Source organism: Haliotis rubra, unplaced genomic scaffold (genome assembly GCF_003918875.1).
Source record: "Haliotis rubra isolate DU_JTF1 unplaced genomic scaffold, ASM391887v1 Scf497, whole genome shotgun sequence".
Taxonomy (NCBI): domain Eukaryota; kingdom Metazoa; phylum Mollusca; class Gastropoda; order Lepetellida; family Haliotidae; genus Haliotis; species Haliotis rubra.
The window spans coordinates 603,585-675,673 of record NW_025767187.1 but is presented as its reverse complement, the minus strand read 5'-3'; the positions used below and the strand labels follow the sequence as shown (position 1 = coordinate 675,673).

Sequence of the window (72,089 nt, the reverse complement as noted above, 5' to 3'; positions counted from 1 at the left end):
CTATACTCATTCATATGTACACCTTCAAAACAGGTTTTAACGGGTTTCTTATTCCCCAAAATTGGTAGAATCTGTACTTTACTGAGAGAGTGTAATCCCACATATAACATGTTACATTGACCACTTTCTGAATGGCATTGTGTGTTTAGGGTTTGAAAGATTTTAAGGTGAAGGGGCAGCACTAGCTGTCCTACTTCAGTATCAAGTGTATCTCCATAATCTACTTAGAAAAATATCTGGTCCCATTTGCCACCATACCTCTATTTTCAGTCTGGTTTCAGTATTATGACACTGATTTGAACAAATACAAAATCTTGTTGTCTCAACCTCTCCCTTCATGGTACTCCCGATAAAACATTTATGTTCATTTACGCCATCTTCTTTAATCAATGACTATACTGAAGCTCATTTAGACATTGGGGAGTTTGAATATATGATCTATGTTGGTTGGTTTGTTGTTTAATAACACACTCAGCAACATTCCAGCTATATGACAGCAGTCTGTAAATAATCCAGTCTGGACCAGACAATCCAGTGATCAACATCATGAGCATAAATCTGCACAATTTGGATACAATGACATGTGTCCACCAAGTCAGCGCTGCCTGACCACCCGATCCCGTTAGTTGCCTTTAACGACAAGCATGGGTTGCTGAAGACCAATTCTAGCCCGCAACTTCACGGGTCTAAGGCCTATGTATACAGTGTCGTAGCATACTGACCTTGAGGTTACCCGTCCTTGTTTATTCCTGAACATAAAGCACCAGGCAGGGTAATAATAACTACCATGTTTTAATGTCTTTGGGTGTGAGTCAGCCAGGAATCAAACCCAATCCTTCCATTCATTGCACAAACACTCCGTCCACTAGACCATGGAGGCAGGCCAAAAATACTAAAACAATTTCTAAAGACCAATATGGTGCAAGACCGATTTCCATGTCAAGATAAAGACTTCAAAAACAAGATATCATTTTTGTATTTTTTGAATCAGCTCATACCGACTCATGAAGTACATATGCGAACTAGCTTGGATGATTGCTGTAATCTGTCAAGATCCCAGGACACGCAGTGTTGGTTGACATGAAGTAAGTGGGGCCTATTGTGATGTTTTAAACACCATCTCACGACTGTTTAACATCGCTCTCTCGCCAAGACTCGGCCTGCAGTCAATGCTGTATGTTTTATTGATGAACCGGCATGTTTAATGGCAATTCCATTGTTGCACCGATATGGAACATATTGCTTGCTGTCAGCTATCATTGTTGTAGTATTGACGCGGTAGGTACCCACAAATAGTGTTTTAGAATCAGATTGTAAGGAGAAAATCAATTTTGGACATGGTAGTAAGTCAATGTTTTTAAAATGTATTTTTGTGTCTTGGGTGCTATCTATAAGCACTGTGCAGATTTAGGTAAACTAAAGTTGGTGTATGTGTATACACTTAGGGAAAGAGTGAATCAGCTTGAAAGGAAGAATATGAAATAAACAGACAGTGTGATATTTTCATAATGGTAAGTTAATGGTGTAATTTTTTTATATTCTTAACTGTAAATGATATGATAAAAAATATCCTTGTTTTCTGCGATTTATAAAAAGATATTCTGACCATGACAATTTATGTAATAATATAAAGTCATGGACATTTACTCAATTTAAATCATCTCAGAGAAATAATTCTGTTAATTTGATTAAATACAGGCAATATTTTAGGTTTATTGATGGTTGAATTAATTAGATTTGAATGGGATCCTTGCATAGCAATTTTTGTTTATATGGAGTAATTTGTTAACTAACTGATCTTGATATTCTGTTTGGCTGTGGATGATATTTTCAGATATAAATGGTAAATTTCACAAATCATACCAACAATACAACCAAATCAGTGGAACTGTATATGGTGTTGACGAAGTAAACAATAATCAATGAAATATTATCTGTGTTAGATAGGATATTATGAATGCAGATATTGATGAAAGTAATGACATCAAATCAGGCTCGAAGGTCAGAACAAATTTGATAGTTATTAGGCTTGATGACATAGTGGATTTGGTCAAGGTTACCTTAAACCCTCATTACTTGCAAATATAGTCCAAATCGTTTCACATGTTTTGCATTCCTTCATACAAAGTCAGTTTGATAATAATCACATATTGTCATAAAATATTTATTGAATTATTGACAGATCTGAGAGCAGACGTGTAATTTGACATTAGAGCATTGTGTCAAGGGATACCATCCTGGGTTACGAGCAGACGGGTCAACAGAATACAAGATCACCGATATCCCCGCTAGTACCTTCACCAGTGGGCTTGCACGTGCCAAGATAGTAAATACCCCCACTACCAGTTCAATTGATCTGATTTGGGCTAGCTCCTGGAGCTAAAGCCACATAGGCTAAGCCTTACCTCAACATCAACATTCATTCCTGTGCTCTTTGAATTTGATCGAATTGCTCTCCCAGATGCAGCCATCTTGGTCCTCTGCTCCAGCGTCTACCCACGAGTCCTTGCCAAAATTCTCTTGTTTTTCTCCTGTGTAATAATCTTTGGTGGAGTCAGATCGTGGCATGCATGTCGTCTGCCATCCTGACAGCGACCTTGGTGGAGAGATACACTGGTGTATCGAGTATTGATCCCAAGGATTCCATTCCCCAATATTATTGGTATTGTGTGGTGAATAATTACTATCTGGGAATCCCCGAATCAACACTTTTTGTGGAACCCAGTTTGGGCAACAGACGACACACAGTTGAGCTATATGTCGAGAGAGTGTAGACACCCCAGGAAATGAATGGTCACTAATTCTATGTCCTTTTCTCTGTTGGGAGATGTGAGCTCACTAGCTTGGACATGTCGTTGATCTGACGATGGTTGAGATAATGAGTGGTCAATACCATACATAATGCATTGGTTATTGTGTCAGCTACCAAACGACGACCCGTGATGTTGACAGGTCTACTATTTAGTTAGACATCAATATTCTGCCATGCAATTAGACATGCTTACATGACATCGTGAGGACTTGCTAATGATTGCCACAGTGAGTTTTTACACATGGTTTGAGAAATAAAAAGCATGGATGGCATCACTAAAATGTTTATTGACTAAAAGTTAGAAAATAGTAGCAGTACTAAGACATTATTTCAACTGCATTATTTCACGTATCAAGTTGGATGTGGGATTTCTTGGCAACACATTATATATTTGAGTTTGTGCATTTGTAAAATTACATTAAATTAATAAATCAGAATAGTTTAATTCTTTTACATGGACATTTTTTAGGTATCTTATTGAAATTAAGTTTGTTTAAAGTGTATAATGCTATTTATTTTACGAAAACTGGTATTCAAGTCAGAATAGTGAGTTGTTCTCCAGATACTTACAGTAGCCTGAGACCTTCAGCTATTGCCTCTGAATATTTTGTGCTCATTTAATTTACAAATGGCACATAGGCCAATAACAATAAAAATATATAATGTAATTCAGTATAAAAATGAAAATATGAAAAAAGTTGATTCAGTCCCTATCAAACCTCAGAATTGCTATTGTTAATTATTCTCTATTATGTCAAGTAGATTTCAACTGACAGAACATTGAGGTAAGGGCAGAGGGAAGTTGGTACTTTGACTTACAACCACATGGAACCATATTCATCATGCCTGTATTAAATAATGCATTACTACACACAAAATCATTGTTGGTTCACTCAGACCAAAGTTATGTCCCTTGGTCATGGCAGGATCTGTTTTGCTCATGTATGCTCCATCCTGTACCCCATACACATCATACATTGATATACAGTGAGTTTAGTTTTACGTTGTACTCAGCAATATTCCAGCTATATGGCAGCGATGTATAAATAATCGAGTCTGGACCAGACAGTTCAGTGATCAACAGCACGAGCATCGATCTACGCAATTGGTATACGATGTTATGTGTCAACCAAGTCAGCAAGTCTGACCACCCGATCCCGTTAGTGCCTCTAACTACAAGCATGGGTTACTGAAGACTAATTCTAACCTGGATCTTTACATGTCTGATGTACAGTCAAACACAGTTGTGTCGAAGTTGAAGGGTCCTGTGTAAATATTTTGAGTTATCCGAGGTTCAGTACAACTTCAAAATGATAACTAAATAAGGAATATGTAGGGACACAACTGAAAGTACAACACATCAAAGTTCAACACAATTATGTTCGATTTTATTTTGCGTCAAGACACAAACTGTTATTTAGTCATATATTATATCATATTCCCATTTTGTTATGATAAGTACTATGGACCTATCCTTGCCATGCCTTTCTTTTGGGTATCCAAATAGCCTAGATCGATGCTCATGATGTTGATCACTGGATTGCCTGGTCCTGACTCGATTATTTACATGCCATGTGCACATAGCTGGAATATTGCTGAGAGTGGAATTAAACAACAAACAAACAAACAAAACCGGATATGGTTCATGCAACACAACTCTCAAAATAGACACCATGATTTAACAAGCAGCAATATCCTTACTAGTTCTGTGTAAGTAAATGAATTTTACTTTTTAAAATATTTTAAACAAGCATGGAAAAACATTTTTCTGTGATGTGAGATAATTTTGTCAGAGTGCTTTAGATTTTTGCAAATGGGTAAGAATATACATATCTATATAGTATATACTATTGATTTCTGTCATCCAACAGTATTTGACTAAGAGTGTTGTTATTGTTCACACGCCGGTATGACATCAAGCGTTGAGGTTACAAAGCTGTTGCTGTTACATCAGCTATAGGGCATTGTGGCACATTTTCTGTTCAGCTTTGCTGTGATCTTTATGTGACATGTTGTTAAATGTTAATGAATTCCCTGTTCTGTACATGATTGAGCATCATTAACAACTTGACTTATAGTTGAGAATTCTTAACTTCATATTGGCCTAGATTGACTCATACACGGCAGTAGCTCAGTGATTGCAAAGTCAATCTGCAGACAACCCAAAGAAGACTTCTTATTATGGAATATCAATAGAACTGGAATTATATATAGATTGTCCCCTGCTCAAAGGATGAACAGTTATCTGATAACTTATTGGGACTGTTGCCGTTTGTGGATGTTATATAGAGGCAGTAAACTGGCAAGGGGAGTCGTGATTAGTTGAACACTAAGCCTTTAACAGAACCTGTTGTATGAAGACAGAAAGTTGGCAAGTGTAATACTGATCAGTGGAACAAGGCGCCTTTTGAGTGAAGTTTCTTTATACTGAAGCAGGAGGCTGCTTACAAGGGTTACAACTAGTGCAACTCTGAACCTTACGAGAAGCTGTTATATTGAGGTCTAGCATGGGGAGCAGTGTGCGAAATAGCCACTGGCCCACTAGCCTGTGGCTAGTAAAAATCCAGTCAGGCCAGTCAATCTCCACAGTCACTGGCCCCACTGGCTAGTGAATTTTCATGGGGTCATTTTGTAAATATATCACTCTCTCCAACTTGTTCCTTTATAATACACTTTTAAACCATGCCCTATCATGGCCTGATACAAATGTTCATCATATAGCAGCTTAATAATGAAACTCATGTCTACATTCACATTTCGGACTAGTGAAATATTTTGTGGGCCAGTAACTTTCAGGCATAGCAAGCCCGGCTGGCATGCAAATTTGGAAACTATTTTGCACACTGAAGGTTAGTCATGATATACTGAGGTATACCGGTAAGTCTAGCAGGGGAGTCATGATATACTGAGGTATACCGGTAAGTCTAGCAAGGGAAGTCATGATATACTGAGGTATACCGGTAGGTTTAGCAGGGTAGTCATGATATACTGAGGTATACCGGTAAGTCTAGCAGGGGAGTCATGATATACTGAGGTATACCGGTAAGTCTAGCAAGGGAAGTCATGATATACTGAGGTATACCGGTAAGTCTAGCAAGGGGAGTCATGATATACTGAGGTATACCGGTAAGTCTAGCAAGGGGAGTCATGATATACTGAGGTATACCGGTAAGTCTAGCAAGGGGAGTCATGATATACTGAGGTATACCGGTAAGTCTAGCAAGGGGAGTCATGATATACTGAGGTATACCGGTAAGTCTAGCAAGGGGAGTCATGATATACTGAGGTATACCGGTAAGTCTAGCAAGGGGAGTCATGATATACTGAGGTATACCGGTAAGTCTAGCAAGGGGAGACATGATCAGTGCAATATTGAGCCTTTTAAGCAATACTGTTACATTGAGGTATAAGTTTAGCAAGGGGACATAAAGTTGTATGTTTCATTTTTGACTCAGCAACTTCTATAATGCCTATCAAACAACTAGCAAGGGGAGTCGTGATCAGTGCAATATTGAGACTTTTAAGCAATACTGTTATATCGAGGTATATGTCTAGCAAGGGGAGTCCTGATCAGTGCAATCAGAGACCATATAATAGATTATTATATGGTCTCTGGTGCTATATTAAGCCTTTAAGCAATACTGTTATACTGAGGTATAAGTTTAACAAGGGGAGTCATGATCAGTTCAATATTGAGACTTTAAGCAATGTTGTTATATTGAAGCACTAGCCTGGCATTGACCTTTGAGAGAAGATGTTATACTAAGGCAGAAGTCCAGCAAGAGGAATGACAATCAATGCAACACTGAACCTTTAAGATAAGTTGTTATATAGAGGCAGATGCTGGCAGAGGAGTTCCGATCAGTATAACAGTAAACCTATCAGGGGAGCTGGTATAATGAGGCAGTAGGCTTGTTAGGGGGAGAAGATCTGATGAGAGCATTTCCAAATCTTCAGAGATGCTGTTACAAGCAGACAAACTGTAGCATCTGATGAAATGCTGGGATCAGCTGGACATCCCTTTAAATGACGTTTTTATAATGAGGAAGGCTGATTTGGAAGCATGTGGTGATCAGTTCCACAATCCTAGAATTGCAATTACCAGCGATATCACTAGATGAGTATTGCTATAATCACATAGTCTCTAAGACAATATATTATATCAAAGCAAATTGATCATCGAAGCAATATCGCGACTAGCATATATCTCTAAGAGCATTTGTTACAACGAGGTTGCAAGATCTACAAAGTAATATTGCTTCCATCCCCAAATCTTTAAGAGGTGTTCCTATAACGAGGTTGCTTGGTAGGCATAGGAGTATGGCTCTGATCACAAGCCTTATAGGAGTTGTTATAATGAGGCTGTGTGGTAGATACAGAAGTAATTATCGAGGCAGACTGCAATGTCCCAGTGCCGATATTGATCTGAAACGTGTTGTAAGCTTCAGCAGGTTGTTGAAAACAGAAGGCCCAGATATCTGGTGGCTGTCACTGTGTAGAGTCCATCACCCATTATTCTTGTGGAAATTGCAACGGCTATAATCAAAATTTAACGTTTCATATGATGTACCTGATTGCCTCTCAAGCTTGGGTAATGACAATTGGTTGTGACACTTCTGATGAGCGGTATTGATCGGTTTTATCGAGCCAAGATATAACACATTTAGATATTGTATAAGAAGTTAGACGTTATGACTGCCATGTTTACCAAGAAGCATAAAAAGCACACTTCTGCTTGCATTTTCTGATTTACTAGCAAGCTATGGGGATAAACTGCTCCATGGTTTCATCAGCCAATCAGGATATATGGCTGCCGGGGAGAATATATTGCAGTTTCACCGTTCAAGGAGAACGTTTTTATCGGCCTTCTTTTTCCTTATTTTACTGCGCACATATATAAAGTATTATCATTTTGTGTTTATGAATTTGGTTTTAAGTTGAATAGAAAGTACTATTATATTTTCCTGACAACTATAATTCATGTTGAAACTGATGCAGTTAATGGTGAGTTTGGGTTAGTGTGGCTTTGAACAGTATTGAGGTTTATCACAGAATTTTACCCTCATTTGTTTGAAGAGTAAATATTTTTATTGGTGCATGTTTACCAGACCTGTAAAACCACATGTTCAGATTGGGTGTTGACAAACCAAGGACCATAACTCAGCTGCACAGGTTCCTGGCACACCTAAGGGGGACCACTCTGGAGAGCAAATTGTAGGGCCTAAAATGAATGGGCCACCCATGCTGTCACTGCAGTTAATAAATGAATACATGTGAAATGCATCTTCCACAAAATGTAAGTGATGACTGTGTGTTGTACAACCATGAGTTGTGTTGTGGCATGGTATTGTGAGTACAGAGGTCAGGTCATTATAAATAGTTAGGGAGTCATAGATATTACACAGATTTTACCAGTATTCCCACTAATCATAGGTATGGCATAATGTAGTCATTGGCACCAACAACTAGGACACCTAATCGCCCCATTTTAAGTAGTAGTGGTAGTTTTAGTAGCAGTAGTATAGTAGTAGTAGTAGTAGTAGTAGTAGTAGTAGTAGTAGCAGTAGCAGCAGCAGCAGCAGTAGTAGTAGTGGTAGTCGTGGGTAGTAGTAGTAGTACTAATAGCAGTAGTAGTAGTAGTTGTTGTGTAGTAGTAGTAGTACTAGTAGCAGCAGCAGTAGTAGTAGTAGTAGTAGTAGAAGAAGAAGAAGATGTAGTACATGTCGTACATGTAGTAGTGGGGCGGTGGGGTAGCCTAATGGTTAAAACGTTGGCTCGATACTCCGAAGACCCGAGTTCGATTTCCCACATGGGCTCAATGTGTGAAGCCCATTTGTGGTGTCCCCTGCGCTGATATTGCTGGAATATTGCTAAATGTGGCGTAAAACCAGACTCACTCACTCACTCACATGTAGTAGTGGTAGTTGTAGACATAGTAGTAGTAGTAGTAGTAGTAGTAGTAGTAGTAGTAGTAGTAGTTGTAGTTACTCAAACTCTGAAACACACTGTGTGCATTGTTCCTTGTATTTGTGTACTGCAAAATAGACAGTCAGCAAAATACAAAACCTTCCCAGTGAAATTCGTAGAGTCACCTGTCACAACCATAGAGTAAATGCTTGAAGAAGCAAATCTCTAGACAAGGGTTGACTGGCAACATGGTATTTCCATTTACGTCATGGAGACTGAGTGCAGCTGCACCAAACTTGTCTTGAGAAGTCATGAAAATTAGTTGGAGGATATTTTTCTAGTGTTATTGTAGAGGCAAGTAGTGATTTGTGTGGAATATATATTTGGAAAAGTTCAGCGACCTTAGCTGGGCATGTATGATTGACTGGATGCTGTAGAAGGCAGTGTAGGGAATTCTGCTGGAAGTTGCTTGAGCTGAGGTACCGTATATTACCGTCTATAAGCCGAATTTTGAGGACCAAAAATATGTCTGTAGAAGACAGGACCCCATCGTGGGGGTCAGCTTATGCACGAAACATACCATTTTGACACTGATTTTAAGGGTCAAGTTTGGGGGTCGGCTTATCTATGGGGTCGGCTTATAGACGGTAATATATGGTACATTATAAACATCCAACCTATTGACAATGAGCAATTCTTATGAACTGTAGTGAGAGTACCAAGCTAATCACCTTATCCTGTGGACTATTTAATGACATCGAGATGGGGAGTTTTAAACTGATGTGATTGAGATATAGAATCACAGATCCCAAACATTTATCAGTAACTCTTCAGTGAAACTACTAGCACATGTATGGTGCCAACAGACCCATGAACTGACCAATAATCAGGGCCAATCTTGGACTGGAATATATCCATGCAAAGATGTAAATATTCTATGTATGTCTTTGACCCATAATATGATTTCAAGAGCAATACAACTTGGTCTACACTGAAAATGGCAGTGTCTTTGATGATTTGACCACCCATAAAAATCCACGAGAAACAGAGATAGACTTTGTTTAAAAAATGTAATTACATGATAACATTAGATATATGTGTCATGGTATTTGTTCAGTGAACAGTGACTTCCAATAGGGGCGGTGGGCTAGTGGTTAAAGTGTTCGCTCATCATGCCAAAGACCTTGGTTCAATTCCAAACATGGGTACAAAGTGTGAAACCCATTTCTGGTGTCCCCTGCTATGATATTGCTAGAATATTGCTAAAAGTGGCATAAAACTAAACTCACTCACCCCAATAACGCTGGCAATGAGGTGACTGGGATCCTGTCTACTTGAAACGTCAGTGCTAACATGTTTGTATGCTATTGGTCAAAACTGTTGAAGATGACCATGACATTTTGGACACACTGATATATTGGAGACCTGTGACCTTGGGATGTTTGTCAGCGACCACTCTGGCCTTTCTGTTGCAGACAGTCACTGGTATTTATACACATCACAAACACTGATTGTGTAAGAACCCACATATCCCTCCTGACAGACCTTGCTGCCACTTTAATCCTTCCCGGAAAATATCGGCCCACGATGATCATCACTACTGTTAATTATTACATGAAACCAAATGCTCCAAGCCATGGACTGATGCCAATATTTACTGACAGAGAATGTTTGGATTTAATTTATTCGGCATTCAGAAGAAGCACATGGAAGAAAGGTTCCTGAGTCGCTTTATGTATATTTAAGCTTTGATGCTTTCTTCAGTGGAAGGATCCAGGGCTGAAGAAAGCTTTTAATTTCATCTTTCCTGAATATAACGGCAGCTAATTTGGTCCTGCAACAGTTCCCAGGTATTGATGCTTGTTTGTGATGTTAGAAGGCACAGATGGATTTAGATACACATGGCCCAACTTTAAATGTCATCTGTCCACCAGCCAAGAAAGTGTGGGAGTGGAAGTTATAGTCTCCAGGATCAAAACCTCTGTGGGGGGAGCCAGTCATGATTGTGGAGACTGAGCATGAGCTCAAGGGCTGTTCTGTGGTGGGAAAATTAAAGGTAGCAGCAGCCCTTGTTGCAATGAGAGCTGATATTTGTGTGGCAATGATGATGATGATGATGATGATGATGATGATGATGACGATGACAAAAATGATGGTGAGGATGATGATAATGATGACATTGATGATGGCAATGATTATGGTGATGACAATGATGGTGACTGACTGTGATGATGATGATGATGACAGCAATGATGATGATGATGATTATGATGACAGCAATGACAATGATAGAATAGAATAGAATATTGTGTTACATCAGCAGAGCTACTGACACATCAGAGAGATACAAATACATCACATATTTACATAAATTAATTGATGATGATGATGATGATGATGATGATGATGATGATGATGATGATGACACGATGACATGTGTCAACCAAGTCAGCGAGCCTGACCATCCGATCCCGTTAGTTGCCTCTTACGACAAGCATGGGTTACTGAAGACCAATTCTCTACCCGGATCTTCACGGGTATCCTACCTCTGAACCAAAGACAACCTTTGGAAAATGATGAATCAATTAAATATTACCTTCAAATTCTCCTGGTTTGACCGAGGTGATCTGAACATCCTGTGGGATTTACAGCTGCAGTGATTACAGATGTGCACTGTTATCTCCGACAATCCTCGATTGGTGCCAATACCATCATGTCTTTGAACACAATACCTGTGAAGGTTAGGATCAGTCCTGGAACAATCTCATTAACATGTGATCTTTTATTCCAACATGATTCCTCTTGGAATGATAATCTGTGGACAGAATCACATGCGATTGCATCAAGTGATCCATTAGCCTAATCTCCTAATCTTCATGAAGGATGTGGGATTTAAGCCAATTGGATGTCAGCTTTCTAAATTATTCAGCATCATTTCTTTTCGGTCATGATCCAAAATGTTGAACATAAAAACAACACTTCATTAAATAAATTACACAATAAAAATATCCAAAATTAATTAAGAAAATCTGAAAATATAATTGACTATTTAAACACAACAATCGTGGCACAAATTCTATCCATTCAACAAGACAACCTGGGCAATGACTACTTCAGGCCTATATTAATGTATAGTTAAGATCACCTTAATACTCCGATTATGTTGTGGAAAAGGACCCTCTGCACCTTTAATAAAGATACGCAAATATATTGTTTGATGCACACACACATCCAAAGTGAATGTAAAAAAATTGCTAAGCATCTTTGACCTATAGATCTATCAGCCAGATTAATACAGTGTTTGAATTTACAAAAGCCTCAGTAACTCCCAAATGCCCTTCTCTAGCTAATCCAAGACTGATTTGTGAAGATCTTTACTATCAAAAGGTCAGAAGAGGTGGACTTGTGGCACCATACATGATGTATGGTAAAACTCCTTTCCAATAAAGTAGGAACCTCAAACCACACGTTAATTGACTCTTAGTCCAGAAAGAACCTCCAAATACATTTTGCGTTGATCATGTTCTTTTTGTATACCCCCCAAATGTCATCTTGTTTACTACTGCGAGATATTTTTGGAGAATTTGATGTCTTTTGAGATCATAATGCAGCCAAAATAATCAGTGGACTTTTCGGAGATCGATAATCGGCTGTGACTTGCCATATGACATTCTTAGACATTCACATACAATGACATCAGTTTTGCAGAAAAGGTTATGGGGGAAGATCACAGCTTCCATAAGACTACTTGGAATGAAATCTATTTTGAGAAGTCAAATGATAAAATAGTTCGTTCATTTTGTTAACAGTAAATATTACCACAATATTGACTTATTGTTGAGAAGTTTTACTGAATGAAAATATAGACAAGTTCATTGTTGTATATTAGTGTCACTGTCATTGACTGAACCTGAATGTATTTGTAAAAAAATATCAACAACTTCTTTGCTAATATAATTCTACATTTATCTGTAAAAGATACTTATATTGTGATATGGGTCTTGGGTCCAAGTGAGGGTTCTGGTGAAACCCCTTATCTAACTGGCGTGCTGGTCTGCTTGGGGGGAATTAGCTCAGCAAAGAGTCCAAAGTCACAAGAAGCTAATTACAAATTTATTAACAAGAAAACAGAATAACATGGGGTGGCCACAGAGAGTCGGTACAACCCTCTGGGCTGAGGGCTAGAGATGACCTGTGTTGGGAGTCTAAACCCTACTGACGAACAAATGGAATTGGCGACTATTTATCTAAAATTGAAACTATAAAAAGATTATGATTCGTTGAATGATACAAAATGGGTGTTCCCTATAATAGCCAATGAAATACAAAATATACAAAATGGGGTGTGTCCTACAAATGAAATGACCAGACAGAGGGAGTACTTAATCCTGCTAATCCTATTTCAACTGGCATTAAGTGTGTTGACACATGTCCTGGATGCTTCCTAATTTAACTGGCACTAATTGTGTTGACATGTTGCTTGGATGATTATGGTGTTACAATAGATGGCTTAATGACCCTAATTTGAAGTGTTTGCACAATATATTTTAATGGAGGTGATGACATGTTTACTTTATCAAAGCAGTTCATTAAATCGTCTAGTCATAACTTTGTCTTACTGAAAGGTTTGTCTAACAGCTTGAGTCCTTCATACCTTAGGCTAGGATTTTATCTTGAACATCTGTGAAATTGTGCAGCCGTAATTTACACCTTTTTCAATAGTATATCTGTGAGATGAGTTTTACTACTTTTGACTGGAGTCTTTCTCTAAGCTATTACTAATACGTGATGAAACTAATATTCTGTATTTATATTGTCCTAATATCTGAATCCTAATATATTGCTTGTAGTGGTAATAATGAATAATGAATTTTGTATGAATTATTATTCCATGATACTTGATACAAATTTCATGGATAATGATATCATTATCATTTAATATTTCATTGTGACACTATCTGTACAAAAAGATTTAAATAGGTATTGGAAGAATTTAACTGTGTTCAGTTTCAGTTTCAGTTTCATTAAAAATTTGAAATATTTCCAGCCAAATTTATTAACTCTTTATCTCATAAAGAGGGCTTTGACACAATCTCCATGAACCGGTATAGGTTCATGGCTTAAAATGTCATTGTAACAGTATCTGCAACAAAGATTTTGAATATATTTTGGGTATATGAATTTATACTTTAAACGTTAAACTTATAAAATGTGTTACAATTTTTTATGAAATCTCAGAAATCAGAGAATTTAATTTAGTATTTTACATGTATTTGTCACTTTAAAAACAGCCCTTTTTTGTACCCCCTTTTTTTCCAAGCAGCATAACCGCACCTATTAACACTGACCTGTCCCAGAATACTAAAATAAATCTGAGAATAGCAAATTGGAACTGTCATAGCTAAATCAGACTTGTTTTGTCTGAGTTGCTGTCATTCTTGGTGTTTATGTGGGCAAGTACGTCATCAGGACCTATTTATGATAAAAATCGTCATCACTTTTCTTTGAAGGCAAGTGATAATTACCGTGATCTATTGCCGTCGCTATACTGACAGGTGAAATCGACGATGTCCGTTGCTGTTAATGTGCTCGCCCACCTGATGGGGGGATGTTGGTACCTGTGAACAATTCCTATATCCCATATGCACTGTGACCCTTACCATTTCAATGCTCGCCCTGGGGGCGACGGCCACTCGTTAGAGTCTCACGTGACACGGGCAGCAGATAGAAATGTCATGTTCATGAAATCAATAGCAGTTTTTTCTGATTCTGTTGTGTGGGCTTAACAGAGAAAATTGAGCCTGTATACCATTTCCTTTGTATCGTCAATCAAGAACTGATAGAAATCTATCAAGAAACTGATAAGATATTGAGAACTGATAAATGTTTCAAGAACTGATGTGATATATATATATGGAAACTAATCAATATATGTCTCATGGACCTATAAAGCTATCTCAAGTCTGCATGGAACTGATCAAAGACCAATCTAATAAAACAATCTGATACAGATATAATGTGTTAATGGTGCATGTGGTCAGGTGAGACACAATGGGGATTAATGTAGTTGTCAAGATTGTGAGTGTGGTGATGTGTGTGTGTTGTGTGTGCATAATGTGTGTTGTGTGTGTATAGTGTGTGTTGTGTGAGTGTATGTATTGTATTGTGTTGAGTGTGCATGATGTGTGTTGTGTGAGTCTTGTTGGTGTATAGTGTGTGTTGTGTGAGTGTTGAGTATGCATGATGTGTGTTGTGTGAGTCTTGTTGGTGTATAGTGTGAGTGTATGTATTGTATTGTGTTGAGTGTGCATGATGTGTGTTGTGTGAGTCTTGTTGGTGTATAGTGTGTGTTGTGTGAGTGTTGAGTATGCATGATGTGTGTTGTGTGAGTCTTGTTGGTGTATAGTGTGTGTTGTGTGATTGTTGTGGGTATATGTGTGGGTGTATAGTGTGTCTTGTGTGAGTGGTGTGGTTGTAGTGTGTCATGTGTGAGTGTTGTGTGTGTTGTGTGAGTGTTGTGATTGTAGTGTGTCTTGTGTGGGTGTGTGTTGTGTTAGTATTGTGGGTGTAATTGTGTGATGTGTGTGAGTGTTGTGGTTGTATAGTGTGTTGTGTGGGTGTTGTGTGAGTATTGTGTGTGTATAGTGTGTGGTGTATTGTGGGTGTATGTTGTGTGAGTGTTGTGGGTGTATAGTGTGTGGTGTATTGTGGGTGTTTTATGAGTATTGTGGGTGTGTGTTGTGTGAGTGTTGTGTGATGTATAGTGTGTGTATTGTGGGTGTATGTGTGTGGTGTGTGAGCATTGTGTGTATATGTGTGTGGTGTGTGAGTATTGTGGGTGTATCTGTGTGAGATGTGTGAGTATTGTGGGTGTGTGAGTGAGTGTTGTGGGTGTATGTGTGTGGTATGTGAGTATTGTGGGTGTATGTGTGAGTATTGTGGGTGTATGTGTGTGGCATGTGAGTATTGTTGGTGTATGTGTGTGGTGTGTGAGTATTGTGGGTGTAAGTGAGGTTTGTGGGTGTATAGTGTGTTATGTCGGTGTATGTGTGTGTTGTGTGAGTTTTGTAGTGTGTGGGTGGGTGTTGTGTGAGTATTGTGGATGTATGTGTGTGTTGTGTGAGTGTATAGTGTGTTGTGTGTTGTTGTGAGTGTTTAGTGTATGTGTGAGTGTTTGGGGTGTATGTGTGTGTTGTATGTGTGTTGTGTGGGTGTATAGTGTGTTGTGTGTGAGTATTGTGGGTGTATGTGTGTTGTGTGAGCATTGTGTGTATATGTGTGTGGTGTGAGTATTGTGTGTGTATGTGAGTATTGTGGGTATATGTATGTGGTGTGTGTATTGTGTGGGGTGTGAGTTTTGTGGGTGTATGTGTGTGTTGTGGGAGTATAGTGTGTGTTGTGTGAGTATCATGGGTGTATGTGTGTTGTGTGAGTATTGTGTGTGGTGTGTGAGTATTGAGGGTTTATGTGTGAGTGTTGTGGGTGTATGTGTGTTGTGTGTGAGTATTGTGGGTGTATATGTGTGGTGTGTGATATTGTAGGTGTATGTGTGTGGTGTGTGAGTATTGTGGGTGTATTTGTGTGGTGTGTGAGTATGTGGGTGTATATGTGTGGTGTGTGAGAGTATTGTGTGTGTGTGTATGTGAGTGTTGTGTGAGTATATGTGTGTTATTGATGTTATTATTGTGATGTGTGAGTATTGTGGAGTGTATGTGTGTGGTGTGTGAGAGTATTGTGGGTGTATGTGTGTGGTGTGTGAGTATTGTGGGTGTATATGTCTGGTGTGTGAGTATTGTAGGTGTATGTGTGTGGTGTGTGAGCATTGTGTGTGTATGTGAGTATTGTGGGTATATGTGTGTGGTGTGTGAGTATTGTGTGTGTGTGATGTGTGAGTATTGTGGGTGTTGTGTGAGTGTTCTGTATATGTGTTGTGTGAGTGTTGTGGCTGTATAGTGTGTGATGTGTGAGTATCATCGGTGTATCTGTGTTGTGTGAGTATTGCGGGTGTATGTGTGTGGTGTGTGAGTATTGTGGGTATGTGTGTGTGGTGTGTGGGTGTATGTGTGTGGTGTGTGAGTATTGTAGGTGTATGTGTGTGTGGTGTGTGAGTGTTGAGGGTTTATGTGTGAGTGTTGTGTGTGTATATGTGTGGTGTGTGAGTATTGTAGGTGTATGTGTGTGGTGTGTGAGTATTGTGGGTGTATGTGTGTGGTGTGTGAGTATTGTGGGTGTATGTGTGTGGTGTGTGGGTGTATGTGTGTGGTGTGTGAGTATTGTAGGTGTATGTGTGTGGTGTGTGGGTGTGTGTGGTGTGTGAGTACTGTGGGTGTATGTGTGTGGTGTGTGGGTGTATGTGTGTGGTGTGTGGGTGTATGTGTGTGGTGTGAGTATTGTAGGTGTGTGGGTGTATGTGTGTGGTGTGTGAGTATTGTAGGTGTATGTGTGTGGTGTGTGAGTATTGTGGGTGTATGTTTGTGGTGTGTAGGTGTATGTGTGTGCTGTGTGAGTATTGTGGGTGTATGTGTGTGGTGTGTGAGTATTGTAGGTGTATGTGTGTAGTGTGTAGTATTGTGGGTGTGTGTGTGTGTGTGGGTGTATGTGTGTGTTGTGTGTATGTGTGGGTGTATTGTGTATGTGTGTGTGTAGTATTGTGTAGGTGTATGTGTGTGTGTGTATGGTGTATGTGTGTGTGGTGTGTGAGTGTTGTTATTGTGTGTGTGTGGTGTATTGTATGTGTGTGTGTGTGTACTGTGGGTGTATGTGTGTGTGGGTGTATGTGTGTATGTGTGATTATGTAGGTGTATGTGTGTGTGTGTGTAATATTATGTGTGTGGTGTGTGTGATATTGTAGGTGCATGTGTGTGTGTGTGTAGTGTGTGTGGTGTGTGTATTGGTGTGTGAGTATTGTGGGTGTATGTGTGTGTGAGTATTATGGGTGTGTATGTGTGTGGTGTGTGAGTATTGTGGGTGTATGTGTGTGTGTGTGGTATTGTGGGTGTATGTGTGTGGTGTGTGGAGTATTGTGGGTGTATGTGTGTATGTGTGGGTGTATGTGTGTGTTGTGTGTGAGTATTGTAGGTGTGTGTGTGTGTGTGTGAGTATTGTGGGTATATGTGTGTGGTGTGTGAGTATTGTAGGTGTGTGTGTGTGTGTGTGAGTGTTGTGGGTGTATGTGTTGTGTGTGGTGTATGTGTGTGTGTGTGTGAGTGTTGTGGGTGTATGTGTGTGTGTGTGTGGGTGTATGTGTGTGGTGTGTGAGTATTGTAGGTGTATGTGTGTGTGGTGTGGGTGTATGTGTGTGGTGTGTGAGTATTGTAGGTGTATGTGTGTGGTGTGTGAGTATTGTAGGTATATGTGTGTGGTGTGTGAGTATTGTAGGTGTATGTGTGTGGTGTGTGAGTGTTGTGGGTGTGTGTGTGTGGGTGTGTGTATGTGTGGGTGTGTGTGTGTGTGTGGGTGTATGTGTGTGTGTGTGTGTGTGAGTGTTGTATGTGTGTGGTGTGGTGTGGGTGTATGTATGTGTGTGGTGTGTGTGTGTGTGTATATGTGTGTGTGTGTGTGTGGTGGTGTGTGTGTGTGTGGCGTGGTGTGTGAGTGCTGTGGGTATATGTGTGTGGTGTGTGGGTGTAGGTGTGTGTGTGTGTGTGTGAGTGTTGTGGGTGTATGTGTGTGAGTGTTGCGGATGTATTTATGTGTTGTGTGAGTCTTGTGGGGGTATGTTGCTTGTCTGGGTGTCTTGGGTCTGTATGTTGTGTTTCTGCTTGTATTGTAAGGGTTGTTCCTCTTTTGGTTTGATATGCCTCCAGACAGACCCTCTACTGCATCAAAAAAGGCCAAGAATGTTACAATATATAAATCGAGTAATCTGTCCTGTTACAATTCAGTCTGTAAGACCTAATGTTACATGGTATTTTATATTGCTGTAGAAATGAAGCACTGATTAAAAAGTTTCAGTATTAATACCTTCATAACTGAGAGTCCCTCTCAACTTACATAATTTGAAAATGCCAATAAATGGTCTCCCTCATACTCCTTTATTAAATCTGATTGAGAGAAAGCAGCTAACAATATCAAATGACTAAATTCTTCAAATGACAACTATGCCCTTAATGAAATGTTACTGGGACAAAGATGGAGGTGGGTCTCTAATTGTTTATTTTTAGGATGAAATGTTTGGGATCTGATAACAATATCTCAAGTAAAACTGTATAATAAGTGAAAATATTTTGTAAATACCATAAAAGTTATTAAATTTTCAGCCATTATCCAGAAAATTATTGAAATAAAATGGAAAAGAAATTGAGTTGTTCAAATAATGAATAAAAATAGGCTCAAAGGCATTGAGTATACTGTAAAAGTAATAGAGTGTGACTGCTTGGTTTAGATACATATTCCTTAATATTTGATGAGCAACACATTGTTGAAATCGCCGGATCTTGGGACGACGAACAACAGCTTTAACCACTAGATTGTGAAGCTTGGTTTAGATACATACCTTAATATTTAATCAGTTGAGCTAAGCTTGTGATTTGTTCTCTGTCAGTGTTATGTTTTATGACATTTTGTATTTAAATGAAACAATGCTAAAATATTTCAAGCTGAAACAATGTTTCTCACACATATTGAAAACTAATTGACATAAAAAATTAACAGGCATAAGGGTGAGTGAGTGAGTTTAGTTTTTACACCACTTTTAGCAATATTCCAGCAATATCACGGCAATGGACACCAGAAATGGGCTTCACACATTGTACCCCTGTGGGGAATCGAACCCATATCTTCGGCATGACGAGCATACACTTAAACCACTAGGCTTCCCCACTACCCTCACCAGACATAAGGACTGAAGTCAGGGGCCCATCTGAGCGATTGTTTAAGGTGCCACAATGTTCTGTGTTCATGATTTCGTATCCCTGTTCTCCTTGATTATTTTTCAAGTAAAAGTCTATGATGTGCATGACTTATGACATGGTTCACTTATGACACAGTTGTTTATGCATGTTTATTAATGTGTAATTAGATTTACTTTGTGCCTTTATGACTCTGAAAATGCAGATTCATGTAGGGTAGCCATATTGAATGTATCAATTTACCCCTCTATTTGTATACCATATGTTTGCATGTTTTCTCAGGTGATTGTCTAGCCTGTATTTTTGACCAGTCACACTGGTGGTGCAATACAAGTTACAGCTTATATGAGCCATTACATAGCCAAGCTGAAGTGGAATTAGTGTTCATGTTGTGAAAAGCAAATGTTTGTATATATGTATTTTAATAATTTGTTAAATATTGCAATCAGGAAAACCTTTTATCACGAAATTTTCATTTAATATATGTTTTACTTCATTTACAGAATATCTTGTATACCATTAAACATTGTATTGATTATAATTATATCACTGAAAACCACCCTCAGCCCCTAGAGTGTATACATCCGTCCCCATTTGTCCATGATATATCTGGGCTGCCACTGAGCAAGTACACCATCCCAGTACTGTCCCTGCCTGTAAGACTGCCTCCGTGGTGTAGTGGTTAGAGCATCTGCCCCGAGTGCGGAAGGTCACGGGTTCGATCCCTGACTGCGTCATACCAAAAGACGTTAAAATATGGTACTTGTTGGTCCCTGCCTGGCTCTCGGCATTAATGGGTACAACAAGGACTGGTCGGCTCGGAGTCAGTATAATGTGTCTGAGTGGGGTATTCATGCTTCACCGCGGCATGGTATCTCAGTGGGCTAGCACTATAAAACCAGCTTCATTCTGGGCTAGTACAAGCAGCCGCACATACACATACATACGCATGCACGTCGTCATATGAGCGAAATATTCTCAAGCACGACATTAAACCCCATTCCACCACCACCACCACCCTGCCTGTAATCACTGTGTGGGAACAACTGTCATCATATTACTGCCGTCACTATAAGCTCTGGGATTTCATTGTCTCAGTGACACACACCCACTCTTTTGAAATCTGGAAATCAATCTAATCAGTTTATGTACATCAGATTGCAAATTAACTGACAGCAAGGTAGTCTGTCCATCACCATATGCAGACCACAATTTAATGAAAATGTTTGACCTTGTGTAGAGTGTGATCCTAGATCTGGAGGTTGGGTAACTTTCATTATCTGTTGTGTGCTTGATTATTCGAGGCGTTGTATCTCCATCATGTATATTTTCAGAAGTGACATCACAGGCATCTTCGCTTTCATCGCTAAATTACCTCGGAATTTCTCTTGGTCAAGACCTTGAAATCAACAACCAATCAGAACGTCAGCTTTAAACATGAGTTTGACAACTCAATGCAGAATTCAGCCCTACTGTATTTCCACCCACCATTCAATGCAGAATTTAGCCCTGCTATAGTTCCACCCTCTACTCAATGCAGAATTCAGCCCAACTGTATTTCCACCCACCATTCAAAGCAGAATTCAGCCCTACTGTATTTCCACCCACCATTCAATGCAGAAATTAGCCCTGCTATAGTTCCACCCTCTACTCAATGCAGAATTCAGCCCGGCTATAGTTCCACCCACCACTCAATGCAGAATTCAGCCCTACTGTATTTCCACCCACCATTCAATGCAGAATTTAGCCCTGCTATAGTTCCACCCTCTACTCAATGCAGAATTCAGCCCTACTGTATTTCCACCCACCATTCAATGCGGAATTCAGCCCGGCTATAGTTACACCCTCTACTCAATGCAGAATTCAGCCTGGCTATAGTTCCACCTACCACTCAATGCAGAATTCAACCCGGCTATAGTTCCACACTCTACTCAATGCAGAATTCAGCCTGGCTTTAGTTCCACCCTCTACTCAATGCAGAATTCAGCCCTACTGTAGTTCCACACACCTCTCAATGCAGAATTCAGCCTGGCTATAGTTCCACCCTCCACTCAATGCAGAATTCAGCCTGGCTATAGTTCCACCCACCACTCAATGCAGAATTCAGCCCTGCTATAGTTCCACCCTCTACTCAATGCAGAATTCAGCCTGGCTATAGTTCCACCATCCACTCAATGCAGAATTCAGCCCGGCTATAGTTCCACCCACCACTCAATGCAGAATTCAGCCCTACTGTAGTTCCACCCTCTACTCAATGCAGAATTCAGCCCTACTGTAGTTCCACCCACCACTCAATGCAGAATTCAGCCCGGCTATAGTTCCACCCTCCACTCAATGCAGAATTCAGCCTGGCTATAGTTCCACCATCCACTCAATGCAGAATTCAGCCCTGCTATAGTTCCACCCTCCACTCAATGCAGAATTCAGCCTGGCTATAGTTCCACCCTCCACTCAATGCAGAATTCAGCCCTACTGTAGTTCCACCCACCACTCAATGCAGAATTCAGCCCTGCTATAGTTCCACCCACCACTCAATGCAGAATTCAGCCCGGCTATAGTTCCACCCTCTACTCAATGCAGAATTCAGCACTGCTGTATTTCCACCCACCACTCAAAGCAGAATTCAGCCCTACTGTATTTCCACCCACCACTCAATGCAGAATTCAGCCCTGCTATAGTTCCACCCTCTACTCAATGCAGAATTCAGCACTGCTGTATTTCCACCCACCACTCAATGCAGAATTCAGCCCGGCTATAGTTCCACCCTCTACTCTATGCAGAATTCAGCACTGCTGTATTTCCACCCACTACTCAATGCAGAATTCAGCCTGGCTATAGCTCCACCCACCACTCAATGCAGAATTCAGCCCAGCTATAGTTCCACCCTCTACTCTATGCAGAATTCAGCACTGCTGTATTTCCACCCACCACTCAATGCAGAATTCAGCCCTGCTGTATTTCCACCCACTACTCAATGCAGAATTCAGCCTGGCTATAGTTCCACCCTCTACTCTATGCAGAATTCAGCACTGCTGTATTTCCACCCAATACTCAAAGCAGAATTCAGCCCTCCTGTATTTCCACCCACCACTCAATGCAGAATTCAGCCCGGCTATAGTTCCACCCTCTACTCTATGCAGAATTCAGCACTGCTGTATTTCCACCCACTACTCAATGCAGAATTCAGCCCAGCTATAGTTCCACCCTCTACTCAATGCAGAATTCAGCCCTGCTATAGTTCCACCCACTACTCAATGCAGAATTCAGCACTGCTGTATTTCCACCCACTACTCAATGCAGAATTCAGCCTGGCTAAAGCTCCACCCACCACTCAATGCAGAATTCAGCCCAGCTATAGTTCCACCTACCACTCAATGCAGAATTCAACCTGGCTATAGTTCCATACTCTACTCAATGCAGAATTCAGCCTGGCTATAGTTCCACCCTCTACTCAATGCAGAATTCAGCCCTACTGTAGTTCCACCCACCACTCAATGCAGAAGTCAGCCCAGCTATAGCTCCACCTTCCACTCAATGCAGAAGTCAGCCTGGCTATAGTTCCACCCTCTACTCAATGCAGAATTCAGCCCTACTGTAGTTCCACCCACCACTCAATGCAGAAGTCAGCCCAGCTATAGCTCCACCTTCCATTCAATGCAGAATTCAGCCCTGCTATAGTTCCATATACCTCTCAATGCAGAATTCAGTCCTGCTATAGTTCCACCCACCACTCAATGCAGTATTTAGCCCGGCTATAGTTCCACCCTCTACTCAATGCAGAATTCAGCCCTACTGTATTTCCACCCACCACTCAAAGCAGAATTCATCCCTACTGTATTTCACCCACCACTCAATGCAGAATTCAGCCCTACTGTATTTCCACCCACCACTCAATGCAGAATTCAGCCCTGCTATAGTTCCACCCACCACTCAATGCAGAATTCAGCCCTGCTACAGCCTCACCCACTAACTGAGGACAGAACTCCACACTGATAATTACAGCACATAAGAAAGCTGTGCCACCTGTGCCCCTTTAATTAATGTAATCAACATCTGCCTGTTAATGAAAACAATAAGACCATGAAACTAGAAAAATAATTTTTATTCACATTTTAGCTGTGAAATTCTGGAATCACAAGTGTCTTTTACACTAAAAGCAACACATTGGATTTGAACAGTGATTCCCTGACAAACAGTACTTTGCATAAAAATTACAACATCACAAAAATTCACAAAAAATCATTTCACAATACATGTATATAATTTTTCAGTATTTGTATTTTATGATGCATTCTTGTGGATTGTTTGCACAAAACATGGTAATATTCTAAAAAAAACCCCACCTTTATACAAATTAATATTAATGTATATTACACTATTGCTGAACCCTGGTTTAGTAGTGAACAGTGAAGGCAATGCTGACTTCATGCAGAGTGAGTAGAGTTATCTCCCTTATACCAAAACCCACCATCACTTGCGATATATTTCTTTCCAATGAAAAAAGGATTAGTAACAACCTTCTGATCAGTATGAATCCTAAATATGGGAAATAGTTAAGAATGGATATAAAAGTTCATTACATGTTACATTTTGTTTGTAAATTGGATATATGGAATTTATTACATATGTACCATGTAAAAGAGATTATACCTCCTAAAGTATATGTTATGTTGAGTTTGTACAAAATCTCAATCTTTGTCCTCTTATTACTGAACTTGACCGTTTTCCCCCTAAATCATCCTCTGACACCAGTCATATCATGTACCACTCATCCCAACATAGGTCCATCCCCTTAATATGGCTCCTGACTTCCAAGAAAAGTAGACAGGCGGGTGATTTCTCTGACTGGATGATACTGAACATAGTAACAATATTACTAGAAGGGATTTGCTTCACAAATTTTACTCACTTGAGAAATTGAACCCAGGTCTTTTTGGCGTGAGGAGCGAACACTTTAATCATTAGGCTACCTCACAACCAGGAGTTGTTGTTTGTTTACATTCGCGTGTCCTCCAGAAAACCAGGGTTATTGAATCCCTGCTTTTCAATATGAGGGTATATTTTGTTTAGGTCCACTTCCTTGACGTCCCCGTTGGCTGGCTTGTCGTTGAAGTCGCTTTCCGTTTCCGTAATGTCATTGGAATAGTCATCTGGGATGTTGGCAAATGTGTTTCTGAAAATATGCCCCAAGATGCCTGCCCCGTAGGAGTCTCCCAGCACGTTGATGGCTGTTCTGAATCTGTCCCTGGGAAAATAGTATGTGAAATCATGTAATATTCTCTCAACAACTGTTTTTGTCATATGTGTCAAATATTGTAAGAGTTTGTGAGTGAGTTGGGTGAACAAGTTGAAAACTGTGTTTATAACGAACATGCTTAAGACGAACTGACAGACCGTTTTTGGGGGGGTCCCAGGCACTTGATGTATTTTGGGTTGAAATGTATGTATTGAACTGTGGTATAAAGAACTAAAGGTTCCTTTACATTTGTTATAGCTGTAGTTTACTTGATGATAGTCAGCTTACATCCTCGATAATCTCCAGTATATACGTTACGATCACTCTCCACTATACCCTGGATGCATCCACGGCTTGGCCTCATGATTTTATAACCTCCCTTGGCTGGCTTTTTATCCAATCAGGTGTCTACACTGGGAAGTTGAGTGAACCAATCACAACTCACTTTCGCTTCTTAAATTATCTAAACGTTCAAACTTGGCAACACAATTGATGCAGAGCGTACTCTGAAAGATGTAGAAGGAGTTCTTTTATATATTTTTTGAAAGTTTCAGATCTGTCAATTTGTCTGTATTAATTTCTCCAAAAATCTGAGTGGTACTGCGAAGAAACCTTCGCGACTGCGACCGCATCCAGGGTATAGTGGAGAGTGATCGTAGCGTATACCCTGGAGATTATCGAGGATGGTCAGCTTATTGTAGGAGGAAAGCTCCAGTGGATACAGGGCCCTGTTTCACAAAGCGATCTTAAGGCTACGACTATCGTAACTCTATGCTAAAGTATGGGAGATACGATAGTCGTAACACTATGAAAAGCAGCACTGGTCTTAACTTTTAACATTTGGCAGAACCCCGATTTCAGAATAGGATTCTCAGACATTTGCGGAGTTAACAGTTTTAACAATTTATTGTATAAAGGTTTTTATCTTTATCCAACATGAACATACTGCATAACCATTGTGTTTACAGTGTCTGAGAAGAGGGTTCTCATAAGGTTTTGGTAAAGTCTAAAAATCTCATTAAAATCAGATCTTACTTCTTGCTTCTCCTGCATACATCATTCAAGGTCAAGTCAGAATGACCTTCCTCTAACTTTGACCAACCAATGAAATCACCCAGATTGAGTTGACATTAGGTAATAGTTTCAAACAGACAACTTCAGTTCCATACAAAATTTCGATTCAAAATTCAAAATTTGAAAACTGAACAAAGAAAGTCTCTGAATCTTCTAACAGAGGTCTGAGATTGTATGACATAACTGGAAAATCTTTTGATTTCAGAAGTTAACGTGATGGACGCTGATTTTGATGGAGCGTCTTGTCAGAACACCCTGATTTGTATGATTAGAGAATGCTCAATGAAAGTATGTTTCACATCTCGTATGTCCTTATATGATGACATTTTCTAGAGTCAGCATGAACAAGGGTCTGATTTCAGTGTGACTGAAATCTGCAAGGACATGTTTGTGCAGACAGAGCAAGAGTAATAATTTGTCCCCTTAAATCATTATGAATATGAAATAGAATTTTTGTTACTGCACGTGTTTAGTTTATATTTCAACTGTACAACTTACAAGAACCAGTCAATAGCAAGAATGAGTGTGACGTCATTGGTGGGCAGATTGACGGCTGTGAGCACTATCACCATGGTAACCAGACCTGCCTGAGGAACACCTGCAGCACCAATTGCAGCAGCTGTGGCTGTTAAACTGTAAAATAACACATTTGGTTACATATCTCAAATACATTTTTTCAAAATGAAATGATTTGGATCAAAAGTGTTAAAATATTGTTTAATAAAGCGAAAAAACATTTCCCCTCAACTGTTTGTCTGACAAATCTAACTACTGGCAAACAAGGATAAGTTGAGCACCGACCTGACAGTTGACCCGTATTAGCATGTATGAGTGCCGCCCACTGGCGCTTGCCATTGTTAGCGAAGGGGCCCCAGGTTGTCCCGCGATCAAGTGTAGTGCGACTTGCTACACCGACGTGAAAGTCTTATGAGCAAGGCGTGTGCAGCTACACGTGGAATCAATTTCATCGTCATGCAATGCACATGCACTAGCCTACATCTGCTCTACCTTTCACAAACCAAATGGATTACTCAATGCCGTGCACCGCCTACTTCTCGTAAACACGTTCTCTGCACCGGTCCAACTTATCCTTGTTTGCCAGTAAGACTCTTTGACTAATTTCCTGCCTTTGAAATGTTTACCACTAAGAGTTACCTGCCCTTGATGACCTCTTTCGTCATGACATGAGACACGTGATTGTCTCCTCCACTGTGTTGTTCATTTATAGTTTGTTTATATCATGAATTGATATAAATTATCATAGACTATCTCAAAATATCTTATTTGCTGGTCACCCGTGAAGATGCGGGTAAGAATTTATCACATGTCATCGTATCCCAATTGCATAGATAGATGTTCATTCTGTTGATCACTGGATTGTCTGGTCCAGACTCGATTATTTACAGACCGCTGCCATATAGCTGGAATATTGCTAAGTGCAGCGTTAAACAACAAACCAACCAACCAACTTATTTGCTGATTATTACATAACAGAAAATAAGAATGAGCCTGTTTTAGTTCTATGTATACCTGATGATAATGACTTCTGCAACTGTGAGGATCCGGCCGTTGTACTGAGCGATGAATATGGCTGCCACGGCTTCGTACAGAGCAGTGCCGTCCATGTTGATGGTGGCACCGACAGGGGCGACGAAGCGAACAATATTGCTGTGAACCTTGTTCCTATTCACAAGACACTCCATTGTGATGGGCAGAGTGGCAGAGCTGGAAGTGGAGAAAGGTGAGGTGAGGTGAGGTGAAAGTGGGTTTAACGTCGTGCTTGAGAATATTTCGCTCATATGACGACGTGCATGCGTGTGTATGTGTATGTGTGGCTGCTTGTACTAGCCCAGACTTAAGCTGGTTTTATAGTGCTAGACAATGAGATACCATGCCGCAGTGAAGCATGAATACCCCACTCAGACACATTATACTGACTCCGAGCCGACCAGTCCTTGTTGTACCCATTAATGCCGAGCGCCAGGCAGGGACCAACATGTACCATATTTTAACGTCTTTTGGTATGACGCGGTCGGGGATCGAACCCGCGACCTTCCGCTCTCCGGGCGGACGCTCTAACCACTACACCACGGAGGCGGTCGGAGAAAGAGAGTGGTGAGAAAGTGGCACCCACTGAGGTAGCTGTTTATGAAATAAGTAGACTTACAACACTGAAATGAGAGTTGATGGAATAATGTGTCTCAACAAAGCTATGTTTAAAGACTTTGAAAGGAGTAAGTGAGTGAGTTTAGTTTTACGCCGCCTTTAGCAATATTCCAGCAATATTACGGCAGGGGACACCAGAAATGGGCTTCACACATTGTACCCATGTGGGGAATAAACCCAGGTCTTCAGCGTGACGAGCAAACGCTTTAACCACTAGGCTACCTCACCACCCCTCCTTCAAAGGAAATTGGTAATGTATGAAAATATAGTTAATGAAAACTCATGACTTATTCACTTGTTGGTGTGTTTGCATGTGTGAAAGAATTATTTATACTTTTACCTTTGTCATGTATAATACATACATATCTTGACTATGTAATATCTTTACAGGCATAAAAATTTGGGGGGAAAAAGAAGAAAAAAGAATAATATGTCTTTAGAAGCATTTTTCTATAACTTGAACAAGTGGGACGCCTTACATGTTAACTGTGGCATTGGCTGTGATAAGAACCTTCATATTGAAAACCCAAGATTCAGCTCTGTCATGCATGCAGTAGTGCTGTCATGGCATGACACAAAATGGCCATGCAGTCATGTTACTCTCATGGGGAGTAAATATCTGTGATGAATTAGAAATGATCAGTAAAGGTTGTGACACTTCCAAAACGGGAAATGCATCTTGGTTATTTAGAATATGGATTTTGCAGGTAGCAAATAATGGCCACAAGTACAACTGTCTCAAAACCCAATCCGATACCCAGGTAACATGTTACACAATCAACATTTTGTGATTTTTAAAAAATATGTTTTCGTTTTCGTTCTGTTTAGAGCCAAAATGCATACAAATACTATTATATCATCCTCTACAAATATCTGCAACATGCATGTTATACAAGTGAAGATATGAGTTATCTCCCCTGGTTGGGTACTTAAGTCCCAGACGTTGGCGTAAGTCTAAATGCAGCCCATGCTCAGGCATTCAAGTATCTGCCAAACATCTGCATTGGATGGAGATATGTCACACTGTATAGTCAAGGATGTGTTTCCATGGAGATGACCTTCACCTTGATGCTGTTCCCCATGCTGTGATGATGGCCTTCATTTGGCGGAAGAGGAAGAGGTAGGGGTTCTTCCTGGTTGCGATGAAGAAGATGAGGGGGAGGAAGATGAGGCCATGTATGGCAAGACCGGCCAGGACAGTCAGGAAGTAGTACATCAGCTGTTCAAACACACGGCTGGGGTTCTCCATCTCGATAAACTTGGTCGCAATCAGGAACATGATACCTATTGGCGAATACCTGTGGAGGAAGTAGATTCAAATTGGCAACTTTTGTATTCACAAGGATTCTTCATAGAGATGGGTAGAAACATTGCTTTGAAATATGTCAATAACTATACGCTTCGCTGTAACCTGTAAAGAGAGTGAGTGAGTGAGTTTAGTTTTACGCCGCACTGAGCAATATTCCAGCTATATGGCGGCGGTCTGTAAATAATCGAGTCTGAACCAGACAATCCAGTGATCAACATCATGAGCATCAATCTATGCAATTGGGAACCGATGACATGTGTCAACCAAGTCAGCGAGCCTGACCACCCATCCCGTTAGTCGCCTCTTACGACAAGCATGGGTTGCTGAAGATCAATTCTAACCCGGATCTTCACAGGTCACCTGTAAAGAGCAAAATAGTTAGTACGAATCCTATTAATCTAGACATCACACCACAAGTTGGATTGCTGTGAAAACATTCACCTTATTAATATGAACATCTGGTTAATCTGAATAGTTTCCCTGGAAATGCTTCCATCTTTACTGATGGAGTTTCAGCTTATAGTACAAAATGTCGAAGTTATGTTTATTCTGTATTGATTTTGGTATTTCATTTTGGTTTAAATTAATATACATGACAGTTAAGTACTATTTGTCACTTCCTGGACATGACATAAATTCAAAATCACCATCATCCACTTGTAACATTGACTACTGTCAAGGATTTTACATGAAATATCAGAAACAAACGTAGCTATATTTGAAAATAGATGTACTCATTCATGATATGTGGATGCAAAATCCTGCAAACCTATCAACTCTCAGACTCGCATCTTTTGATTAAAAATCACACTCTCATGTCTAAGAAATTAAGTCTCACGTGCTTAAAAATTATTTTCACCCCAAAATATATATTGCGAAATGTTGGAATGTTGTACATTCAGAATGTTCTCGTCCACAGTCATTACATCATGAAACAATAGAATCTGACTGTATTAATGATGATGATAATAATGATGAGTATTTATAAAGCACTTTATCCATCCACAAGGCGCATGCTCAAAGCAATGCATTTCTGTATATGGCTGATAGAAGGTATCTCAGGAATGTTGATCAGGAAAATATGACATACTCGTAAATTTTTCGTATACATGTATTTCTCAGTGCAAATACATTTTCTGGGAGACATGGTATTTATGTCTTTATTCTTGTCTTTTGGATATGACACACATTCTGGAAAATATTACTGCCAGATACCTTAAAATACACCTTTTAAATTGTAAAAGGAATTTCGGCTGGTGGGTCTTTTCTCTGTGACCCCTTCCAGCACTTATTGACCCAAGCTTAAGATTTAGTCCCACTTCTTTGTACCATTAGGTGTTGACAGCTCTGAATAGTGACATTTTCGAACATCGAAAGAATAACTACAGATCTTGGCTCCATTCCGCAAAGACAACCATCGAGACAATATTTAACAGTGTTTGACTGCACAATTGTTATTGCACAATAAAGGGTTAGGATATGTAGGCACTGACCAGATGACCAACTTGACCAAGATCATGGTGGCTGCGTTGAGGGACTCGAAGAAGTTCTTGAGGGGTTCTCCCTTGTCCCCTAGGTAGTTGATGACACAGCCCAGGGCAATGGAGAACACGACTATTCCAAGGACATTGGTGCCACCCCCCATCTGGAGCTTGGGGGTCTCGATGAAGATGGCTGAAATATTGGGAAATTAAATATACCATAATTGTAAAAAAATCATGCAATTTTTGCTTTTAAATGTTGTGACAATAGTAAGCATCCATGATTCAGATTGCTTTGAATAGTTGAGTGAGTGAGTGATTTAACCGAACTTGATACATCATGTAGGAAAGCGCACATAAAATGGCCAAATCATCATCATCATCAGTATTTTAATTATTTCATTCATACAATATTGAAGTGGGAGGAAACCCAAAGTAATGCAGTTCTGAGATAATTATCATTTTACTGAAACCAACGTGGAACAGACTGCTGACAAACTAATGAGATGAGTCCAGAATTAAAACCAGAATATTAATGTGCCAGTTTAACAATTGTATTAGCATGGTCTTGGATGTATATAGCCAGGGGCTATATGGCTCAGAAAGGGAGGACCATTTTCAATTTTTTCCAAGAATTTGTTTTATGGACCCCACCTCTCTGAAGCAGAAAATGGTCATTATTGTAGAAGTACCCCAAGAGAGCAAGGATTTATCACAGGCAGTAATGTACTTGCTACCAAGTTGCTGGACAATGTTCAAGTGGATACTATGTCCAAATTCAGTTAGGTTATACTCTGTCACCTAAAACACCTAGTAGAGCAGATAATGGTATGAGCCATTCAATATGAACACAATCTCATCTGAGAATCATTCTAATTGGGCATTTCTGTACTTTGTGTATTCGATATAGTTCTGTACCTTTGATTTAAGTGCTGAAGCAACCAGTAAACATAATTTTTTTCGCACGCTTTTCTGGTCTAAAGGTTAATATAGAGAAAACAAGATTAATATGGATAGGATCCAAGAAACGATCTCGTATTAAACTATGTAAGGAGTGGAAATTTGACTGGTCTCAGACGGATTTCAAACTGTTAGGAATAAATTTCGATATTAATATGGATAACATAAGCCAACTGAATTATAAAAAAAAGTTCCTACAAATAAAACACTTAATGAACATCTGGTTAGCAAGAAATCCTACACCTTATGGAAGAATCACAGTTTTAAAATCCCTCCTCCTGCACAAGTTAAACCACCTGTTTTCTGCCCTTCCCCGCCCACCTGAATCTGTTACAGACAATTTCCAAAAACAATGTTTTAGATTTATATGGCGAAACAAGCCAGATAAAGTTAAAAGAGATACTGTTGTTCTAAATCCGGAACATGGGGGACTTGAAATTCCAATGATTAAAAATGTTATATCTTCGCAAAATTTGAAATGGGTAGAGAGATTTAATGCATAGATTACACAGTAAGAATTTATTGTGGATATCAGATAAAACATATATTGAAAATAGAGTAATTCCTGCCATTTCAAACCCTTTTTGGATAGAAGTCTTTAAAGATTGGTCTAATGTTGTTTGTAGATACAAAGGACATGTCAAAACTGAGTGTGACCTTCTCTCCCAAAGTATTTGGAATAATGATAACATAAAAGTTGGAAATAAGACTATCTGTTACAGAAGCTCGGAAAAACAAGGTATAATATTCGTAAACGATTTATTGAATGAAAACGGCAGATTTTATTCTAAGGAAGAAGTTTGTGCCTTATACACCCTAGATACAGACTTTCTTAAATATGAGGGCGTTAAACGAGCAGTTGTATGCTATGCAAATTCAATAGGTATTACTTTATCCGGGTGTAAATTATGTAATCCTGTGTATCCGTTTATAATGAAATGTACAAACAATCGCCTTGGACATCAGAAAGTATACATATGCTAGCTGATTCACGGTTTGTTAAACTCCCTTGTTATGATAAGTGGGAACACGCCACTGGTTCACACTACTCGAACTTTGACTGGAAATGTTTCAACTCGATCGCAAATAAATGTACTCCAAGTACCGAATTAAGATGGTTGCAGTACAGAACCATTCACAGAATATTGCCAATCAGACATTTCCTCTACAAAATAAACTATGTGGATAGCCCTAAATGTACCTTTTGCAACGATTATGACGAAACAATTTATCATATCTTCTGGGAGTGTGACAAGGTGAAAAACATATGGCGTGAAATAAAATTATGGCTCAGAACTGTAGACGTAGAATTGAGTTTTACAAAGGAAAACATAACTATGCACTAAATGAGATAATTATTTCAGTCAAGAATACCATATACAACTGTAGTAAGAAAAGTTTCATTCCAAATATTTCATACATCAATAGACAAATCATACAATATTATAATACCACAAAATATGTATATATTAATCGTGACCAGAAAGCCTACTTTCTAAAACTATGGTCCATCCTACACATGCTATTAGAACCGTTGAATAGGTAAATTATTTCGATGTATATGTAACAATGTTGACACTGTATAATTATACTAAAGTATTATTGATTATTTATTGAGACCTTACATGTGTGCATGGAACTAATACTTTTACATAATATACGTCAACTTGTATGTATACCTGAAAAAAAAGCGAAAGAAAAAAAGTAAACATATTATTAACGTAATTCTGCTTAAAATACTGTGACTTGTAACGTGCAGCTGTTTTTGTGATTTCAGAAGCCTTACAAGTGGAATAATCACAAAAGTTATATATTAGTTGAAATGAGAAACTGGTGCGTGTGTGTTGTTGTAGTTGTGTTGAGGATACCCCATCTCTCTCTCTCTCTCTCTCTCTCTCTCTCTCTCTCTCTCTCTCTCTCTCTCTCTCTCTCTCTCTCTCTCTCTCTCTCTCTCTCTCTCACACACACCAATCCCTTGAATATTCCTGGATCTGTCTATGGGCAGCTGTGGGCCACTGCTCTTTGTCATTGTTTCAGACGTGCATCTCTCACATACTCATTCCATCAGTAAACAAACATCTGTGAAGAAATGCTAATACCCTAGTTTAGAACGTCACTCCCTTAATAAGTCACTGGGATAATGAATGTGAATAAAGGTGAATTGATTGATCCCACTATAATGAAGGAAATTATGTATGTGAATAATTACATTAATTCTGTATACAAGGATTAAATATATCATTCCTTTACAGAATTTCTGCAGCTTTAGCAAAAGGAGCATGTAACATGTATCTTCATCTAAACTGCTGCAGTTACAATTTGCTCTACAGAGTTGTCTCCCTTTGGTGTACAAGAAAACTACAGTTTCCCTTTTGTTTCAAGGTTTTAAGTGGTTACACTCAAAAGGAAGCTTCACACATTAGTTTGCAAACCCAGGCCGGCAAAGTCCAAGCTTTCACACAACAAATAAGTTTTCTCAAAACAGTAGGGGATGTTCGAAAATAACTGATTGCAGAAACTGAAAGCCACACTGAGTTGTAGACTGACAAACATCACTCAGCTTGCACATCACTTTAGCTGGGCGAATGAACGTTCTCGATACGAAGCATTAAACACACAGTCATGAATATTGTTAATGATGGTAGGCTTATACCATTTCTAGGTTCTATTTCTCCATGTACTTCCTGGCAGCTGAAACAAAACCATGTCATCATTGCATTTTATAACAATTTTAATACTAGTTTGTATCTTTAGTCTGTACAGATTTCAGGGGGAAAGAAGGGTGCACGTATAAACAGAAATGTTACTTTTATATTCCGGAAGAAATGTGCGTTTGTTGGCCTATAATTATTAGTGAGGGGTGTTCATGTAATAATGCTAATTATACATTAGACATCAACAAATCATCTACATTGTTCAACAAAGAGTGAACTCACGATCAGGTGCCATTGTCGATGTTGTGACTGTTGTACTCATCGTTGTCATGTTGTCAGGGGCAACCGTCGTAACGGCAGAGAGTTTCTTCTCCACCAAATTGATGACGGTTTCGCCCTGAAAATGGTCATTATGTATGTTTTAATATTTTTTCATCTTAAGAATTGACTTGAAAAGTAAATAGGGTTTGAACGAGTCGAACCTTTTGAGTCGGTGTGTTTGAGAATCAACGGATGGTCTGTGTTCGTACAAAGTGACGGGGGTCATAGGAACACCAAATGGTGAGTGAGTTGGGTGTGACGCCGCTTTGATCGGTTTCGAAAAGCGAATTGCTATTCCGAGTAAAACCTTGTCCACATCAACCTGAGCTTGACACCGCAACAGGCTGTGTCTAGAGGCTCATTGACGTAGGTGAGGTGGGGTAGCCTAGTGGTCAAAGCGTTGGCTCGTCACGCCGAAGACCCAGGTTCGAATCCCCACATGGCTACAATGTGTGAAGCCCATTTCAGGTGTCCCCCGCCGTGATGTTGCTGGAATATTGCTAAAAGCGGCGTAAAACCAAACCCAGTCAGTTAGTCAGTAGGTGAGGTGAGGTGAAATTGAGTTTTTCGTCGTGCTTGAGAATATTTCGCTCATATGACGACGTGCATGCGTGTGTGTGTATGTGGATGTGCGGCTGCTTGTACTAGCCCAGACTGAACCTGGTTTTATAGTGCTAGCCCACTGAGATACCATGTCGCATTGAAGCATGAATACCCCACTCAGACACATTATACTGACTCCGAGTCGACCAGTCCTTGTTGTACCCATTAATGCCGAGCGCCAGGCAGGGACCAACAAGTACCATATTTTAACATCTTTTGGTATGACACGGTCGGGGATCGAACCCGCGATCTTCCGCTCTCCGGGCGGACGCTCTAACCACTACACCACGGAGGCGGTCGAAGAAAGAGAGTGGTGAGAAAGTGGCACCCACTGAGGTAGCTTTTTAAGAAATAAGTAGACTAACAACACTGAAATGAGTGTTGATAGAATAATGTGTCTTAACAAAGCTATGTTTAATGACTTTGAAAGTAAGTACTACTACTACAATAATTATAATCGTTCTCATTATCATCTCTACGTTAAATATACCATATGTACTGTATATTAATACTTTTTAAACTATATATTCTTGAACTTCGTTCAACCTTTGGCTCGTGGTAAAGGAAGCGTTCTTAGCGAAATGCTTATAATTTAAGGGAGATAACTCTTGCGTACATATGGGACATGGGAAACGAATCTCCTAATACCTTAACGAAGTAGAGTAATATTCCACAACATCACGATGTACATTTTGTACCAACAGGGATTCAGGTGTGACAAGCGATCGCTTCAAACCGCAACTTCCCTTCCCCACAGTGACAGAGAAATGAAATCCCACGTTAACACTGAGATAACAGTTTACGTGGACGCCAACCTATCATTTCGTAAAATATGATATCAGTTTAAGGATCTATTAGTTTGTGGGGCTTTGACTTTGACCCTAAACACGCGAAAGAAACGTCTTTAAGAATGCAGTTCGATTTAATCGCTGAACCCGTTATTTCCTGTTGACTTCAAGCACTGGCGTAGTCTGTTTGTAGCCCCATTGAAAATTACCAGGAAAACATACCCAGAAAATCAATTTTAATACAATTGAAATTCAAACCCAGAAGTATATGAAGGTAAACGATACTTTTGAATCGTGATTTTCCTCAGTTAGAGCTCAAAAGTGTTTCTTACCCGTTCGAAAGTTGCCGTGACAATGTTGCTTGGAAAACAGTTCCTGAAAAATAGAACAAAAACGTTAACCGATATTAGTAGTGATATTCGATATACTGGTGTGGTCACACCTATGTTAAGTTTAATTATTGGGTAAGATGAAACTCTGGTTCATAGAATATTATAGATAATCTAATCAAAGCACAAGCTGTCAATATGGGTACTGCAGTAAATGTTTTTAAAAACGAAATTCTGTCGTTGCACGTGTTGAAAATATACGTCTACATAACACGTGCTTGGTAATAGTTTCAGCTCATGTATGTAACATGTCGGTATGGCAAGGTTGGCTGGTTTGTTGTTTAATGCCGCAATCAGCAACGATCTGTAAAAATCCAGTCTGGACCAGACAATCCAGTGATCGACAACGAGCCTGACCACCCGAACCCGTTAGTCGCCTCTAACGACAAGCATGGGTTACGGAAAGATCAATTCTAACCCGGATCTTCCCTTGTACAGTATAGCAAGGTGACGTTTTATGAAATCTTTAACGAAATCAGCCCAACACATTAAAGGTTTGTCCACACGAAATGTATCACCATCCTGTTAAAAGTTGTAAGGCTTAAATATTTTATTTACAAACCGTCAGGAATGATGAATATTTTTGGGGCTATTTTCATAAAATGTTATTCTCAATGTTCACTGCAAAGATATCCTCAAAGAAGTATGTTGAGATCTTGAAATGTTTTTGTAATTATTTTCAAAATCAGGAGTGAGTGAGGTGTTGTTTTAAGGGGAAACGCATATTGTAACCATGGACATCGCCTTTTGTGAGACGCCCGAGCGCAGGAATATGCCGGTATGAGTACGGTTTTACGCCGTTTTTAACATCATTCCAGCAATATCACGACGGGGACACCAGAAATGTTCTTCACGCATTGTGCGGTAACCCATGTGGGAAATCGAACCTGGGACTTAGACGTGACGAGCGAACGCTTTCACAGCTGGACTACCTCACAGTCCCCTTAAAACTAAGTAGTGATATGATTGGTTGGACTTGTGATCAGCAAAGAATATCTTCAGCGTAAAACCCGTTCGGATTGTGGGTGAACGTACGACAATGGTGGACCTTGCGTTAAGTGATAAACTCACATGGATGTATAGTCCCGGCGAGCTCAATTGTCTGCGTTCGAATGTCCCCTCATTGGCATATAGTGGAATGTCGTTATTGGAAAACGAGGAACAATAAAACGTGACACTAGCACGTTAATGAGCTGTAGTTTCCGTGTTTTATATGTATGCAGACGAGGGACTGGAGATATTAGGCAAACACACCAGTAACCAGGGTTCTCATTAACATTTCGAGGTCACACAGCCAGTAGCAGGAAGTTCGCTCAACGGTTCTTAACACATTGTACTTGAAAGAGACGTGTAAGCAATACCTGTGTCATTGGGCTTGTTGTACAAGTCAAACAACTCAGTATCAGCATAAGGGTCACGTCGCCTCATGGTGATAAGGGGGCGGAGGGGTAGCCTAGAGGTTAAAGCGTTCGCTCGTCACACTGAAGGCCCGGGTTCGATTCCCCATAAAGGTACAATGTGTGAAGCCAATTTCTGGTGTCCCCCGCTGGGATATTGCTGGAATATTGCTAAAAGCGGCGTAAAACCCGATTCACTCACTTACTCATGGTGATAATTTAAACATGTCACATTGACTATGAGTAAGTTGTGTTTTTTACTTTCAGCAATATTCCAGCAATATCGAGGAAATTAGCTATGTGTAGCCTCAATATTCTAACACAGGTATGCTGAGTCTAATTTTGGCCATAAATGGTCTGGCATTTCAGAGGTTAGCTCGTGTTGGCATTCCTTTGGAATTCCAGGAAACCGAACCCATCAATTAATGTGACAGACTCTGCCTTCTTTAGAAGAGACGTTCAATGTTTCTCCTGCTTTGACTCTTTGTCAGGGAACCGAGAACACACCCATGCTTCATAACAATTCAAACTATATCGGATGGTTCCGTTTCTAAACGACGTAAAATTCTGACAAGATGTTATGAACCTGCTGTGTTTCTGGCCAAGATGTCGGAAACCTTGGAACACAACTTCGCTGAAACCTTTGGTACAATGCCCAGTTTAATCTTCAGACTCGAAACGAAACCTTTGGTACAATGCCCAGTTTAATCATCAGACTCGAAACGAAACCTTTGGTACAATGCCCAGTTTAATCATCAGACTCGAAACAAAACCTTTGGTACAATGCCCAGTTTAATCATCAGACCTGAAACAAAACCTTTGGTACAATGCCCAGTTAAATCTTCAGACTTGAAACAAAACCTTTGGTACAATGCCAAGTTAAATCATCAGACTTGAAACAAAACCTTTGGTACAATGCCCAGTTTAATCATCAGACTCGAAACAAAACCTTTGGTACAATGCCCAGTTTAATCTTCAGACTTGAAACAAAACCTTTGGTACAATGCCCAGTTTAATCATCAGACTCGAAACAAAACCTTTGGTACAATGCCCAGTTTAATCATCAGACTCGATACAAAACCTTTGGTACAATGCTCAGTTTAATCATCAGACTTGAAACAAAACCTTTGGTACAATGCCCAGTTTAATCATCAGACTTGAAACAAAACCTTTGGTACAATGCCCAGTTTAATCATCAGATTCGAAACGAAACCTTTGATACAATGCCCAGTTTAATCTTCAGACTTGAAACAAAACCTTTGGTACAATGCCCAGTTTAATCATCAGACTCGAAACAAAACCTTTGGTACAATGCCCAGTTTAATCTTCAGACTCGAAACAAAACCTTTGGTACAATGCCCAGTTTAATCATCAGATTTGAAACAAAACCTTTGGTACAATGCCCAGTTTAATCTTCAGACTCGAAACAAAACCTTTGATACAATGCCCAGTTTAATCATCAGATTTGAAACGAAACCTTTGGTACAATGCCCAGTTTAATCATCAGACCCGAAACAAAACCTTTGGTACAATGCCCAGTTTAATCATCAGACTCGAAACGAAACCTTTGGTACAATGCCCAGTTTAATCATCAGATTTGAAACGAAACCTTTGGTACAATGCCCAGTTTAATCATCAGACTGTTTTCAGCTCTCTCTAGAAAGCTGTCTACTGTATTGGATGCGTGATGTTTGCTGAGTCGTCGATGATTCATAATCACATCATGTAATTCATCAGATCTTCCCAAGTAGTTGTAGCTGACGCCATCCTTCTCTTAGGTCATCCTCGTAGCATCCCTTCCCCGTTTTAACGCAACCTCCCCATCCTCCACTGGAGGAGCATCATCCCCTAACGCTGGTACAATGCCCACATGGGTGGCCGTTGAGTTAACCCTTTCAGCGATACTTAATGACAGCGCGGTAGCGAGCCTCACGAGAAAACAACTAGTCACCTGAACAAATGTGCTTCAGGTTGTGCATTAGGTTTAAATATAACCAGTAAGCATTGATAGTTACATTGCATTTGATACATGCAAACTGTGAATTGAATACAATTAATCCTTCGTGCTTAGGCTCAGCCACCCTGTATATATTGAAGTACCTATACAACACGACGGTGTCTTTGTGTGTTCGCATCTTCGCATTGTCAGGTACCAAGGCATCCCTGGACGCCAACACTGCTGTATATGGCGTCATGTACTGGTGTGTGTACTGTTCCGTGCACCCGCCCGCCCTATACATACAGTTTCTAAAGTAATCCGGGGGCTTTTCTTGAAGGTTTCTGTTGTTGAACATGGGCGGGCTATTGATTCATATTTAAAGGAAAGTAGAGTAGGTCAGTGTACACGAAAGGATGACTGTGCTCAAATTAATGATAACAAATGTATACACAGTTTGTAAAGATTGTCAGCTGAACAGAATGTGTATTGTGGTAGGTTTATTGTATGTTGTAAAATCTGTCTATTGAGGGTTGTCATGAAAGCGTGGGCCATTTTCCTAAATAAATGAATAATATTCTTATATTCTACATAGACGCTTGTCCAACAGAGCGGTCCGACGACCTATCAGACGTCCATTGTTGTCCCCAGAACACACAGCAGCACGACAAGATAGGTGTCAAGCTGGGTGTCACGGGAATTTGACGTCGTCGATTTCTTTTGCTTCGGCTGATGGCCGAGCTCGGGTTTGGTGCTGCAGAAAAACTGCATATGCTTAACGGAATACCCTGTGGCTCCTTGATGTTGTGCAGTGCTTCTCGCTTGACGTTCAGAAAGAATTTGACTGGACAACGGTACGTCGCTGACGTCCTAAACAGGGTTGTTGTACCACATTTCGATGGCCATCCGCTGAACACAGGGCAGTCTTCATGGAAGACAATACTAGGCCATATTGTGCAGGTGACGTTTGTAATTTCGTAAGTCAGAAGGCGGCAGCAGCTCTGACTTGGCCGGCCAGGAGTCCAGATTTCAATCCCATAGAGCAGAATGGGTCGCAGAATACGTCAGAGATCTTCCAGAACAAGCTCTTCATGCATTGGAACAAGCGCTCCATCATGAATGGAACGCAGTACCTAAACGTCAAATTCAACGTCTTATACAATAATTGAAGAGGAGGGTGAGGGATGTTATTGCAGATGGCGGAGGTTACCCCAGATACTGACATTGTGCTCGGGTATTGATATTTATATGATGTTTTAAGGATTGTAAACCAAATTCTTGAAAATTACTTGTTAACATCCTACGACCATATTTATCTGCACTACAAAATGAGTCAACTTTTAGCCATGTCTCTGAAATACTGCAAATTTTCGCTCTTTTTGCCTTCTGATTGGCCATTTAATTATTCCTTGAGGACCAGATCCAGATAGTAAGTTCAACTGAGGTTGAAGTTCCTTAGCTGTGACGCCATGAAACATATAGGATGTTGCGATACATTTTTCCATGTGTATAGAAGTTACTTTATAAATAGATTTATAATATCATGTACGTAAATATTACTATCATGTACGTAGATGAAAGTTTCTTCTACGTAGAAGTAAGGTATCCTCCACGTAGATGTACATATCTTTTACACATTTAGACTGTTAAACATGTTAGACCGTGACACTGATACATTTCCAAAATACGCTTCCAAAACATAAGACACTTTGAAGAAAAATAACTTGAAATGTGCTCTTTTGTAGGACAGGTTTTGCAGCTATCCAGTATCAGCACAGTTCTCATCGCATGACAGAACTTTTCTTCTCTGGAGGGCGGCTTATGTACACCTTGAACTGGTGGATGACAGTAAGTCAGCACTATCTGATCATCGCGTTTTGGACTGATGGTCAAGAATGTCGGGATGGAGACAGAGGTGTTTCATTGCTGTGACATTCCGAGGACATTCCAGAAAGCTCTACATCAAAGCTGATATCATTGGACACTACTTATTGACTCTACGGTCTGTGGTCAGAGCAAATTAGGATTCATAACTTGAACGCCATTTTTAACGCATCACAGCCGTTTTGTGTCTCATAGTACGTAGACATGGTCAATGATACTATCAGTACTGTTCCACCCTTTATTTGAGTATAAAAGCACATTTTACGTTATCATTGGTTTAAAAGTCATCAACGATGTCTGAAAAGTTCCCCGATTACAGTACTTCCAGTTGCATGCTCCGTTCTATTTCTCGGTTACAGCCCAAACAGAACCTGATTCCTTGAGCTGGGACATCGTAATCTCGCTATAGAACAGTGTAGTACATTTAGTTCTACATTGCATGCATGCCAAATGACTGTACGCAGGTCACAGCGGCTGAACGCCTGTAGGCACGTTACAGTACTGCATGTATATCTATGCAAGGTTACAGGAACTATATGTATGTGTGCGTGAATCACAGCGACTAAATGTCTGTACGCTCGTTACAGATGGTAAAAGCCTGAACGCAGGTTACGGGTAGTAAAAGCCTGTACGCAGGTTACAGGTAGTGAAAGCCTGTACTCATATTACAGGTAGTAAAAACCTCTACGCAGGATACAGGTGGTAAAAGCTTGTCTTCAGGTTACAGGTAGTTAACGTCTGTACGCAGGATACATCACATTGATTGCATCTCATGCGGCACACTTCCAGAGAGTTGGTTGCTTGCTTGCTTGTTTTACGCCGCACTCAGCAATAGTCCAGCTATATGGCGGCGGCCTGTAAATAATCGGGTCTGGACCAGACAATCCGGTGATCCACAGCATGAGCATCGATCTGCGCAATTGGGAACCGATGACATGTGTCAATCAAATCAGCGAACCTAACCCCCGATCCCGTTACTCGCCTCTTTCGACAAGCATGGATTGCTTAAGACCACTAAATTCTAACCCGGATCTTCACTGGTCACTTCAAGAGAGACCTCTAGACATAATTATACAGGTGAAAAGTAGACGGCATCCCGAAAGCCAGATGCTTTTGATTCCACTATACGTTCCACATGACGTCAGGGTTCCTGATTAGAATTATAGGTTTTGACTAATTTATGTACACTAGTATTTAGAATCTGCCTGCCTGTCTGTCCATATCAACTATATATACTTGGTTGCTTATAGTCAGTGTCCACTTGCTGGATCTGGGGATGAGGTCCAGTCACTCGGTGGATTGCTAATTGTTCGCCTGTATTTGACGGGACATGCCACTAACAGTTGGTGACATGCACAATAGGGATACATCATGCGCTGGACATCCTGAAATGAGCTGTTAGTATTTTTTGTTCCTCCTTTCCGAGAAAATAATGATAAGTATTTATCAGTGGTCAAAGGAATGCATATGGCGGAAAAAGGCCCTGTGAAATTATTGGTAGATAAGAAATACTTACCGTATGAGATCCAGTAGGGACTCAATGGGCTGCGAGATCTTGGCTGTCCCAGTTCGCTGAATGACGGTGTTACCTCCCTTGAAACCAGGCTGAATGGACAGCACGAGAATGATGCCGAGAACGACGGCCAACAACGTCGTGGTGAGGTAGTACACGACAGCGGCGCCGCCCAACTTCCCGCTCACACTCTTGTCAAGCACAGCCATGCCGGTGATGAGACTGGACACGATGAGAGGGAGGATGAGGCACTTTAGCATGTTCATCAGGAGCTGGCCAGGGAACGCCAGGTAGAAGATCTTGCGCTTGTCGTCAGGAGACCAGACTGTCCTGAGAGCGAAGCCCATGCCGACACCGATGGCGACAGCCAGGATGAGGAGGATGACCAGCAGGTTGTCCATCAGGACACTCCGCAGCTTCTGCTTCCTGCTTCTTCGTTTCTCTGTTGGGGGCGTATCCGTCTCCATGGTAACGAACTCTGTAGATCCTGCAGTTACAAAGAACGTGTTAGATTTGTTAATGAAACAAACGCGGTAGGTTCTTTTTCTTGAGAAAGAAATGTTCAATTTGAATATTGAGAAGCTTAAACAATTGTTTGGAAAATACTGGATGTTTTTATACGAATGGCAACGTGTTTCTATCTTTCTTGCACGTGCAAGTTTGAAATGATCAAGTAGCTGAGCTTCGTTAAGGGAGTGAGTAAGAAAGGTTAACGTCAGTTCTGAATTCAATAATTCAATTTTTGAATAAACCAGATAAAACGCTTTCTATAACTACAATGAATCTTTGTTAAAAGAAGAGTCAATTTCACGTTTCAACCACATCCTAACTATGTGTTTATGATTCACTGTAAAATAGAGATGACACCAGGTGGGAGAATCTTGTCCTACCTGTCACACACCTCACAAACACATGCAAATCCAAGGCAATTGCTCACCTGTTAAAACACAACCCAGTTTGGGTTGACAACCAACAAGAACAAAGACAGATCCACATGAGTACAAGAGCGTTGTCGGATTAGAAACACGGGTTTGTTTAACGGGTTTCATAACTGCTCTCCTTTCGGGGCTGTGGGGTAGCCTCGTGGTTAAAGTGTTGGCTTGTCCCGCCGAAGACCCAGGTTCGTTTCCCCACATGGGTACAATATGTGAAGCCCATTTCTGGTGTTCCCCTGCCGTGATATTGCAAGAATATTGCTAAAAGCGTCGTTAAACCATACTCACTCACTCACTGCTCTCCAAAGTAGTCAGTTTAGACTTTTAACATTGAACTTTGGCAAAGTCATCTACCTGAAGTATTTATTAGTATCATATACATACATACTGATTGCGAATATCTATACGTATATTGCTAAATATATTAATCAGTGACTTGTATTACGTCTTGTCCAGTTAATATATTGCTGCCCAAGTCTTTTAAACATATTTTTCAAGTAGAATGTGGATTGGTACACAAGCCGTAGTGGTTTATATGAATACCTGTCCGTTACAAGTGTTGGGGACTGGATCTAAATATAGAGAATCATGTATGGATACCACTAAATGATAAGCAAGCACATTTTCTGTCAATAATTACTGAATCTGCTATTGCTATCGCACGGGCCACATGTTGGAAAATAGGAATATTGCAAACAGAAATCAGTATTTCCTTCGTCCAAGTGAGGAAGTGGGATCGTGACGTCAGTCACGGACAGGTGTTAACATGGTCGTCACCCATGGCCGTGTGTTAGTACCATCATCAATAAGGAACAGATGTGGGATTCGTCATCATCTAGGGACGTCATCAGTTTGGACAGATGCCAACACTGTTTTCAGGGGGGACAAGAGTTAACATCGTCCCTAGTCAGGACAAGAGCTGACATCGTCCTTAATCAGGACAGGAGCTGACATCGTCCTTAATCAGGACAGGAGCTGACATCGTCCTTAATCAGGACAGGAGCTGACATCGTCCTTAATCAGGACAGGAGCTGACATCGTCATTAATTAGGACAGGAGCTGACATCGTCCTTAATCAGGACAGGAGCTGACATCGTCCTTAATCAGTACAGGAGCTGACATCGTCCTTAATCAGGACAGGAGCTGACATCGTCCTTAATCAGTACAGGAGCTGACATCGTCCTTAATCAGGACAGGAGCTGACATCGTCCTTAATCAGGACAGGAGCTGACATCGTCCTTAATCAGTACAGGAGCTGACATCGTCCTTAATCAGGACAGGAGCTGACATCGTCCTTAATCAGGACAGGAGCTAACATCGTCCTTAATCAGGACAGGAGCTGACATCGTCCTTAATCAGGACAGGAGCTGACATCGTCCTTAATCAGGACAGGAGCTGACATCGTCCTTAATCAGGACAGGAGCTGACATCGTCCTTAATCAGTACAGGAGCTGACATCGTCCTTAATCAGGACAGGAGCTGACATCGTCCTTAATCAGGACAGGAGCTGACATCGTCCTTAATCAGGACAGGAGCTGACATCGTCCTTAATCAGGACAGGAGCTGACATCGTCCTTAATCAGGACAGGAGCTGACATCGTCCTTAATCAGGACAGGAGCTGACATCGTCCTTAATCAGTACAGGAGCTGACATTGTCCTTAATCAGGACAGGAGCTGACATCGTCATTAATTAGGACAGGAGCTGACATCGTCCTTAATCAGGACATCGTCCCATCGTCATTAATTAGGACAAGAGCTGACATCGTCCTTAATCAGGACAGGAGCTGACATCGTCCTTAATCAGGACAGGAGCTGACATCGTCCTTAATTAGGACAGGAGCTGACATCGTCCTTAATTAGGACAGGAGCTGACATCGTCATTAATTAGGACAGGAGCTGACATCGTCCTTAATCAGGACAGGAGCTGACATCGTCATTAAGTAGGACAGGAGCTGACATTGTCATCAATGCTTGGGGGCGCGAGTACTGAGTTTATTTTCAATCAAAGGTAGATGAGCGTTGAAGCATGTAAATTACTACCAGTATCTCTCCATTTCTTGTAATTACACATGAAAACGTTTAGAACGGTAATCAAGAACTGACACAAATGGACACAAATAGGAATGAAATATTACATGAGCAATGTTCGTCATCGTAACGAGGAGGTTCAGGACACCTGCGTCTATTGAAAGATAAGAACATAACCTTAAGATGAAACTAAACCTAATTATATATACATAATTCTTGGGACCCGTCTACCAGTTAGGACAAGAGCATGGCCTACAGTCATAACCTCCATACCCACAGGCACATCCTAATTGCATCGTGATTGATGGCTTGTATAATGAATACATGTAACGTTGCATGGGACCGATCATTCAATACGGCGTGGGGAGTTTAGGAGCTGGACAGACCTGATCACGTCAGATCTTAAGTAGTGCTGGACAAAATCTGATATTAATGAGATATGGGTGCTTGGATTTTTGTTCGAGACAAGAATTCCTTTGGTCACTGCTGCCAAGCAGCTATATTTCTGTAAAAGTTGGGAACAATTTGATTGTATACTGGCCACATAAAGAAATTGTGCACACAGAAAATATGAAGATATTCAGACAGTCTCTTCATACATAAATAAAGGTGTGAACATAGCAAGTATTGAAGACAATCAAACGCTCATGCAGGTGCCAGGCGACGTGACGTCATTGATGGTAGCCTATGGACTTGTAATGTGTTACTGCACGTGCAGCCTGTGCAGCTGCACACAACATGTGAAACTCAGGAATTGCTGTCACTGTCGAAAGCTTGACCTTTGGTCATTCAAACGTTCACAAATTCACATGAGAAATCACATGCACATCATGCCAAGATTAACATCTGCTCAAAGTCACGAGTCATGAAGCCATTGAAATGATTCGAGCAGGCATGATCCAACAACGAGTAACGACGCCAAGACAGGACAGATGGATTCGGGTTCCAGACGGCAGTGACCACGTCCTAAACCATTCCCCAGGCCTTCAATGTTCATTTGGTAGCCTCTATGCGTCGTCGATGCACTGCTGTGCTTCACGCGCATGATGGCCATACCCGTTATTGACTGTGACCCCCTACACAATTTTGAACTTCTGACGTCATCGTTACAGATATTGTTCATGTTCTTTTGACATGTTGTTGTGGCCCGATACTTCAGCTTATCAAGTGTCTACATCATTTCGTCTTTTCTGTGTTATATTCCAGTTCTGAAGGTATTTTCCGTGTGCACAGTTTCTTTATGTGGCTAGTATATGTCACCAAGCAGTAGGTTTTTTTTCGAGCGATCCATATTTTTCTGTTTATATAATAGACTAAAAGCAGTTCCAACCCACCGCGGACACACACAATACGACTGAAATTTTCACCATGTTCAAGAAATCATTTACATATATCTCAATAATAAGTAAACTCATTTATAAGGTGCTAAACTGTTTATGTTGACCTAAAATATATCAGATGTATCCATCAAACCTATCCCTTCTAAATATCTAGGTCGTTTGTCATTACAGGTGTCTGTTCATAGTCCGTGGGCATGAAAAAGCGAAATGAATAACCTTTGATATTCAATAACGTATCGCCGACGTCTGCGTATTTTATTGATAGGTAAAAGTAAGGCGTAATGACCGAATCTACGAATGTTATATATAATGTTATCATAAATGCTAAGGTCGCTTTAGGAAACCGGGCGTGATCAAGTCAGGTTATGTTAAAGTACGGGTTAAAACGTCTTTGAATAACTTCTCTTTGTGAAACCCTGGACGGTAATGTTTGATACTTCCTCTTGCTGTCAGAGTAAACCAGGGATCTGTCCTCTCCCTCATCAGCTATTACATAGTGTAAGATATCTTCATCATATTGTTACAAAATAGCCTCGAGCCATTCGCCTCGATAACCTCACTTTGAGTTCGCTTCCAAGGACCAAACGCTGACAGCCAATCAAATTACCCGCTAGTGCGACAGAAGTTGTGTTGGAGGTTATTGTCACAGCGTGACTTTAGGGTACTCTGTTTTGACAAGTAGTTGTCTTTCAAGATTATAATTTTTCTATTGCTTCACTTTCGTAAAGTGTTGAAGTTCATCTCGTTAGGGTAATTTAGAATATTCCACATTGTGCCATACGATTTATTATGACATTTATAACCTTAATTGGTCATCCCCTTGACCGTGTCCGCCATGATAGCAAAGTTATAATCACTGCTCGACATATTTCTTCATGTAATTTGTTTATTGTATAACCGACTAAAAAGTTGAGACTCAACTCATTCGTTCGTCTACGTCAACGTATAATTCTGAGCTGGTTCCCGTGTCGACACATGAACATCTACGCGTTGACATTATCAACAGAAGGTGGATGAAGACTCTGAGATCCCACATGATGCACGATAGCTGATGGGGAAATGGATCCACGTGTATCACGGTGTATAAGTGTCACAGTTTGTGAGCATGTAAGATCATAGATGACACTGAAAAGCAGCCTTGAACATGTCGAACTTACATGTAAGAATATTGACGGCCTACACAGTATAAGGAACGCAATAACATGACTGGTTTGACCAGTTTCGTCATTCATTTGCTCTGCTGGTTTCAGAGTGAATTGTCCACAAGAAAGGAAATTGCATTCGTTTTCAGTAAATATACATTCAGAAAGATATAAATGGCACAAGATATTGTACAAGTAACCTAGCGCGGGCCTTTGTCAGGTGGCTCGGCTGGGCGTAAATCACAAGGAAACAGTACATGCATAGGAAACATGTCCTCAGACAGTGCATTGTGCATAAAACTACTTTCTGTCTTTAAAGTGCATGTGTAATATAGTTGGGGTGAACGGAAGGTAATTTAGACCCCAAAACAGTTGTGACAGATATCGGTTAACTTCTTTGAGAGGCATTTAGACGTTGGGGCAGTAAGGAAGGATAACAATATAGAGCTCTCACAGCAATAAAGAAGTTGTTCATCCATATATTGTTATCCTTCCTTAGATATCGGTTACATGCATCCGTCCTTTGTTTTCTATTTGTTTATTTACCGACAGATTTTGTTTATTTACCGACAAATCCACTGATAAACAAACCAGATAACAAGTAAATGTAAAACAGGCAGTGTGGAGTGGACAATGCAACCTGGTGTCCGTCTCGCATGGTCAAGCGTTGTTTCTGTTACTTTACCGATGGCCTATTAAACTACCGTTTTAGCATGCGATGCAACATGATAGCATGCGTGTTTGACTTGATTGGTTTTGTTTGACCTGCTAATGAAGCGTGACAATATGAGTGTTTAAAAATGCACAAATCAAAACACTTACCTGTTTCCAAGCGCAAGGTAGATCCTCAACTGATACCAAACCAGCGAACTGGTTTAACTGGTGAACTCTGACCTTGCGAAATGAATATGCATTAGAAGGTGTCGGTCATGCACAGTTACCCAAGCGTGGTAGAAAGACTATGAATTCGCCTACATCTCAATTCGCCTACATCCCATTTCGCATACAAAAACAATGTAGGCTAACTGACAGTCACTGACAGTCACAATGGCTAACCTGCAGAGGGCAGATCTCATCTTGTCTCAGAGAGGAGGAAGACAGGTACTACATGATGGCCACAAGTATCGACTGAATGTTGTGAGACAAGTAGCCACACACTGGAAGTGCGGGATAGATACATGTTAAAGGTTAATGCAGTACCATTGGCGACCACGTATTTTCCGTCACAGAGGGGCGGTGGGGTAGCCTAGTGGTTAAAGCGTTAGCTCGTCACGCCGAAGACCCGGGTTCGAATCCCCACATGCGTACAATGTGTGAAGCCCATTTCTGGTGTCACCCGCTGTGATGTTGCTGGAATATTGCTAAAAGCGGCGTAGAAGCAAACTCAGTCAGTCCGTCACAGAGCACAAGCACCCTCCTCTGATGAATGAAGAATGAGACTCCTCACCAGACTGAGACAAGGTGTTCGTGATGAAGTGAGAATGGACATCCGCACAAGTAAACGTCCTTAACACTAATGTGATATGATGTTATATGATGTAATATGATGTGAATATCATTGTGATCGGAAAATGACAAATAACAGCGTAAATACTTAACAGACAAATAACAGAAATAAATGCTTTTTGTCCTCCAACTACTTCAACTAGAAGAGATTCAAGATGGATGTTCTAAAGCAAGGTTAGCAGAGGATACGCATCGCCTCATGTATATAATGACAGTTATTTGTCCTTTTACATTAAACGATTGTTGTTTCTGAGTATACTCAACACTGGGTATCACTTTGCACTGACGATCTATATTTGATGCTTGATATGCATTGCAGTTTTACGGCATTCGTAGTTTTCCTTCGCAAGGAAGATGCATGCATGGCAATACCCTGTGTTGGGTCGTGTATATCGCATCCCACTAAAATTAATCTGCGAAATATTTTACAATACTTCGAGAAAAGGAACGGTTAACACGAGGCAAGCTCTGAGGTTTGAGGGGTGTCCATTCCTGATAAGAATGGTGTTTTTGTTATGGAACTGGGAACTGCGAAGATACTCTCGATATACAGTAAGACCTCGATTATAATAGTTGACGTGTATGGACTTTGTTTCAGCCATGGAGTTACAAGAGCAGGTTATGAATAAAACAACTGTCATCAACGTTATCTATAAAAGCAAATGTTATTATTTTGCATAGCAATGAGAGTTAAATATCTGATTTCTTATCTTAATTTTTCAATACTTGAATATATTTTAGAATTTCACCATACATCGTTGTTTTTGTGTTGTTGTTTGGTTTTGTTTCTCAATCAATGTATTTGAAATATATACCGATATCGAAACCTATTTTCACCAAACGTTCTTAGCCTTCTTCCTTCTAGGTCCACGTCAGAACTTATGGGTTACGTCACTCGTAATACATGGGTTAAGTCAGCCATAATACTAGGATCACTTTGTGAAGGTGACCTCGAGGGAGCTCTCAAAATGGTCTTCATTTGCTGCATGTTCTGGCTGAAAACCTTTCCTTCATTTCAAAGAAGGCATGTTTCTCTTCTATGCCATGTTGATATGGACCCGCTTGGGACTCCGGGGCAGAGCAGTCTTCTTGCAGTGTCCAATCTTTTCGTCGAATGGTTGGGGTCATTGTGTGTCATGGATCGTTGCTAATTTTTTCAACCACCAGTATGTCCGTCTAACTCGAATAATTTACACTCTGTGAGACAACAGAATTCAGTCAGTAACTTCTAGTGTCAGAAATTAACACATATCACGAAAAACAGTTCTAATATTACCCTAATAATATGTCATAAACTGGAGCCAAGAGACCTAAATTCTTAAGTGCTGGATCTGCAGCCATCTTGAACCGGCAAGAATTATCAACTTGCTTGTTGTATTGGATAATTTTGTTTGACAGTCTGAGTGACAGACTATTTGCTGGTAGTATTAAACCTGAGCCAGTTATAATTAAGTAATATGAAACTATGGTACTGTGAAACGTTGTGTTTCTGTATTCACATGTTGCTTGTAACGTACACTGCTTCAAAAGCACACACAATGGGGGTAGACACATAAATCACCACCCCAACCGCCATATGGAATTTAGTATTGTTCTCTTGGGTCACGCATGGGGTTCTCCCTGTGTGTTACGTTACCGGGGTAACACGAGGGGTTGAGACGAGGATTTTTCCAGTACAGTGTAGAGCTAGCTAGTGTACTGCTCCAAGAAAATGGCCTAATCTGGTGCGAAAGTCGAAATGCCACGTTTGTAGCAGGAAATATGTTTTCAGCGAAAATATTTCGCTGCTTCGACTATATTTGACAACACTCGAAGAAACGAGTAATTGATCGAAGCTTCTGAAAAACAATTGAAATATCGAGAAAATACTCACAAGCAACGACAAAACAATCAAAGCAGCAAGAAATTTCGTTGAAAAAATAGTTTATGCAACAAAGTGACAATATTAGGCTTTCGTAATCTGGAAATTTAATGATTACAAATGATCAGCAGTTCGGTTACACGTAGTCATCCGCTGCCTAGCCTGACACAAGGCACTATCATAACTATGAACCAAAACACTGGTGACTAGCTTGTATAAGAGGAACTAATTATAAGTTAGTATTACAAACATATTGTGTTCCCGTGAACACCTAAGTAACAAACAATACACACTTTACCTGCTGGACTGTGAGTGAGTGAGTGAGTTGGGTTTTACGGCGCTTTTAGCAATATTCCAGTAATATCACGGCGAGGGACGCCAAAAATAGCCTCACTCATTGTACTCAAAGGGGGCATCGAACCTGTATCTTCGGCGTCACGATCGAACACTCTACCCACTTGGCTACCCCGCCGGCCCTATACTCCTACTGACACACCGGGCTACCCCGCGGGCCCTATACTTCTACTGACACACCTAAGGTTGAGTCGGGCAATACCTAGTTATGCTTAAATTTCACAGGATTTGTTTTCGCTTTCCAAAGAGAACGTGAATGTGTAAGGTTTTATTACACCGCTTTTAAGCTTCCAGCAATATCTTGTTCCATGAGGGACATCAGAAACTGGTTTCACTGTGCCAATGAAGAGACTTGAAGCCAGGTGAACGCTATAACCTCTGGGCCACCTCGCCGCGTCACTGGATAATGTGGGTGAAATGGAGTATGTATGGTTTATGCCGCTTTTAGCAATATTCCAGCAATATCACGACGGGGGGCAACAGAAATGAGCTTCACACATTGCACCCATGTGGGAAATCGAACCCGGATCTTCGGCGTGATGAGCGTACGCTTTAACCACTAGGCCACACATTGAAGTGCGTAGAAAGGGCGATTACTAAAACCCATCTAACAGACGCTTTAGACATATCGTTGATCAAAATCGTACTTGTAGCGGAAGTTTATTGGTTTCAGTTTATTGAAAATCTTTCTTTAGCAATATAACTCTAGTCTTCGCCACTTGAAAGGAATCACGAACGCGATTGTCACCTGCCAAGCCAAATATCGCTGTATGAGTGCTGAATACTCAATACGTGTAAACAAGCGTCCGGCAAGGAAGATTTAATGACAAGTACTCTGTTTTATGTAGGTTCTCAGTTCTCAGATGACTTGCATTTTACGTCATTACGTCGCTTCGTGTCACCGCGAACACGTTCACGTTGACATATTCAAGGTCAGTTTGTATAACACTGGTATTCAAACACGCTGAATGGAACATCTCCATGCAATAAATCAAACAACGACTTCAACAAAGATCCCCATTTTCCCGAACCCAATAGTACCAGGCTCCCATAGACCGAACAAACATTCTCCATCCCCTGAAGAAAGGGGAAGAACAAGCCCAAAAACGTCGTGTGAAACAAAATAAAGAAGATATTATCAATAAGATTTGCCTTGTATTACAACATTCTATGAACGAAGATCTGGTTTAGCCAAACTGACACCTATCACGTTGGTGTCCACTGTGTCTATTGAACCTCCAAGGACACACTTTTGACAAAAGTGTATTAGTGGTTAGTGACCCGATAAACCCCATCGAGAGCCTCCCTACGTGATTGACCTCAATGTCCTCAGTTGTTTGTGAGACTCAGTCAGTGGAAGTGCGTTCCGGTTGTTTACCGTATAATCCGGGTATCCTCTTCACGCGAGATGCGTCTCATTCAACTTACGGTGGCTGATGTTTGTTATGGTTTGAAAATAACCTCCTGGGGTGTTTGTCAGAGGGTTTGTCTTAACTTTTAACATAACGTTCTTTTCAAGCTGTTTGGTCTCGTCGCTGTATGGCTGAAACAATACCGATGCGACGTAAAACTCAACTCAACTTAACTAAATTCTTTTCTAGTTATAAATACACTCTTCAAAAAAAGAAACGCATATGGAAAAAAATAGGATAAATATTGTGTTTATTCAAACGAGCATATCTCATAGCAGAGTGAACCTAGTGAGCCAAAATTGCGTACACAGATTGACAATTGTATTGTGAATAGTGTCATCACTTTGTCATACCAGTCACTGCACAAAGTGTGGCCCCAGGGGGCGTTATAGTCAGTACCTAGTGTGAGCACCACGAGCTGCTATCACTGCTCGACACCTCCCCCGAACAGACCGGATGAGACGTTGGATTCTTGCCCGGGGACCTCCGCCATTCCTCCTGTAACGCCACTGCAAGTTCTCCAAGCGTCTGCGGGACCCGTTGGCGTTGACGTACACGTTGATCCAGCTCATCCCAAAGATCTTCTATGGGGTTCAAGTCTGGGGACCTGGACGGCCATGGCAAGACATTAATGTTCTCATTGGCTAGGTAGGCCATTGTCACGCGTGCCGTATGGGGTCGGGCGTTATCTTGCTGTAAGATGTCTCGCTGGCGGTTGATAATGGGACGGACGTGTGGACGAACAATCTGGTTGATGTACCGGTTTGCAGTCAGGTTCCCCTGAACCAGCACTAAGTCGGTCTTACCTGTGTATGATATGTTACCCCACATCACAACACTCACCCCACCGAAGAGATCGACCTGTCACGCAGCTGGGTCCGTAACGTTCATTCCTACGTCGGTACAGACGTTGTCTTCCATCATGGCGTTGCAGGAGAAAAAACGTGGTTCATCACTGAACCAGATTCTCCTCAAGTTAGCCAGATTCCAGGGCTGTACGGTGGTGCACTAACGAGGACGTCGACGTCGCTGTAGATGGCGCAACACACGTCCAACCATAGGGCGTCTCGCTCGAAGTCCCGCCTCTTTCAGACGGTTGCAGATCGTTTGGTCGGATACTCGACGTACACCTGGCACATGTCCTGCTCTATCCGTGGCTGTGGCTTGCCGATGTCGTAGGTGGAACACCCGGATGTACCTATCCTGAGCAGGGGTGGTCACTCGTGGTCGTCCACTTCTTGTGCGATCTCGCGTCGAATTGAATGCTGTATAAGGGGCCCACAGACGAGATATTGTGCTTTGGTGGACGTTATAATGACGTGCAACTGCAGACTGGTTTTCTCCAGCTTCCAGACGTCCAGTAGCAATGTTCCTGTCAGCGGCATTCCGTCTTGGCATTTTGTGTCGTTCATTCCTCATCAATATTTGTGATACAATGGAGTAAATGTATCGGGCTTTTATAGTCATTGTCTCTACTGATGGATTCCACTCATTTCACGTGCATTGTGATCAACATATGCGTTGCACGCGAATTTCATCATTTTCTTCACAATTGCTGACAACGTTAACATTAAGTTTTTTGGGTTGTGTTTGCGCGACATAACCATTAAAATCACATGCATCACATCATTCAAACATAAACATAGTCTTTAGATCGATTGCCGATATGAAAATGAATAGAAAAATCTCAACCCCCCTATGCGTTTTTTTTTTAAGAGAGAATTTTATTCGCATGAAATCGTTTCTTTTCGTGTTATTATGTTGTCTAATGTCACATTCATCAATAGTTCAGCTATAAGGATATGTAAACATTCGAGTCTGGGTCTGAAAATCCAGTGATTTATACTATGAGCCTCGATCTACTCTACTGGGATACGATGACAGGCGTCAACTAAGCCAGCGAGCCTGACCACCCGATTCCGTTAGTCGCTTCTTGAGACAAGGATGGGTTGCCAAAGACCAATTCTAACCCGGATCGTCACGGGTCTTCTATTAGTTTAGCGTTTCTGCTGAAAAGGGCCCACTGGCAACAATATAATTATTATATATGCAATATACATGCATGTATACTCGGGGCGCTTGGCAATATTTCAGCTTTGTGTCCAGTGACTGATTTTACCATCTTCATCCAATACCCTCGGGATAGTCACTGGCCGGTCTGTTAAACAGCCTCGTATAGCAAGTATATGTTGGTTACCTATTATCACTCTGAATTCCCTGAAGGTGTTTTCATAATAACAATATATGTACCTGGATTCGAACCCACATACTCAAAGTAAGGTTGGTTGGTTTGTTGTTTAACGCCGCACTCAGCAATTTTCTAGCTATATATATGGCTGGGCAAAGTAGGGTTATCAAGGTCAGTTATCCCCGATCAAGTCTCTCACCATGGCTTCCACAATGAAAGTCTGCCAACTGGTAGACTAGACCACGTTCTCAGTACCCTTTTGACAAGTGTAAATTGGCACGGCTCCCATGGCAGGCTTGAGTGAGCGAGTGAGTATGGTTTTACGCTGCTTTTAGCAATATTCCAGCAATATCACGGCGAGGGACACCAGAAATGGGCTTTACACATTGTATCCATGTGGGGAGTCGAACCCGGGTCATCGGCGTGATGAGCGAACACTTTAACCACTAGGCTACCCCCGCCGGGCCCCCATGACAGGAGCTATGAATACACAATGCAACACGTTATACTTGAGATTACACTCTCTCAGTAAAATACTCAATCCAACAAAGTACTAGAATCTAAAGTTAAAGTGTAATCCCAAATATATCTCTCTCTCTCTCACACACACACACACACACACCCTCTCAGTCACACACACCTCTCTCTCTCACATAAGAACACCTCACACACACACACGCCCACCCCCACACCTCTCTCTGACATACACACACCTCACACACACACACCTCGCCTACACCTACACACACACACCTCACACACATACATTCAAACATACACACACACCTCACACACCTCTCACTCACACACACCTCTCTCTCAGTCACACACACGCCTCACACACCTCTCTCTCACATACAGAGACCTCACACATACACACCTCTCTCACACCTCTCTCACACACCACACACCTCTCTCTGACACACACCTCTCTCACACACACACATTCAAACACACACATTAATACAATTAATACATAATGTCCGCATTGTATATCAGACAAAAATAAATTCTCCAATATCAGCTATAACACTCATGTCTTAAGTATAAATGTATCTACAATTATATATTGTTGCTGTATTGATGATAATATTTGCGACATTTTCACTTTCTGACGGACACGAAAGTCCCTTTCAGAAGGTTGGACCAAGGCAGTAGACGTCACGCTAAGGTGTATGCAATATGTTGTCCTCTGCTTCAACGGGCTGTTGTCACTTGTTGCTACCCTGTATTTGTTACGCTTAGATGATTTAGATGAAAGACGAGTCAGTCTTCATACAGGGTTTATATTGTTGTATACGTACACCGTTCTCGCAACAAACGGCCTTCTGTATTCGGCCTTCTCGACATAGACATCTAGCGTTGAAAGCCTCGATGTGGTCCTTAATATATTACAACATTAGCAACGCCCCCAAACCCGTGAAGATCAAGGCTAGAATTGGTCTAACGATCTATGCTTGTCGTAAGAGGCGACTAACCGGATCGGGTGGTCAAGCTCGCTGACTTGGATGACACATGTCATCGTATCCCAATTGCGTATATCGATGTTCATGCTATTGATCACTGGATTGTCTGGTCCAGACTCGACTATTTAGAGAACCGCCGCCATATAGCTGGAATATCGCTGAATGCGGCGTTAAACAACAAACCAGCCAAGCAACGCCCCCATCATGGACGACATGCACTAACAACGCTGAAGAACGTTTCACCACCTGCATCTATATCGCACCGCAGTGATATAAGGCACCCATAACGTTTGACAATAAATCAAATGCGCGGAGTATACCAAGTGAGGTTTGAAATGTTGTGTCTCTAAATGAAGCAAGTGTAGACTTTCCACTCTGAATACCTCAGTCACTAGGGTCCTCTTTATGTGTGTGGAGCTTTTTTTTCTATTTCAATTATATACTTTGGAAACTTGGTCATAGTCGAGATGTCTGACGATATACTCGGAGTAGGACATACTCCGTAGCTAGGTCTCGCAGCTGAGGGGCGGTGGGGTAGCCTAGTGGTTAAAGCGTTCTGGTGTCCCCCACTGTGATATTGCTGGAATATTGCTAAAAGCGGCGTAAAACTAAACTCACTCACTCCCTTTAGCTGAGATTAACACTACCACATTGTCATGCTTCTCCAGGTATAGTTGTAAAAGATATAATAATAATTGTTTATGAGATTGTTGTCGTTGTTGTTGCTTGTGGTGGTGCTGCTGCTGCTGGTACTGGGGGCGAAAGTTTATTCCGCTGATGTTAAGTCCAACAGCTTCAATTTCACATTTCGCAGTGGATGGTTAAATGGTATGAAAAATCCGACAATTTCAAGGGGATATCCCGAATCCCATGTTGTCTTTGACTCCCAGCTGTTGATCTACCACAGACGCAACAACACTACTTGAAAATATTTTATTCATCTGTTTAAATATAAAATTATAAAATTGAGTAAATATACAACTGAAACAATATACAACCAGTGGATGTAATTTCCTTGATTCATACACAAATATGACATAAACAAGATATTTAATAAAACGGAACTTGTAATTCTGTAAAGTTTATGTAAAGTGTCAAATATGACTGGAACGTTATTGCTACTAAAAACAACATACAATATGACAATAATACCAAAATATGAAGAAGTTGAAACTGTGTTGAGATATTCTGAAAATAATATTTAGCTCTGAAGCAATAAAAAAAATTAATTTCGTTAGATTTCGGTATTCAGTCCTCTATAGACACCCTTTTAAGAACTGACAGTAGAATAAGAGCACTATTTAAACAGATGTATTTCTCGGTAGCTTAACCTAGCTACTGTACATATATTTGATTGGAGCAGTCGACTAATATAAAACGTACATTTAAAACAATTATTGCGGCTGGACCGAACAAAGTAAAGGCAAAAACTGAATATTATATATAATTATAAAACAATCTAAGTATAACGCCTGTCAAAGTTTATATCAGCACAACGTTTATATCAGGACTGTGCGTTTCAATGCCTTAAAATCGTGACCACTCGCCCCTTTCCGTAACTAGTCGGGATTACTGCTCAAAAACGCTTTGCGTCATAGGCACTGATTTGTCCTGTAGGTTTTGTTGAACAACTGGGTTTTCAACAATGATCTCCATTTATTTTTCTACTAAGAATCCCATGTTACTGTAAGGAACAACTGTTTTAAGTACATTCACTCCGCGCGAGTTCGCACCCCGGAATAACGCGAGTTGTCACAAAAATCGCGCCGTACCGTACGTTTCTGTAAAAATCACAAAGTCACAAAGAATCATAGAATGTTTTGTTAATTTTCCCTCTATATGTTCAGATTTAGCAAAACTGCGAATGGTAAGTTCTATAACTTAACATGGAGACATATTTAAGTATTCTTAAACTGTGAGGTAGTCAAAATTTGGGGATAAGACAGGGAACTATATCCTGCATGTTCCTTGCAGCAATATCCTACTGTTTATTTGTATAGATATAGCGAATAGGTTTGGACACGCAGTGTCGGGAGTTCCTGGTTTGCCACATGATGTTTAAGGGAGAACTGTATTCCGCATTTTCCTTGCAGCAATATCCTACTGTTTATATGGATGGATGGAGAATAGGTTTGGACACGCAGTGCCTGGAGTTCCTGGCTTGCCACGTGATGTCCTGTTGTATTCAGTGCTTAATGTCCTTGTAATACAACAGTAACGGCAGGCTGTAGGCGGTAAATTTGATAAACACTAAGGATGGTGCCGACAGGTCATGGATTGTAGGATTCGAACCTACCGATGGCAGAACCTTTCGTGGGGTGGTGAAAATATTCAGCGTGTGTGTGTGTGCGTGCGCGCGCGCGCATGAACGTGTGCGTTGCGCTACTATACGCCCACTGTATAACAGCTTCAACAACATATAATCGCAGAACTATGTTCCATAAAATGGTTTGAAGTCATCTAAGGAATCATTTACAGGCTTCTAGATCACTATTCCCTCTGTGTGCGTGCGTGCGTGCGTGCGTGCGTGTGGGTAAGGCACCTCGTGGTGTGATGTTTGATTTATCAGGACGTCTGGCCTTGATTGGTTTCAGAATCACTTCATCATGGCTCGGGCCGGCAGGTGTCCAAACGTATCAACATGGCGTGTTTGAAAAAAATTTTTTTGCGTATACAAATACGTTTTTTCATTATAAGGTTTTACGATCTTTATATCGTATAGAAAATCCGTTCCTATCACATTTATTACCTCTTTCAGTAACCATAAGACAATACCTGTGTTATTTCAGCATTGCACTCAAAAGAACAACCCTTCTTACCGTATAACTATAAGAGACAGTCATTTCAAAATTGGGTAAAGTCTGTATTTAGCGGAAACAAATGTCAGGTTTTATGAAGGCATCTTTAGACCGTACAGAAATATCGAAAATATTGTATATCCTAGTTCGGTATTGATCACATGTTTGAATAAACCCTGTATATCACGTAATATCTGTTTTTCCTGATTGCACAGTGAGTAAAGGAATATCCCATGCCTATATAAACGGTTACATCTGTACAAGGACTTAAGTCTACATTGTGCGCAAACAAATATGTTTTCTTCTGTGTTGGGTTAAATAAAGACTTGTTTACATCGTATAGTCAACCCCGTTGGTCCTTGCTCTCCATCTATTAATGTCGGAGTAAATCTTGTGGTTTTTCTGTGTGTAGATTATGGGAACGGAGTCGTATATTTTACATGTTACACACTGAGAGTTTCTATTTACACTATGTACATACACATACCACAACCCTGTGACGTCTCTAATATTTTTTCACATGTCAAAGGACAAAAAAACATTATTGAAAGACATTGGGATGTGAACAAAGTTTGAACATGGGGTATCCTTTCAGCAGGTAAACAACTTAAGCCATAAAATACTATTCTTTCAGCGAAATATTACTGGTAGTCTTTCACTTACTTAATTAAAATCAAACATGACAAATGTACACGGTCATCAAGTCTTTCACAATAACTTCAAACATCTACTCGACCAAATCACCAGAAGGGCTCGCTTTAGTCAAACCCCGTTAAACCGGACACTGATCCTTCTAGTAAACATCGTCCTGAATAACAAATATCCGGATTAACGAATCATTGTTAATTCACTTAAATAAAACTCAATTTACAATATATCCGTTTTAAAAAGTAGTCCTCCTGCGACTTCACTGAGGGTGTCTGGTATAACGGGGTTCACTATTCGTCATAGAAACGCATGGAAAGAGATAAGATTCAAGACGGCAGTAGGGTTTTCTGGATTACCTCAAACATTAGTATCTAGGTAAATAGTATCTATGTCGAAGGAGCCATTCTACCTTTCACGACTGTCATATCGGGTTTGTTCAACCTATTTAAGAAGACAGTTGAATCGCCGTCACGATACAAGGCACAGGTAATGATGAAACAGTACACCAATTTGGGAATCGAACCCTGGACTTAAGCGTGACGAGCTATCGCTTTAACCGCTAAGTCAACTCACATTTCCTTCAACTTCCAGTTAAGCCCCATTTCTGGTGTCCCCCGCCGTGATATTGCTGGAATATTGCTAAAAGCAGCGTAAAACTAAACTCAGTCAGTCAGTCAGTCAGTCCTTCAACTTCCAGATAAAGGGAAACGGCTGTAAGAAAATTCGGCAACCATCATGTGTTTATAGCCTCTCCTCCTCGAGTATGCTAGATATATAGCCATTGTTGATCTCTCCTTGTCCAGTCTCTACATCCTTATCCATTTTCTCCAGTTCTTTCCTGGCCAGATGAGCCACAATTCCCGCTCCGAATGCATCACCAAGGACATTGATGGCGGTTCGGAACCGGTCCCTGAAACACGAGGATGGTTTATCAGAATCTGCTTAAAGTGACTGTAGTGTTCTTTTGTTGCTATCACTGACATTATATATTTAAAGGCACAATTTCACACATTTTCAACAATATTTTGGCCTATATTATACTAGCCACATAAAGAAACTGTGCATTGTCAAAATATCATCCCAGTGGATAAGTACGATAACAATGTCAAAGGTACATATAAACTTTAATGGAGGGATCATGAGACCATAACAAGTCGGGAGAATTGCAATTGAAAAGTCAATCACAATGACGTCACGAGTCCACAAGCGGGACAGGGGTCAAACGACCATGTCACAAGCTCAATAACGGGTATGTCCACGATCGGCATTGAGAACAGCAGTGCATCGACGACGCATAGAGCCTATCAAACGTGCAAGGAAGGCTTGTGGGATGTCACGCCAGATTCCCTCAAGTTCTGTTGCAAGGTCAAGGACGTTATCTGGTGGATGAGGAAGACGGCGTAGACTTCGATCCATCTCGTCCCAAACATGCTCTATCGGGGAGAGATCCGGTGAATTTGCAGGCCAAGGCAGTAAGTCAACGTTGTGGTGTTGCAAGAAATCCATAGCAACCCTTGCCGTATGAGGGCGGGCATTGTCCTGTTGGAATGTTAACCCAGGGCCATGACGTTGCAGAAAAGGAATTGCCACAGGTCGAAGAACCTGATCCCTGTAGCCCACACCAGTTAATAGTCAAGGAGCTTATGGGATTCCGTGAAAGTTTTTTGATGAAAGCAAATCATATATTCTGTTGTGTTTATATGTTAAAGGAGTTTAAAAAAATGTTTGGTTCCAATCCGAATATTAATGCGAAAGCTATATTTAGCTCAAAATCCAAGATGGCCGCCAAAATTTAACCGGGAACTGAAAAAGTTGCAAAAACCCGGAACAGAACAATGGTTTTAACATCAAATACCATGCATATTTGGTTAAGGAATATATTTCTCATATCCTGTAAGTCACCAGATCGTTTTAGGTTGCTTTTAGTCTTAAATTTACATAAAAGAGTTATTTTTAGCTCTAAAAGTCATAATGATGAATAAAACCCCCATTTCTGCACAAAGCATATTTTATATAGAATTAGTACAATATGAAAAAGGAATGTACTTCTTACCCTGTTTATGAACTATAGATGAGGTCTTTACATGAAACTGCGATCCAGAAATATACTCTTCAAAGTAAGAAACGCATAAAGCCATTTTCAAAAGAATTCCTTGCGTTAGTTTAAGAGCAATTATTTCATGCAATCCCAATGGTAAAAAGGTGAAATTCAAACGTCTATAGACAAAGCCTTTACTGTTGTGTTTCTGTTTACTTGAGTCCACAGGATGGCGTCAAAGTACTTTGTATGGCCACCATTGGCAGCAATTACTGCTCGGCACCGTCTCGGCAACTGGAAAAGTTGACGAAGTAGCTCTTATCATCGTAGGCGACTTCAATTTCCATTTTGACAACAAGGATAACCATGACACTAAACGAATGCTTAATCTTCTTGAAGTCCACAACTGTGTACAACTTGTGTCAGAGGCAAGCCACAGAGGTGTTCACACTCTGGACTGGATAGTTAACCATGCTTCAGACGCATGTGTCATCTGTATAGGATCTACATCTCTCTGATCATTTCCATATCTTTGTGAGCTTGGACCTCTCAATACCCAGTCCAAATGTGAAGATTCCTCGCTGTAGGAACATGCGCTCCCTGGATAAGGATACTTTTAAAGACAATTTGCTAAACTCAGACCTTATACTTGAGCCACAATATGATGTTGAAAGTCTCGTTCTGCTATACAATAGAGTTCTATCTGAGCTGCTAGACAACCATGCACCAGTGAAGGACAGAGTCATACCAGTCACTAAAACATCTGCTTGGGACTTCACACCTGAAGTTCGACAAGATAAAAGAGACAAGAGGAAAGCAGAACGCAGATGGAAAAAAATATTTCCTGGAGATTCATCACCAAATGTATATTTCAGCCAGAAATCACTCAACAATGGTCATCAGCCAAATCGACATCTCAATTCTAAGATTGAAGTCAACGAGTCAAGTCCAAAGTTGCTGTTCAAACTTTTGTTCAGTATCTTGGGTAAACACTGGGAATCGTCACTTCCGACATCTGATGACAATGAAGCAACAGCACAGACATTTTCGGAATATTTCTACAAAAAGATCTAAGACATTCATGACAAGATTTCGTCTTCTATGGCTGTGGCTGAAGCTGATTTTCCTCCAAAAATGTTTGATGGCACGCCTCTTACTCATATTGATAGTTTCACTGACACTAAAGTTACTAAACTACTGAAATCTGCAAAAAGAACAACTTGTTCACTTGATCCGATTCCAACTGACCTTCTATATGACTGTCTTGACGTACTTTTACCACTCTTCTACTTCATCTGGTTATGTCATACGTGTACTCAAGTCAGCTCTAGTTAGGCCACATGTGAAGAAATCAAGCCTTGATTCTGCGGATCCAAAAAACTACAGGCCTGTTTCAAACTTAGCATTTATATCCAAGCTCATTGAACGTGCAGTCTCCAGTCGTCTCATGGGACACCTTTCCTGGCATAACCTCTCTGAGGAGGGTGTTCCAATCAGCCTACAGAGCACACCACAGCACATAGACGGCTCTGCTGAAGATCCTGAATGACCTATGATGTGGTATTGACACGGTACAAGTGGCCCTGCTCACATTACTTGACCTAAGCAGTGCCTTTGACACGATAGATCACCAGAGACTCCTCAAAAGATTTGATACAGAACTTTGAATGAAGGATTCAGCTTTATCATGGCTGGCTCCTTATCTACAGGACAGGACTCAAACTGTTGTTATTGGTGAGTCTATGTCAACCGCATCTAGGCTTGAGTCCGGAGTCCCTCGAGTATCCGTGCTTGGTCCGATCTTCTTCACCCTCTATACTGTTCCACTTGGCTCTATTGTAGCAGACCACAACCTTGACCACTTAGAACTACGCAGATGACACGCAGCTGTGGAAGTTATTTCAACCAAACACGGAGTCATCTAGAGCGTCTCTCCGTCAGACATCAGACTGTTGCCAGAAGATATGCATGGATGTCATCAAATGCCTTGAAATTAAATAAAGAGAAAACAGAGTCCATTCTTCTGGGACAGGCTGGAAAACTCAAGCAATGTGACAATACTAGTGCGTCTGTCTGTGGAGCAACCATTCCACTTTCTTCCACTGTCAAGGATCTGGGTGTTGTCATCGATCAAGATCTCAGTATGACAGAACACGTCAAGTATGTTACTAAAACTTGCTACTTCCATCTTCGCAATATCAGTAAGGCCAGACCGTTCTTACCAAAGATGCCTCCAAAACTCACTGCCTCAGCCTAGTCACACCACGTATGGACTACTGTAACGGCCTTTTGGCTGGATCTCCATCTTGTGTCACTGGCCAACTCCAGTGCATACAGAATTTAGCTGCTCGCATTACCTCCCAGATCTCCAGAAAACAGCACATCACACCAACTCTAAAGGACCTCCATTGGCTGCCCGTGAAACACAGAATCGTTTTCAAACTCCTCTGTCTCGCATACAAGTGCATGACTAACATGGCTCCAGTCTACCTCTCAGATCTTCAGGCTTATGCACCATCTAGATCTCTGAGATCAGGGAATCAGCACCTTCTTGTTATCCCCAAAGTCAAACAAGCTAAATATGGAGACCGTGCCTTCTCCTATGCTGCTGATAAAAAAAGGATTTCTCCCCTACATTTATTTGTATATATTTTCAAAGATTATAACTATTTTAGAATGATCCGATCCGATGACTTCAAAATTATTTCAAGGGATTTAATTGAGAGAGTGTGAAGCAGAAATAATGTTTTCTCCCCATCATTTCATTATATTCGTATCTATTTTCAAAGAACTCTGCTTTTAGAAGGAAAATTTTAAACGTATTAATAAGAATTGGATAACGGATAATTTGATATTGACCAACTACATTTTGAAATTAGGACTGCTCCCTTACTGACAGTCTCATCAAACAGAAATAGACATCTCTTTTTAGTTTCATACATACATAACTGTTCTTTCATTTTTATTAATAGCTGGATTTACATTGATTTGATAAACTGAAGCAATAATATACTTACAAAATGCACAAAACCTACATCTGCTTAAATTCGTCTGATAGCTGCCATTTTGAGATAGGGAGTGTTCATTATTTTCATTTTGTTTTAATTAAAAAACTTCTTTTTTTTTAAAATAAAATATTTCATGAAATGGAGAACACACTTGGATAAAGTTAATAACCTTAAACTTTAAATATTCAACTCGCCCACTATGACCTTCTGACCTTTTAGCAACCTTTTCCATAACCATTTTGTACAGTGCTCAAAATTACTATTTGGAACCAAACTTTTTATTTAACTACGATGTCTGATGAATACAAATAACACAATGTCTTGCTTTCATCACAAAACTTCCACGGGACTTGAAAACTGTACCCATCCTACCACACTATAAGTTGCCCTGAACAATCACCAAAGGAGTTCTTTGGCGTGCTGTTATTCCACCCCAAATCATCACGGAACCACCACCAAAGCGATTCCTCTCCAAGACACAGGCATGTGCATAACGTTCTCCCACGCGTCTATAGGCACGTTGACGTCCATCACTATGGGAAATGTTAAACCTGGACTCATCTGTCAAAACAACATTTCTCCACCAAAACAAGGGTCTGAGGACATTTCGGCACCACATTCGGCGAGCTTGTCGATGACGTTGTGTCAGGATAGGCCGTATGGCGGGACGTCGTGGTCTGATCCTGTGATGACGTAAACGTTGTCGAACTGTGTTGGGATGGATACGGCGAAGTCCTGGGATGGTTCGGGCAGTCATCACTGCAGTCTGAAACCTGTGGCGAACATGGGTCACCCTTATCCATCTGTCCTGTCTTGGCGTTGTTACACGTGGACGTCCAGAACGTGGCCGATCGATGACGTCATTTGTGTTCTGGTAGCGTCTCAACAGTGCAGAAATGGTGTTCCGGTGGCAGTGGAAATGTGCAGCCACTTGTCGTTGAGACATTCCCCCACGGACCATCCCAATGGCCTCATGACGTTGTGCAGACGTGAGCCTTGGCATGCTATGCGTTTCAATAGCCGTTTACTTTTTTGAACGATCGCAAGGGCAGGGGTTGAGCTTTCCAAAGTGACAGTATTGTGTGGCATTCATTTGCTCTGTTTCTCTTTCCCGGAATGCACGCGCAACAACGTATTGCACGTCTCAAGGACGAACCCACTGACGCCACGGAACGTGGCACGTGCATGCATGTTGGATACATGTCACTAATCTCTGAGTTTAAATCCTTATGTGTCTACACAGGTTTGATAAATTTAGATTTTAAATTTTTGTATGCACAGTTTCTTTATGTGCCTAGTATATATATATATTGGGGAAGTATTTGAGCTAACGTGTTAAAAGATGAGACGGAGATACAATTAAAGAAGTTGGAATCAGGTTCAGATTAACATGGCAAGTGCTGGCGTGTTATCGCGTAGGTTTACAGTGGTCAATCAGTAGTTTTAAATTATTTAAGATGAAAACAGTACTTACAGTAGCCAATCAATAGCCAGGATAAGCGTGACGTCTTCTGTGGGGAATCCCACTGCTGTCAGCACTATCACCATGGTAACCAGGCCAGCTTGGGGAACACCTGCCGCACCAATGGCCGCCGTTGTTGCCGTAATGCTGCAACAAAGATGTGGTAATACTAGTATAACGTTACATCAGCTGAGGTCAATACACTTCCCTATAACTTCCTCAGACCGACATACATGTTACATCAGCCCCCAAGACTGTGTATTAGTAAGTATCTGTATTCTATAATCCATGTCGTAACTTGGTCTCCGTGGTTTCCGTAAGTTCTGAAATAACTTGTTTTCGATGTAGATGTCATAAGCTATGCAGTAGATTGTTCTGAATTGTGATATCTCCTTAAAGTCTGAGGCAACATGTTCTCAGTGGTGATATCTTTAAAATATTCTCCAGAAAGTTGTTCTCGATCTTGACCATCTTCATAAGTTCTGCAGAAAGTTGTTCTCGGTAGTGATCATCTTCATAAGTTCTGCAGAAAGTTCTTCTCGATAGTGATCATCTTCAGAAGTTCTGCAGAAAGTTCTTCTCGATAGTGATCATCTTCATAAGTTCTGCAGAAAGTTCTTCTCGATAGTGATCATCTTCATAAGTTCTGCAGAAGCTTGTTTTCGATAGTGATCATCTTCATAAGTTCTGCAGAAAGTTCTTCTCGATAGTGATCATCTTCATAAGTTCTGCAGAAAGTGGTTTCTTCTCGAAAGTGATAATCTTTATAGGTTCTGCAGAAGCTTGTTTTCGATAGTGATCATTTTCATAAGTTCTGCAGAAAGTTCTTCTCGATAGTGATAATCTTTATAGGTTCTGTAAAAGCTTGTTTTCGATAGTGATAATCTTCATAAGTTCTGCAGAAACTTGTTCTCGATAGTGATAATCTCCATATCCCCCTTAGAGACTGAAGTAACATGTTTTTTTCGGTGGCGTCATCAAGTTTCGAGGTAACTCGTTTGCGATACCATGTATAATTATGCATAGGTTGCAACGTGTCAAGTGTCATCTTTTAGAATATTTCTTCAAAAATGTTTCTTTTTTTAAAGTAGTTTTATTTTCCAGTTTCGTTTGTTCAATTTTTTCCCAATTGGTGATAGTTATTAGGATGATAACACCTGTAGCATACAAATCAATGTATATTCCAAGAGTCTTGGAATTTATGAGCAAATAGAGAAACATATGTAAAGTTTTTAATTGTGTTCATGTTAACATGTACAGATACCTCCTTTCCCTGTTTCCACTGTCCCATGGATAACTGGCAAAGCACACGTGTTATAGTGAAGCGTTATGGCGGCATTTCCGCAATCTATAAAATCAAGTTCTTATTCAATATCATCTAACACATGTTGATAAGTTTACAGTACATGATGACGATGATTACCTGATGATGACGATCTGACCAATGCTGAGGTCGTATCCCTGCATCTGACCAATGAAGATGACTGCTACAGCCTCGTACAGTGCGGTGCCGTCCATGTTGATAGTGGCACCTACAGGGGCTACAAACTTAGTCACACGGGGATCTACTCCATTATTCTCCTCCAGGCATCGCATCGTGATTGGCAGAGTTGCAGAGCTGTGGCAATGAAGGTTATTGTTAAGATTATATTCAGATTCGTGTGATGAATACCGTGTTATCAATTACTAATTGTTTAGAAACACATTTTGTGTATTATATGGGTCTTATGGGGATAAAAGAGTTTAGGCCGGGGATGGTTGTCGGTTCTACCTCTGGGTGATGATAAATAGTTATTATATATACTTGCAGCTATAAATTCCAAAATCAACCCGAGTTCGATTCTCCACTGGGGTACACTGTGTGATGCCCATTTCTGGTGTCCCCGCCGTGATATATCTGAAATATTGCTAACAGCGACATAAACCTAAACTCACTCACTCACTCACCTGGAGGCCGTGCCGAGTGCTGTGAATATCGCCTGAGCTACACCTGCTATATACTTCAGTGGGTTCTTCCGGACAAACAGGAAGTAGATGAGCGGAAGTGAGACAAAGCCATGCGCGAGGAGTCCGGCCATGACCGTGAGGAAGTAGTACAGCAGCTGTTGGAAGGTCTGTTCTGGGTTCTCCATCTCTACAACCTTGTGGGCCACCAGGAACAGCACACCGATTGGGGAATACCTGCAGAGACAGTCGGTATCAGCATCATGAACAACAAACCGATTGTAGTGTACGTGCAGATACCTTCTGTAGATCATGGATACAGATATTGACCGTACCCCTAAGACAGTAACTCTTCAGGTAGAGATGGGACCACAACAACAGTCATGGCTGCGGACGTATGATCGCCGATAATGACAGTGACCACCTCTGCTATTACGGATGGGTCAACGACACGCACGGCTTGAGATACGAAGGTGACCACCACAACTATCACTGAAAAGGACATCTCGTCTGTCACGGGTACAGATACGGACGTAACCAACGGGGTACTCCTACAGATACGGAAGTCACTAACCGATTACTGCTACGGATACGGACGTAACCAACCGGGTACCGCTACAGATACGGGCGTAACCAACCGAGTACTGCTGCTGATACGGACATAACCAACCGAGTACTGTTACAGATACGGGCGTAGACAACCGAGCACTGCTACAGATACGGACGTAACCAACCGGGTACCGCTACAGATACGGGCGTAACCAACCGAGTACTGCTGCTGATACGGACATAACCAACCGAGTACTGTTACAGATACGGGCGTAACCAACCGAGCACTGCTACAGATACGGACGTAACCAACCGAGCACTGCTACAGATACGGGCGTAACCAACCGGGTACCGCTACAGATACGGGCGTAACCAACCGAGTACTGCTGCTGATACGGACATAACTAACCGAGTACTGTTACAGATACGGGCGTAACCAACCGAGCACTGCTACAGATATGGGCGTAACCAACCGGGTATTGCTATAGATACGGACGTAACCAACCGAGTACTGTTACAGATACGGGCGTAACCAACCGAGCACTGCTACAGATACGGACGTAACCAACCAAATACTTCTACAGATACGGACGTAACCCACCAACCTATTACGGCCAAAACCACCACGATCTGTGAGAAGCATTACAAATAGTTTGGGTGACGTACCAGATGACAAGGTACACCAGTTTCATGTATGTATGTATGTTGTGTATGTATGTATGTATGTATGTATGTATGTATGTATGTATGTATGTATGTATGTATGTATGTATGTATGTATGTATGTATGTATGTATGTATGTATGTATGTATGTATGTATGTATGTATGTATGTATGTATGTATGTATGTATGTATGTATGTATGTATGTATGTATGTATGTATGTATGTATGTATGTATGTATGTATGTATGTATGTAATGCCTCTGGTTTGCGAATCGCAAGCAAAACACTTTTCAAAATATTTACGTTGTGTTTTTAAAAATAATCACCCCCAAAAATGTTTCATGTACGTCAGTGTGCACTCATTAAGTTCCTCTCCCGTGCCGTTATTTGAGATGACGTCAAGGTGTATGGTCGTGCTCTGTATGGGGTTCTATAACAGATCATTTAATGCGGTAATGTAATTCAACTCAGTAATGGAAACCTAATAGAAAAAATATTTCCGTAACTGCGAAACATACGATGTAGAGTGATGTGCTTGGTGCGCTTCCTTCTGAAAGCATGTCACGCCGAAGGCCTGGGTTCGATTCCCCACATGGGTACAATGTGTGAAGCCCATTTCTGGTATCCCCCACCGTGATGTTGCTGGAATATTGCTAAAAGCGGCATTCTTACTCACTTTTACTCACTCTCAAGGAAGTACTGCGCAATATTCCAACTATATACTGGCGGCTGTACATTACCGAGTCTGGACCAGACAAACTGGTGACTGATATAATGAACAACCTCCCATGTCGTGTTGCTACGGTGACAAGCAATCTGCCAAGTGACCCGTCTGATCCACTGAGTAAACGCTAACAACAAAGGAAGACAGCCGACACCAAATGTAACCCGGAGTACCCACGAGGGTAACATTCTCTCTCTGGCTGATTATGTAACGACCTTGATCACTAGAGATTTAATCAATGTTTACGGGGAAGTATTCATTCCTGGATTACCGGATAACAAAGCAGCCACGACATTCTGTGGCACGTATTCCCTCCGTGAAATATCAAGATTCACCAAGGTCAAGGGAAAAGTTCACAGAAGCAGATTGCATTACCCATTGGCATGCTGGGCAGTGTTTCGTGTTTGTAAGGTTAACTTTTAACATTAGCAACTGTTGTTCATTTCGATTTAGAAACCCATAACTGATATTGGACCAGACATAAACAAGCCTATTGATTTTGGACTTGGGAAGGGAATTGGCTATATTTCTATCATTGAATGATGTCTGGTCACCATGCTACTGTAATAAAGTAACTGCATTATTTGATGTTATGCCATTTTTAATACAAAAAGATAATGTGATTTGTGGTGTTTTCCTTAATCATTGTTTAACTGTTTACAGGATAATATCGAAATCTGTATGATTAGACACTAGGCATCATGACACGCCCTTGAAGAGATGTGGTGTCAAAAGTCAG

The 72,089-nt window shown here is 40.8% G+C and overlaps 3 protein-coding genes across 3 annotated transcripts in view; all 3 read right to left on the bottom strand.

Moving 5' to 3' along the window:
• LOC124291580 (GTP-binding protein Di-Ras2-like) overlaps nucleotides 1–2,834 on the bottom strand; it is an 88,242-nt gene extending 85,408 nt beyond the window's left edge. The window contains exon 1 of the mRNA XM_046728598.1: nucleotides 2,406–2,834. Coding sequence (XP_046584554.1) covers nucleotides 2,406–2,471 — 66 coding nt within the window. The 5' untranslated portion in view covers nucleotides 2,472–2,834. The remainder of the gene's footprint in view (nucleotides 1–2,405) is intronic.
• Nucleotides 2,835–23,652: 20,818 nt separating this feature from the next.
• LOC124291563 (excitatory amino acid transporter 1-like) lies at nucleotides 23,653–49,637 on the bottom strand. Its single transcript, XM_046728581.1, has 9 exons — nucleotides 49,549–49,637; nucleotides 43,284–43,767; nucleotides 36,494–36,536; nucleotides 34,732–34,846; nucleotides 30,848–31,028; nucleotides 29,110–29,343; nucleotides 27,410–27,604; nucleotides 26,378–26,512; nucleotides 23,653–24,814 (listed from the first exon to the last, which is right to left on the bottom strand). The coding sequence occupies exons 2-9, from the start codon at nucleotides 43,745–43,747 to the stop codon at nucleotides 24,565–24,567; spliced, it is 1,617 nt and encodes a 538-aa protein (XP_046584537.1). The 5' UTR covers nucleotides 43,748–43,767; nucleotides 49,549–49,637; the 3' UTR covers nucleotides 23,653–24,564.
• Nucleotides 49,638–58,431: 8,794 nt separating this feature from the next.
• LOC124291575 (excitatory amino acid transporter 1-like) lies at nucleotides 58,432–70,652 on the bottom strand. Its single transcript, XM_046728595.1, has 5 exons — nucleotides 70,627–70,652; nucleotides 69,415–69,648; nucleotides 68,891–69,085; nucleotides 67,480–67,614; nucleotides 58,432–61,869 (listed from the first exon to the last, which is right to left on the bottom strand). Exons 1-5 carry the CDS (start codon nucleotides 70,650–70,652, stop codon nucleotides 61,701–61,703), a joined length of 759 nt encoding a protein of 252 aa, XP_046584551.1. The 3' UTR covers nucleotides 58,432–61,700.
• Between the last annotated feature and the right edge of the window lie 1,437 nt (nucleotides 70,653–72,089).

What these genes read in the sequence shown, in the direction of transcription:
- LOC124291575 (XM_046728595.1), bottom strand. Translation starts at nt 70,652, where the DNA reads ATGAAACTGGTGTACCTTGTCATCTG. An exon ending in GCACTCGGCACGGCCTCCAG is followed by an intron (nt 69,086 to 69,414) that starts GTGAGTGAGTGA and finishes TCATTGCCACAG; the next exon opens with CTCTGCAACTCTGCCAATCA. An exon ending in CTGGCTATTGATTGGCTACT is followed by an intron (nt 61,870 to 67,479) that starts GTAAGTACTGTT and finishes CTCGTGTTTCAG; the next exon opens with GGACCGGTTCCGAACCGCCA.
- LOC124291563 (XM_046728581.1), bottom strand. Translation starts at nt 43,747, where the DNA reads ATGGAGACGGATACGCCCCCAACAGAGAAACGAAGAAGCAGGAAGCAG. An exon ending in ATCGACAATGGCACCTGATC is followed by an intron (nt 31,029 to 34,731) that starts GTGAGTTCACTC and finishes CCAATATTTCAG; the next exon opens with CCATCTTCATCGAGACCCCC. An exon ending in GCATGGGGAACAGCATCAAG is followed by an intron (nt 27,605 to 29,109) that starts GTGAAGGTCATC and finishes CTCCACTTCCAG; the next exon opens with CTCTGCCACTCTGCCCATCA.